Source organism: Nicotiana tabacum, chromosome 22 (genome assembly GCF_000715075.1).
Source record: "Nicotiana tabacum cultivar K326 chromosome 22, ASM71507v2, whole genome shotgun sequence".
Taxonomy (NCBI): Eukaryota; Viridiplantae; Streptophyta; class Magnoliopsida; order Solanales; family Solanaceae; genus Nicotiana; species Nicotiana tabacum.
The window spans coordinates 43195692-43267780 of NC_134101.1; the positions used below are offsets into that span (position 1 = coordinate 43195692).

Genomic DNA, 72089 nt, shown 5'->3' on the forward strand with positions numbered 1-72089 from the left:
TAAGTAGCTTCTTCTGCAATTTTCCATCTTTTGAGTTTTTTAATGTTTTGGTGTGAACTTAGGCAACAGTGAAAAGGGACGCTTATTGACTCTATAGTCTTCTCGAATAAGGTATATGTGCGACTGTATGTGTTTCATGGTTTGATTCCAGTCACAGAGAGGACTAAATGTTGAATGGCATCTTTTTTTACCTCCCCGGTGAAAATGGTTCTTGGGAATTTCGATTATATTTGGACAGAATAATTTATTCCGTTAATGTCTCCATTAATGGTATTTCGAATTGTGTATGCATAGTTGGAATTCAAAATCGCACCTAATTTTCTTTTATATTTCTTTGTCTTTTGCAATTAATATTCTGGTTTTTTTATTTTAGAAAATTCAAAAATATCGAATTCTTCTTCCTCCTATTCATTGACTATTTTCAAATTTTAAGTATCGGGGTAAGTGTAATATTGTTATTTACTCGTAAAATGGTACAGTTGAATTTATAACGTGATTTATACACAAACGAATCGATTTGATCCCAAAATAATAAATAAATTAAACAAAATGTAAGACTTAGCATTGAAATCGAGATAAGACATCAAACAGTTTGGTTCCGGGGAGCAAGGCTTCCGAAGACAGCGATAAGAATATCAATAGACTGAAAGTAAAGTATTATTGAGCTTAGAATAATGAGTAGCATAAGTTTGTTAGAATTTTCTTCTCTTACAATGGCCGTTGAAGTCACTATTTATAGCTACACCTAGGGAACAAGGTCTTAGGATCAAGCCCCTCTTAAATGACAATTATGGGACTATTGATGAATGTGTAACGGCAGGCTATGAATACAAAAATTCTCTGTAACGAATTGTGTATTTAATACTAAGGAATATTCTTCATTGAATGTCATCGGGTGGCAAATATTCATTTGTTCTCGTTAGCGATATTCCCTTCGTGGTCTGCCCGGTGCCAACCGAAGTTACTATCCCCGGTCTCAATTTCCACTTGCCTCATTTTCCGTTCGTCTATGATTTCACGTGTCTCTATTATTCGAGTATTTAATGTGAATCGATTTTACCCTATACAGATAGTCCATCTCCTTTCCGGTGGCACATCTTTGTGTCATCTGGAAGTTGGTGAAGATACCTTTCTTGGCGGGAATATTTTCGATCCCTTCTGAAAAGTTTCTGGCGCTTGATTAGACGCGCGTATCTCTGCATATAATGCCCCGAACACGCGTTATTCCACGATTTAGCAATATTTTTGTCGGTTCTCGATGTAATCATGGCCGCGATTTTAGCCGCCTATTTCTTTACTTATACGCCTCATTCTTCTTCTTTTACATTTCACAGTTCTTCAAACTCTCTCAACTTCTTTGCATTTAACTCTTTCTTGCTTTCACTCTTCTTTAATCTTATTCTTCAAAAAACTCTTATTTACTTCTACTAACCATGGCTTCCTCCTCCAAGAACTTAAATTCTCTTAAAAATAAAGAAAAACACAGATGATGATGCCCCTCCTACGATGAGCACCATCATTCCGAGAAGACTCAACACAACTAAGGACTTCAAAGAGAAGTTTCCTTCTACAAGCTCTCGTACACGGATTGTTGGTGTATACCCATCTTCCATCCGTCCTTCTAGCATTCCTACTATGAAGAAGGATTATGATTTCCATGATCTAAATATCATCGCTCCCAAACTGGTAGAGCGAGTAACCTTTCCTAAGAAGGGCTTTATGTATGCTTATATATACCCATTTACTTTGAGTGTGTTTTCTTTGAGCAGGGGAATTGACCCCGTGATTTTGGAGTTGTGCCACAAATACTAGATTTGTTTGGCACAGGTAGGCCCTTTGGTGTGGCGAATGGTAGCTTGTCTACGGCGTCTGTGCCAGGAGGCGAATGAATAGCTCACCTTAGCTCGCATGGTGAACGTCTACTTTCCCAAGATTTTTCATGGGGGAGTAATAAACTTTAGAAAACGTGGCCACCATGTTTTGCTCTCCAGCATGAATGACGACAACGACTGTGAATGGATGGAGCAGTTTGTTATTATTGCCACCAGGGATATCATCCCGACAAGAACTCCATCTTTCCCTGAGTCATGGACTCATGCACATAAGTTTGAAGCCTATCTTTTCTCTTGAAAGAAAGGTTGTTTCATGTTGTTATTGATTCTTCTATTTTCACTATTTCAACAACTCGGTGGACACCACCAAGGGTTGAAAGCTTGGACTATTGGGTCCAGAAGATTCTGTATATTACCATGCCTGAGACCTGTCAGTGAAAAGAACTGGCCCCCAAATACAGGTGGAAGGCCAAAAATCATGGTAAGTTGGCCCGCGAACTAATCTTGTCTTTATCTCATTTTAGTGTATAAGAAAATTAGTCAACATCCGTGAGGATGATGTTTTGGCTGATCCCGCAGAGGCTGCTGAAGGAGGCCTTCACCCGAAAAGGCGCCACCAGAGCCGCTTCCACTGCAAGTGCTTCCTCTCGGAGTCCCCGACCGGAGAGCAAGCAACCAAAAAGAATGTGCTTTTCCTCGACCGATGGAAAAAATAAAAAGGTAAAGAAAGTCGTACACGAGAGAGTCGCTGTCGCTGCGGTGATTGATGATGAAGTGGAAGCCAGTGATGAAAGGGCTTCCTTACAAAGGAGAAAATGACCTTCATCACCTCAACAGAATGCTCAATCTGAAGAGCTTATAACCCCAATCGGGGACGATGCCCAAGCACTCTCGGAGAGTGTGATTTAGTGGAGAATGCCAATTCTCCCTTTAGAGCCCTAGCTGATGATCCCGGTATTATGAGTCTGAGTACCAAACCTCTTTCATCTTTGGTTGATGAGCAACCTACAACCAGTACTGCCTTTGTCGCATCTGCTTCTCAACCCACAACACCATCGGCTTCATCTCCTTCCACGCCGGTCATACCCTCGTCACCAGCAACTTCTATATCACCCCCACCGGCCGCAGACACACGAGAAGAGGATGTCCCTCCTTCCCAATCCCAAACCATGGGAATTTGGTGCATAATTATTCGCCGCCCTCTGCAGATCTTCACGGAGGAGGAGTGTCTCCCTCTCGGTTTCTGCCGAGTGCTATCTCCTATCTCGGCCGGTAGAACTCGCCAATTACCTGAAGCCATTAGCTTCAGAAAAAGACAAGAAGAAAATACACTCTCTTTCGGGGGAGTGTATGATAAATAATGCCATGCACAATGAGTGTATGATAAATAATCCCATGCACAATGCAGCAGTGGTATAGTACTCGTTCTCTTTGCTGTCTGTTTTCTCTTGATTTGTTATGACAAGATTTCTAACTCGAGTTTTTGTTTCACATGCCAACTTCCTTACTTCTGAGGACCTTCGAAAGTTGATCCTTGATAAAGAATAGCTGACATCCGAGTGGGATCAACTGCTGGCCGAGAGGGACCAAGTTGTTGCTCGTCTCCTGGCACTGGAAGCACAAGCTGCTGAAGCCGGTGAGTTGGATGTTCAATTGCAGCAGAGCGAACATGAAGTGATGACCCTTAGCCAAGAAGCCTCCCAATTAAGTATAAAAGTTCAAGAAGCCAAGGCTAAATGGTCTGAGGTCCAAAACATTGTTCTTGCTGCTGCCGAGGGTGCGAGGCTGCCTCTACTGAGAGATTGAATAACTTGGAGGTAGCCTTGAACTCCAAAGATGAAGAGTTTGTTGCTGCTGAGGAGAAGCGTGCCTAGATGGAGGATAAGTATAAGAGGGTCATGGAACCCAATAAGGTTCATATCTCTACTATCTGTGACCTTTATCTCAACCTTAGGGCCACAAGATTCGAGCTGGATAACCTTTCAACCGAGGTTGATCAGCTTAAATCAGAACTCCAGCGCCTAGCAGATTCCCTTATTATTGAGAAAACACATTCTATGTATAGCATGAGGAGAAAAATCTTGGAAGAATCCAAAGCGGGCATTGTTGATTTTGATGCCAAAATCGCCAAGGCCCGAGAACTGGAGTCAATCGCCCGAAGGCGCCTCCCGGCGCAGTCCGATGCAACTGACTCTTATGGTTCAAGTTCTGAGTTCATGGAAACTGAGGAAGAATTTGAAGAGGAAAATGATGAAGGCCAAGATCTCGAGTCGGCGGCAGACCCGCCTACTTTTTCTTGGGGCACAGATACTTCTCTTCCCCCGAGTTCTAGGGATGCAGTAGTTAAGTTTTTTTGTTTTCTTTTCCCTTTATTGTTTTCTTTTCACACTTTTGTACTTGTGGTCCTTGGCATGTTTGTTATATAAAAGTGCTTTTCATTTAAGCATTGCGCAAATTTTACTTTTTGCTTCGAATTATGGAAGGCGTCAAGTGTATTTTTCCCCGATAGCATTTGGGTTCCGAATATAAATTCTTTCGGAACCAACTCTTTACTATGAGGGTTTCATAAGAGAGGACCCTCTTATGTTTATGGTTCTCTTGAAGAGGATGTCTCCTGTTCATTCCGACACTAGCATTTGAAGTACTTGATTAATTAATTCATCGTTTAGACAAGACACAAGATAAAAATAAAAGAACTTTATTTTATTTCTTCTATCTTCAAAAGTACATAAGCATTCGTTTTGCTAAAAAGAAATTGCCAATGCTTGTGGCTAATTTATACAACTTATTTCTACGGGGATGGCCGCGCAGTCCCTGGTCCTGATGATATATTTTTGTTCTTTGATTTCGTAGTCTCAATTTCTATGGCAATCAGGTTGTCACATTCTCACATCATCTTCCCTCCCTAGTGTTCAAATGCGAAGAATGTGAATTGGAATACTAGAAGTCTTGCTTATTTGAAGGTTCCACTAGTGAATGATTGGATAATCCTTGGTTCGATAGCAAGCTTCGTTTCTCGTTAGGAACTTTGCTACCGAGAAAAAGATTATCTAACCATCCCCAATGGCTTGTAGTGAAAGGGTACTCGTGAATGGTCGTATAGCTTTTGGTCTGATAGCAAGCTTTGTTTCCCATTAGGAACTTTGCTATCGAGCCAAAGACTATCTAACCATCCCGTAGTGGTTTGTTGTTTCCATGCCTTTTTATTTAAAGGTATTATTTTTGCCGATAGAATTTCCATCGTAGTATGCTTTCCGTTGTTGCCTCATTAAAAACCATGCCAGAAAAATTCAATTGGGACAAAAACTAGACAAAGGAAAAAAGAGTGCAGCACATACTTTCAGTATAAGCGGTGCTCATCAGCTATAGTACCTTTTGAGGTGTGCCACATTCTAGTTGCTCGACAATTTTACTCCATCTTGGTTTTACCGTTCATATGATCCTCTCCCAGTGGCAGTTGAAACCCAGTAGGGGCCTTCCCACGTCGGACCCAGCTTTCTTAAGTTAATCTCTCGGGTGTTTTGAGTCACTTTTCTTAAAACCAAGTCTCCCACTTTGAAATAACGGAGATTGGCTCTTCGATTATAGTATCTTTCAATTCTTTGTTTCTGGGCCACCATCCTTATGTACGCCTACGTTCGTCAAGCAACTCTATTTTGACTAGCAATGCTTCATTATTTGTTTCTTTATCTGCCCGGAAGTATCTCATAGTAGGTTCTCCTACTTTCACCGGGATCAGGGCCTCTTCTCCGTATATAAGAGAAAAAGGTGTCTCTCTCATGCTTGACTTGGTCGTTGTCTGGTATGCCCATAGCACTCCTAGTAACTCTTCGATCCATTTTCCTTTGGCTACTTCTAATCTCTTTTTGAGATTTTGAATAATCACCTTATTTGTCAACTCTGCTTGGCCATTTGCAATCGGATGTTATGGTGAAGATATGATCCTTTTGATTTTCATATCCTCAAGAAATTTTGTGACCTTTGCGCCTATGAACTATGACTCGTTGTCGCATGTTATCTTCTTTGGTATTCTAAACCTGTAAATTACGTTCTCCTATAGGAAATTGACCACTTCACGCTTGCCAATTTTCTGGTAAGGACCTGCTTCAACCCACTTAGACAAGTAGTCAGTTAAAATAAAAAGAAACCTTACCCTACCAGGAGCCGGCGACAGCGTAGTGACTATGTACATCCCCCATTTCAAGAATAGCCATGGCAATAATACCGAATGCAATAGTAATGTCAGTCGGTGTACAAACGGCATGTGGTGTAGACACTTGTCACATTTCTAAACGAACGCCTTAACGTCTTGTTCCATTTGTGGCCAGTGGTAACTTGCCCTAACTAATTTGAACACTAATGAGTCTGCACCTAAGTGATTTCCACAAACTCCTTCGTGAACTTCTCTCATCAAGTATTTGGCCTTTGAGTCTCCCAAGCATCGGGACAACGGGCCTTGAAATTACTTTCTATACAACTGGCTACCCAGAAGCTGTAGCGAGCTGCTTTGGTGCGGAGTGCCCGGGATGCCTTTGGATCTTCGGGCAGTTTGACATGCCCGAGATAGTCGATGATTTCATTTCTCCAGTCCTAGACCAAATTGGTGGCATTTACTTCATAATAATCATCCACATCCAATACCGAATGCATGAGTTGTACGGTAGTATCGGAATCTGATCCCTTTATTTCCATGGACGATCCCAGATTGGCCAGGGTGTCTGCTTTTGCTTTTTCTTCTCTCGGGATATGGGTGATTGACTATTCCCTGAAGCATGCAAGCAGAGTCTGAACTTTCACCACATATTGTTGCTTGAGTTCCTCTTTGGTGTCGAAGATCCCGTATACCTGATTTACTATCACTTGGGAATCGCATTTGATTTCAATGACCTAGGATTCTTATCCCTGTGCCAGTTCAAGTACTACAATCAAAGCCTCATACTTCTCTCCATTGTTAGTCAAGGGAATAATTTTTATGGCATGCCTCAAGGGATTTTCCTGAGGGCAAAATTAATATTCCCCCGAGCCCGGGCCCTTTCACGTTGGAAGCTCCGTCCATGAACAAGTTCCAAACTCCTTATGTCATTTCCGACTCCATCCACACTTCTTTGGTGGCCAAAGGCAGTAGTCCGTGATTGAAATCGGTCACAAAGTCGGCCAAAACTTGTGATTTGATCGCAATTCAAGGCTTATACTCGATGTTAAATTCACTCATTTCGACTTCCCCACATAATTCAGGTTTGTGAAGGATATTCCGCAGGGAAATATTTATCACCATGGCTATCGGGTGGCATTGAAAATAAGGCCTAAGATTTCAAGCGATGACTACGAGAGCTAAGGCTAATTTTTCGAGGTGCAGGTAGCGATTTTTCACTCCTGAAAATTTTTTTCTAACATAATAGATAGGAGATTGCATACCTTTGTCTCTCCGGACTAGAACGACACTTACTGCTACCTCTGAGACCTCTAAGTAAATTAGCAATTATTCACCCTCCTATGGTTTTGATAGTAACGGAGGGCTTGATAAGTACTTTTTTAGGTCTTTTAGGGCCTGTTGGCATTCCAGAGTACATTCGAAGTTGTTCTTCTTCTTTAGAAGTGAGAAGAAATATTGACATTTTTCTGAAGATCGAGAAATGAACCTACTTAGAGCGGTCAGTATTTCAGTTAACCTTTGGACTTCCTTCACATTTTTCAGCTTGTCGGAAATTTCCTCGATGGCTTTAATTTTATCAGGATTGACTTCGATCCCCTTTTGTGACACTAGGAAACCCAAAATAATTTCGGAGCTGACTCCGAATGCACACTTTCGAGGTTAATCTTCATGTTGTACTTCCTTAGGATGTTAAAGGTTTACTAGAGGTGTTTCAGATGGTCACCTACGTTCAAAGACTTAACCAGCATATCATCTATGTAAACTTCCATTGTTTTCACTATTTGCTTTTCGAACATTTTGTTCACGGGCCTCTAATAAGTGGATCCACCATTTTTAAGCCCCAAAGGCATCACATTATAGCAATATGTGCCAAAGTTCGTTATGAACGAAGTCTTTTCCTGATCCTTCGGGTTCATTTTAATTTGGTTGTACCCGAAATAGGCATCGAGGAAACTCATCAACTAGAGTCTGGTTGTTGCATCAATCATTTGATCAATGTTTGAAAATGTGAACGAGTCTTTTGGGCATGCCTTATTCATATCTTTATAATCTACGCACATGCAAAATTTATTATTCCTTTTTGGAAGTACCACTACGTTAGCCAGCCATTCGGGATACTTTACTTCCCGAATTGAACCGATATCAAGCAATCGAGTTACCTCTTCTTTGACAAACCTGTTTCTGACTTCGACAATTGGGCGCTTCTTTTGCCTTACTGGAGGGATGTTGGGGTCCAAGCTTAACTTGGGCACGACCACCTCTAGCGGAATACCTATCATATCCGCATGTGACCATGCAAAACAATCAACATTAATTTTAAGAAATTCTATAAATCCTGACCTGAGCTGCGAGTTTAATCTTGTTCCCAAGTGGAACGTTGTCTTTAAGAACTTCTCGAATAATGTGACTTGTTCGAGTTCTTCTACAGTGGATTTGGTTGTGTCTGTTTCTTCCAGTACCTGAAAATACCTTGGTACATTATAGGATTCCGATGGCTCTTCCCCTTTGTCGACTTTGTTTGGTTCGGGAGCGGGCGTCGGTTCCTGTAATTGCTATGCTGCATGTTCCTTCCCTTTACTGCTGGAAAACGAGATCGCATTCTTCTCCCTTGTTGTCGGTTGATCTCCTCTTATTTGTTTAATTCCCTCTAGGGTTGGAAATTTCAGGAGTTGATGGTAAGTTGATAGTACAACCTTCATCGTGTGTAGCCATGGTCTGCCAAGAATAATGTTGTAGCACATTTCGCCGTCTACTACTTCAAACAAGGTAGTCTTCATAACCCCTTCGGCGTTTGTGGGCAGCAGGATCTCCCCTCGGGTTGTCATACTTACTAAATTGAACCCGGCGAGGAGCTTTGTGGTTGGGACGATGCTTCCGGTTAATTTGGCTTGCTCCAACACTCTCCATTGAATGATATTGGCTGATCTTCCTGGGTCCACCAAAATACATTTAATTTTAAAATCTAAAACAATAAGAGAAATTACCAGGGCATCATTGTGCGGTAATATGAGTCCATCGACATCCTCCTCTGTGAAGGTGATGTCGTCCTCGGCGACTTCCCGGAGTCTTTAGCCCTGAAAAGGTTACACCATTAATCTCGTCTCCCCCGAAACTCATGTTCATTGTTAGTCGAGAAGGATCTTATCCTATATTCGAGGGCTTTGCATTATCCCGGTAGCGACTGTAGTTATTTTTATCCTGGTATCTTAAGAACTTTCTGAGATGGCAGTTTTTGAGAAGTGTCTCCACCTCCTCGCGTAGATATCGGCAGTCCCCAGTCCAGTGGCCGTAAGTCCCATGATACTCACACCATAAATTAGGATCTATCTGACTATGATCAGATCTCATCAGCATCAGGAACTGTGCTTCCTAAATGTTCCTCGTTGCCGATACCAACTCCGCTACGCTAACATTGAAATTATACTCGAACAACCCAGGGTAGGTGGAATCCCGGGAGCCTAATATCTCTTTGTCCTGTAATGACCTGTTATTCCGGCCACGGTCAGCTCTTCTATCAGTAGTGAACCTGTCCGCCGACCGAAAACCTCTGCCATGTCCTTCGGCCCTTTTATAGGTAAAAAAATTAGCCCTTAGAGATCGCCGATATGTGTCGAAATTATCCTTCGACTTTTCCTTGTTCTTCTCTCGATGTCGTCTCTTGGTTGATGCCGTAAAATCCAGTCGGTCATCTTCTATTCTTATCTTTGATTCGTAGCATTGTAAACATCTACCTATGTAGTTGGAACTCAAGCAGGCTTTCTTTTAGTTTATAGGAAGTGTCGGAGCTCCTCGGGTTCAGCCCCTTAGTAAATGCCTCAGCTGCCCATTCATCTGGCATGGCCGGTAGCAGCATCTTTTTATTCTGAAGTCTGGTCACGAACTCTCGTAACAACTCGTATTCTCCTTGCGCAATTCTGAATATGTTGGCCTTCCAGGCATGTACCTTCCTGGCCCCGGCATGGGCCTTAATAAAAGAATCCGCGAGTATCTCAAAGGAATCTATTAAGTGCTCGGGTAAAAGTGAATACCATGTGATGGACCACTTATGTGAGGGTTTCCTCAAACTTTTTCGGTATGACTGACTAAATCTAGTGTGAAGCTAAGTCGTTTCCTTTCACCACCGTTGTGTAGGTGGTGATGAGCTCCTGAGGATCCGAAGTCCCATCATATTTTAGTGCGTCTGGCATTTTGAACAGTTTTAGGATTATCTCTGGTTCCGCGCTTGATTTGAACGGCAACTGGGTGTATTTCTTTGAGACTAGTCCCTTCAACACTAGCGGCACACCCGAAATTTGGTCTATTCAGGCGTTTATTTCCCTCATAAACTGCATGATCTCGGTTTTTAAAGGATCATTCCCGTTGTTGTTACCAGATCCGCTCCCCCCCCCTCCCTCCGACCTCGCCCCTCGGGTGTTGTTATCAACCCTTTGTGCTATTTGATTTGCGGGAGCACCAGGAGGAACTGGGCCTCTTCCATTCGTATTTTTTGATGCGCCCGACAATGCTTGCCTCAACTCTGTCATGACCTGGTCTTGCTGCTAGAGATGGCCCATAATAGCCTTTTGTTGTTCTCTCAGGATTCTCACTATTTCTGCAACGTGCTCATCTTCAGTATTATCAGGAATTGCCTCTCGTACGTGTCATGGATATTACCCGCCATGGACCGGCATGATCACGTCCTCCTCGTTGCGGGTGTCACTGATCGAATCTTCGTGTTGGGGCAGATTTCCTTATGCCTCAATGTTGTGTGCGATGTTGATATTGTTATTTGCAATATTTTACGATTTTTTGCTAAGAAACAAATAATCAAACAGATTAGTAATAGATGCAAGGATCAACTCAATTACGCAATTGTCTAAGCCCCACAGTGGGCGTCAAACTGTTTACCCGTAAAACAGTACAGTTGAATTTATAACTTGGTTTATAGACAAGACTTAATTTGATCCCAAAATGATAAATAAATTATATAAAATGTAAGACTTAGCGTTGAAATCGAAATAAGACATCAAACAGCTTGATTCCGGGAGCAAGGCTTCCGAAGACAGCTATAAGAATATCAATAGACTGGAAGTAAAGTATTATTGAGCTTAGAATAATGTGTAGCATAAGTTTGTCATAATTTTCCTCCCTTACAATGGTTGTTGAAGTCACTATTTATAACTACACCTAGGGAACAAGGTCCTAGGATCAAGCCCTCTTAAATGACAATTATGAGGGCCATTGATGAATGTGTAACGACACACTATGAATGCAAAAAATCTCTGTAACGGATTGCGTATTTAATACTGAGGAATATTCTTCATTGAATGTCATCGAGTGGCAAATATTCATTTGTCCTCGTTAGCGATATTCCCCTCGGGGTATGCCCGGTGCCAACCGAAGTTGCTATCCCCGGTCTTGATTTCCACTTGCCTCCTTTTTCGCCCGTCTCTGATTTCACGTGTCGCTTTATTATTCGAGTATTTCATATGAACCGATTTTACCCTATACAATTTACGTTCTATTTATAACAATAAAAGGAATATACACTATCTACGTTTTTGTAACCTTTGCCCTGTAAATCAAAATCTTGCTCGAGTATTGCATGTATACAAGCTCTTGTAGTAATGAAAAATTCTATTTAACAAACATATACTCAATCTATATTTTATGCATGTGTTATATTAAAACTTGTTACTATTATTTTACATAATTAAGAAATGAGGCATCCTAATAACAATGCTTACGTCACATTTTATAGCTAAAATATCAATATTAACTGTATGACTACCAAGAGAAACTAAGATAAGCATGCTGGTTTTCGAAAAGTTTAATTTTAATCGTACACAGTAGAGTTACCAGAAAATTGATACGGGGAAATTTTCTTAAGATAATCGTCTAAATCGCAGCGTTGACGACATCCTAGATAAAAGTAGGTTTGTTGTATTAAGAAAAAGATTGGTTAATTATAACCCTGAAAATAATACGATAAGGATTTACTGAGAATCTATTTAAACTAGAGTAAAGGAATTGGTGTAGCTTTTGATACATAGGGGTCATACTAGTATCATTGACCCTTAACTGTTTCCTTTAAATTTCCTTTTCCTATGACGACAAATGTGTACATAGTTTTTCATTCTTTTTGGGCTCAAACTGTATTCCAAGTAATTTGATGTGGCTCCTCCCGCTTTAAAAAAATAAATTCTAACGCGCACACCACGCGGACACATACAGTGATACAGTGAGTTACTGTATAATCAAGAAGAAATTCGAATATTGAAGTCTAACACACTGACATACACATACACACAGTGCAAAAGAACAATAATCTTCACATTCATACGTGACTGGCCTACACACATTCGTTCTGCTGTGTCTGCAAAAAGCCAAAAGATTAAACATTAGTCTTTAAATTTTTAGATGATTGACCATGACTAAATAAACATCAGAAATACACATAAATTAAACAACACACAAACACACATATACACACACATCATGCAAGAAATAAACATGAATCTCCTATTAACCTTACGTGAGGTTCACCCAGAAATTTCACGAGAGACAACAAACAAAGCGTTAGCTCCCTATATAAAGTCTTTGCATTTCCTCCAAATAATCACAAAGTAAGAAAGTAAGCTAGCTCTTCTCACAAACATATATAGCTAGCTTCACATAAAGTGATATCTAGAGGAAGTGAGAGAGAGATATGGCTGATAAGGGAGCTAAAGGAAAAGGAAGAGAAGTGACGGGTGCTTGTGGAGGAGAGAAAACACACGTTGGAATTAATGGAGTATTTCCACACAAAGCCAAGAGTGGGAGTGTGTTCCCGAAAGAGCAAAAATCAGTGAAGGCCATGGCTGTTGAAAAGATTGGGAAAGTTGTGACTTCTACTTTCAAGAATAACAAGAAAAAGAACAATCCTCACGACAACTAGGAGTATACCACGTCTAGGACATGGTTTGTTTCTTATTCTAGAGATGTTTGAAATTTTATTTACAAATGCAAATAAATAACTCTCTACTACGTGGTATTAGGATTCTACGTACTAATATACGTGCTGTTGCTACAACTTCTGTAATCTCAAATGTGGTATTGTAATTAAAATGTTTTTCTTGGAGTCTATTTGAAAAGACACTTTGTAATTGGATTTGGTGTAATCTTAAAAGTTACACAATATAGTAAAAATTGCCTGGATATATTTGTTTGCCATACGTAATTAAACTATAATTTAATGTGCCATCTTTGGTTGCACAGGTGTGTAATTACATAATCATATATTTTTATTTTAAACTAAAGTTAATAGTAAAATTAAATAATTTTTTTTAGATGGAAAAGGTAAAACTTTAATGTGTGACGAATATATGTGCATATAAAAAATATTAGTAATTTTTTTATAACTTATTAAGTATATCTAAAATATACATATTTTTGAAAAAAATAATGTTAATAATTATAAATTGGTAAGTAATACTATCGTAAAGAGTAATCAGTATCATCTTCCTACTCGGGTGAATATAATGAAATTTAGAATTGTCCCATTTTTTAAAAAACAAAAAAATATGTATGTGTTTAGATATATTTTCACTATATTGCACTAAAAGAAAGTAGAAAAAGAAGCTAGTAAGACACGAAACACCAAAGTGTTTTTAACAAGTATTTCTCCGCATAGTTGAAATGGAAGAGATAGAGTGTGAAGAGAATATTATATTTGAAAAATTAAGAATGAAAGAGAATTTAAAAAATTACCTACACATCATGTAACTAGTAATTACTACTAGTAATTTTCACTTTCAACTTGAGATTTGAAAAGGTGTAATTGCTCTCCGTCAATATTACATCCGATTTCATACTTGGCAAATAGATAGTCTGATCTTATTAAGGTTTTGTTTTACTTAATTATCCTTATTAATGGTTTTTAAAGTTGTAACTCCAATAAATTTGAGAAGTGTGGAAATTTAATACAAGCTAAAAGTAATATTAGAAGAAAATAATAATTTTTTATTTATTTACTAAATCGGACTAGTCAAAGGAAATGAGGGGTATTAAATTACTTTTTTACATCAATTAACACAACAACAATATATTCAATGAAATTTTATAACTGGAGTCTGACAGATCATGCAGTTACATTGGACAGATAGAGAGGTTATTTCCACACTCTCGACTCAAAGACAAGCATATTCACGTTGTGGTGCAAACATGATGCGTACAAAAATATTTTTTTTCCTGATTGACGCACTAATGAAACTTAATTATACGGCGTGCATCAAACGGAGATCGAGATGATCTGTAGAAGTTTGGTTTCTAGATGTTGGAAGAAGTTAGCTAAAAGTTGGCAGAACAGTGTAAATGTTGGCTGCAGAAAGCGGTACCTCTACATTTGAACTTTGTTAAAAAGCTGCTACTACTTTTGACGGCTACCCATTATAGTACAACCTGAATCCTTGATGTGGCTTGATCGAGTTGATATTATGCCGCTATTTTTATCACTTTAATTTCCTGCCTAAATTCATTGGACCCGTATCAAAGTCAATTTTTTCTTTTATTACGATTAGTACTTTTTAGATCAGTTATACTGTAATAATAAAAATCGTTTGCTCTCTAATGCAATTTCCATTCTCTTTTGAGTCTCGTGATGCACCCTATGCTAGCGTCTTAATTATATATCAACATTCCATTTAGTATAAAGTGGACTCTCAAATCTCAGCTGTGAAACTGACCTCTCTTAATTTCATGCATTTGTCCCTCAACAATGGCGGCAGCTTCTCCAACTCCTTCCTCCTCCGCTTTCTATAGCAACCCTCTTACTTCTTCTTCTCCTTATAAGCTTCTTTCCAGAACTTTCTTCCCTTTTCCACAGACTTCATTTTTACATAAAACCTCTTATCCGGCCGGCCTTACCCTCAGCAACCGCCGTTTTACCATTACCGACGCTCTCTCAATAACCCCAAATATTGCTCCAACTGTCGAGACATTTATTTCCCGGTTTGCCCCTGACGAACCCAGAAAAGGATGTGACGTTCTGGTTGAAGCGCTTGAACGCGAAGGCGTCACAAATGTATTTGCTTACCCTGGTGGTACTTCAATGGAAATTCACCAGGCTCTCACCCGTTCTAGAACCATCCGAAATGTATTGCCACGTCATGAACAGGGCGGTATTTTCGCTGCTGAGGGATACGCACGCGCCACTGGATTCCCTGGTGTTTGTATGGCCACCTCTGGCCCCGGCGCTACTAATCTTGTTAGCGGTTTTGCTGATGCTCTCCTTGATAGTGTTCCAATTGTTGCTATTACAGGTCATTTTTTTCAATAATTTTTTGTCCATGTTGCTGTCTAACTATTAAAATAATTTTGAAAATAGGGTCAAATTTGTCCTCTACTATCCGCAATTGAACAACTTTGTCCTCTAGTTTGTACCACATCTTACCCAGCCGTTAGGAAAAGTGTCTTTCTTGCCTACCACAATAGAATTCCAAGTAATTTTAAACAAATGGAGTAATTCCATTTGTTTGAGGGTGAAATGGAGTAATTCCATAGTACATAAACAAATTTGAACCTTTTCTCGATAACTATTCCCAGTATTTCAAAAGAAACAAATATTTTTTATAGTTTTCCGACCAGCGCCGTTGAAAAGTTTAATTAATTAAAATTTCGTCAGTGCGACTAATCTTATTATTACAGGTCAAGTACCACGTAGGATGATTGGGACAGACGCATTTCAAGAAACTCCAATTGTTGAGGTAACTAGATCAATTACCAAGCATAATTATCTTGTTATGGACGTCAATGATATACCCAGGATTGTGCGCGAAGCGTTTAATCTAGCGCGATCAGGCCGACCTGGACCGGTTTTAATTGATATTCCTAAAGATGTTCAGCAACAAATGGTGATTCCACACTGGGATCAGCCAATGAAGTTGCCAGGTTACATTTCCAGATTTCCTGATCCACCTAATAAGATGCTTTTGGAGCAAATTGTTAGACTAATTTCTGAATCAAAGAAACCAGTTTTATATGTTGGTGGTGGTTGTTTACAATCCAGCCAGGAGTTAAGGCGTTTTGTGGAACTCACAGGTATATATTCCAGCATCCAATAAAAAATATAGATAACTTCTAGTACTTTTATTTTGTATTATATTAATTTGAAATGAGTTTAAATGAAGCGACAATAAGTGTTTATATAGTCGGCATCAACTTGCTTAGAATTGAGGTGTTATTATTGTTATTGTTGTACAGGCATTCCGGTCGCCAGTACTTTGATGGGTCTAGGAGCGTTTCCAACAGGGGACGAGCTTTCACTTCAAATGCTAGGGATGCATGGTACTGTTTATTCTAACTATGCTGTGGATAGTAGTGATCTGCTTCTAGCATTTGGAGTGAGGTTTGATGACCGTGTCACGGGCAAATTAGAATCTTTTGCAAGCCGAGCAAAGATTGTTCACATTGACATTGATGCTGCTGAAATTGGAAAGAACAAGCTACCTCATGTATCCATTTGTACAGATATTAAGTTAGCATTACAGGGTTTGAATTCAATATTGGAGCGCAAAATAGGTAAGCTGAAGCTGAATTTCTCTCCTTGGACGAAAGAGTTGACAGAGCAAAAATTAAAGTACCCTTTGAAATATAAAACTTTTGGTGAAGCCATTCCTCCACAATATGCAATTCAGGTCCTTGACGAATTAACTAATGGGAATGCCATAATAAGTACTGGTGTAGGCCAACACCAGATGTGGTCTGCTCAATATTACAAGTACAAAAATCCGCGGCAATGGTTGACATCTGGTGGATTAGGTGCAATGGGATTTGGATTGCCTGCTGCAATTGGAGCAGCTGTTGCAAGACCAGATGCAATTGTTGTAGACATTGACGGTGATGGAAGTTTCATGATGAACGTGCAAGAATTAGCAACAGTTAGAGTGGAGAATCTTCCTGTTAAGATGATGATTCTGAATAATCAACACCTGGGAATGGTGGTTCAGTGGGAGGATAGATTCTACAAGGCTAATAGAGCACACACTTATCTTGGAAATCCTTCAAATGAAGCAGAGATTTTTCCTGATATGTTGAAATTTGCGGAAGCTTGTGATATACCTGGTGCTCGGGTGACAAAAAAGAGTGATGTTAGAGCTGCCATTCAGAAAATGTTAGACACTCCTGGACCTTACTTGTTGGATGTGATTACACCTCACCAGGAACATGTTTTACCTATGATTCCTAGTGGTGGTGCTTTCAAGGATGTGATCACGGAGGGCGATGGGAGATCTTCCTACTGACTTTGCAAACCAAGACTTCCCACAAATTCGGATTTAATCATAGAATTAAGGATCAAATTGTTTACGAAGAACATGGGATACATAAAAGTAATAAGAGAGATGCACAGATCAATTAATAGTATCTATTAGTCTTGAATTTAGAATGATGAATATATGGCTAGTTTGTGCCTTTTATTACTTTAAATGAACTTTTATGAGGAAAAACAAAGATGGTTTATCAGTTTGGTTGATGTTAGTTTGATGCTGTGGCCTTGCTTATTGCCGCTATTGTACTTATTAGTTTGATGCTTTACTTATTATGTTTGCATATAAATTTTTGTATAATCTCTATCAATTTGAATGGGAATATTAGTTCAGCTACTATGTTTAATTCTCTATAGTCTGCATCTGTTTCCCCTTCAATTTTTGGAGGTCCTAGTTCTCTTTTGGTACTCTGAAGATTGGTTTTTGATAGACTAGTTTAGTGCTTTCAGTAAAATATTGTCTTAGTTTCTTGCAAAAACAAATTGAAGGTTTCTTTGTTAGCCTGTGTCAATTGAGTTCCTTTGCGTTTGTTGACAAAGTGGCATCTCTAATTATCCACAAATGATAAATTTAGTTACTATGATAGGTCGTACTGTTCTATTTATTCCCTATTCCTCTGCTGGTTTCGACAGGTGACCTTATAGAATCCACAAGGAGAAGACGTACTGATCAAGCCCGCAAGCTTTGGCTGAGTTGATTGTGTGAGTGGTTCCCACATGGGAGACCTGTGATCGTTCCCCTCACCAGCAGCCTCTTCAATCAGAGCTTGTCGCACCGAGCTTACCTAATACGGTTTACACCTTATGGTTTGCGAGCTATTGCACAGTGAGCAGGTTACTTAGTGCGCACCTAACAAATAGCGACCTCAGGTTTCCCTGAAAATTTTCCAAAAAATAAAAAGACGGACTGATGTGTGGCTATAATTCCATATTTTAGTACATTATTTACCTTACATTTTATGTGCTTTAATGTTAAACTACACTTTATTTGCGCGTAATGGAGTCTATTTTATGTGTAGGTACATTGGAGATAAAAGTAGAGCAAAAGGAATATTTAAAGTCTAAAGCGTGCTCGAAAACAGTTGAAAAGAAGAAAGAAAGAAGTGAGCAGCGGAAAAATGAGAAAGTTGGCGAAGCGAGCTATTGAGCTCGCGTTAGAGCTGGCGAGGCGAGCCTTTGAGCTTGCGTGGGAGCAGGCAACGCAAGGGATAAGGCGAGTTTGAGCTCGCGTGTAGGCAAGCGTCGCATCGTCTGGGGCGAGGTTCATCTCGCGTGGATCCTCGCGAGGCATGGTCTGAGGCGAGCCTGATCCGGATTTTGAAGGCTTAGTTCGTCTCCCTGTTTGACTAGGACTAGGGCCATGTCGTTTAGGTCTTTTCCTACACGTATAAATAGATATTAAACACCACTTTTGAGAGAATTTTTTGACCGGAGGCAAGAATAGCTCGTGGAACACCCGTTGGGGGAAAGAATCATTGATTTCTACATTCCTTTATCTTTACTTTGTAATTTATTTATGTAAAATACTTGAAAAATTGCTACTATGAGTATGAGTAGCTAAACTTCTAATCTAGGGTTTTGATGGAACCTATTGGAGGATGAATTTCTTGTTACGTTAATATAGATTTGCCGTAGTTTTTCTCTATTTGTTCAACTACGTTTATATTATGGTTGGTTGAAGAGCTCTCAATCGACTGTGCCTATTTAGTGTGTATTACTTGGAAGAAAGTGCATATTTAGGTAATTGTTGAATAATATCACTCCTAACATATATGAGGGATCAATACGGAGGGTTTAAAAGTGGGATTAGGAATAACGAAACCTTGGTGCGATCCGAGTGAGTCGTAACTTAGTGCCAACTAGCGTAATTCAGAAGAATATGTCTAGTAAATTGTGGTAGTTACTCGGGAGAGAATTACGACACTCAGAGAGCTCATGATCGGTAGAAAAAACTTAGGCAGATTTATAGAAAATATAGCGGAAAGGATTCCGACAATAGGGAAAATCAGAACCTTAGACCATTCCAATTCTTGTCTACAACCTGTTCGTAGTTAGTTATTAATTACTGCATTTTCATTACGTGATATTTAGTTAGTAAACATCCAATTTGTTATTTAAATATTTCTGAATATTGATTGCGTGAATTTGTACGAGTCTAGTAGTTGTGCTTAATAGGTTAATTCCTTGTGGGATTCGACTCCGAACTTGTTAACCGGAATATATTTGCAATGACCGCTTAGTTCTTTTTATAAAGCATAGTTGGGTGTGATCAAATTTTGGCATGGTTGCCGGGAAACTTAACAGTGTTATTAATTGCAGCTAAAAGAAGTGCTAGAATTCTTAGTGTAGTCAATATTCTTTACTTTAAACTAAATACATTGAAATTCTAACGTTTGTAGTCTTGGGTGTTATAGGTGCATGCCTAGAAACTCCTCAAGAACTGGTGAATTGTTCGAAGCATTATCAGATCCTGAGAAAGTTTTCAAGGCATTAAATCGTCCAAACAAGAAGGGAAAACAGCAACAGAACTCAACAGAACAAATCGAACCAGACATGGATGACAGAATAGAAAATTCAAATAACAGAAATAATGAGAATGACCCGAACAATTAGGGTGTGGTGCCTCTTGTGCCAGAAGCAGCATTATATGATTGGGCACAACCCACTGCCAAAAATCTGGCAACCACAATTGCAGTCCCTTAGATACAAGCGGAATCATTTCAAATCACAAACAACATGCTACATTTGTTGCAGAACAAGGGACTGTTCTCAGGGTCTTATATTGAAGATCCTCAACAGCATCTGAAAAATTTTCTGTCGATATGTGTCATACAAAGGCAATCTAATGTGACACTAGAAGAAATAAAGCTGTTATTGTTTCCATTCTCGATGACGGGAGAGGCTCAGACTTGGCTTAATTCACTCCCCATAAACTCCATCACTACTTGGGAGGAATTAGTCAAGCAATTTTTGAACAAGTTCTACCCACCCAATAAGACTGCCAAACAAATTGTTGAGATGTTGAGCTTCAAGCATAGACCAACAGAAACACTACAAGAAACGTGGGAGAGGTTCAAGGGTATGCTGGTTAAGTGTCCACATCATGGCATTCCAGATCAGATGTTGGGGCAGAGGTTCTACATGGGATTGGCAGACGGCTTAAAGGCCAATGTTGATGCTTCAGCATGTGGAGCATTTTTGAGCAAATCATTCAGAGAATGCAAGATCCTACTTGATAAAATGGCTCAAAACTCAAGATGGATGACAAAAGACTCTACGATCACTTCTGTCATTCACTCAGTGGCTTTGGACCCAAACAACTCCATAGCCGAAAATATGGCCACTCTGATGATGCAAATGAGTATCATCACCAAAAAGATCGATGAACCAGGCCCGAAGCAGTAGCTACACATAGTTGACACGACTAATGGGGGATTATGTACACCATGCATTAACCAACCATATGTATGCTCTTGGAGTGCGGAAAGTGACAACCAGCACTATCAGGAAGATATGAACTATGTGGCCAACTATGGAGGATAGAGCCAAGGTGGTCAGAATTGGGGGCAATAGAATCAGCAATATAGACCAGCACAACAGCAGTACAATAATAGCAACAATCCTGGAGCTATGCCACCACAGGGTCAAGTTGTGCCGTACCAAAGGCAACAGGGATACAACCAGCAAAATCAGTAGCTAGTTTATCAACAACCTCAACAACAGCAAATAGTGAGACAAGATGATGGGTTGTCTGAAATTAAAGGAATGCTGCAATAATTAATTGGGTCCAATGGAAAATGCAAGAGAGAGTGGACGCACACGAATCAACGATAAAAGGCATTGAGATTCAATTAGGACAGATATCAATGGCTCTGAATAATCGCCCCCAAGGGACGTTACTTGCAGACACACAAGTCAATCCAAAAGAGCAGGGCCCGAAATAGCTTATGGCAGTAAGTCTAAGAAATGGTAGAGTCCTAGATCTAGAGCAAGAAATTGCTCTCGAAAGCCGACCAACTGAAACACTTGTGACAGTACCCATTGAGGTAGATGATTCAACAAGATTAACTGAGGTGCCTATACAACATGCACAAGAGAGCACAAGCAAAGAAAAAGAGGTTGCGAAGGAAACTGAGGTAGCACAAGAAACGACAGTAGAAGTAGCGCCTGAGCAGGATGAAACTCAAATCACAGGAAGGAAGCGACCTCCAGTACCATTCCCATAGATATTGGCCAAATATCAGAAGGATGAGCAGTATAAGAAATTCATGGAGATGTTGAAACAAATCCAGGTGAACATTCCACTGATTGACGCTTTGAGGGAGATGCCTGGGTATACCAAAATAATGAAGGATTTGATGTTTCGCAAGTTCGACTTTCAAGACTTGGCCACTGTTACACTAACCCATACTTGTAGTGCTGTCGTGACGAGACCCATAGCTGAGAAGTTGTCAGACCCAGGAAGCTTCACAAACCCATGCACAATAGGCAGCTATACTTTTGCTAAAGCATTGTGTGATTTGGGGGCAAGCATAAACTTGATGCCCTTGGCTATCTACAAAAGGTTAGGTATTGGAAGAGCAAGACCCACATCCATATTACTACAGCTAGTCGACCGGACAGTGAAGAGGCCATCACGTATCCTTGATGATGTACTAGTGCAGGTTGGAAAGTTTGTGTTTCCAGTAGATTTTGTCATTCTGGACTGCAGGGTTGACGAGGAGATTCCCATAATTTTGGGAAGGCCATTCTTGGCCACTGGAAGAGCTCTAATTGATTGTTAAACTGGAGAGCTAAAAATGAGACTAAATGATAAAGAGATAATATTCAATGTGTAGAAGTCTATGCGGTGACCAAGTAAATTTGCTAACTGCTCTCTAATAGAAGTTGTGGATGTAATTTTGGAGGAGGAAGATGACTCTGAACGCTGAAGACCCTCTAGCAGTATGTCTCATGAACTTAGAAGAAGTAGATGGAGAGGACTTGGCGGAATGGGTGCTGGCTCTTGAAGGCCAAGGGTTCTGGAAAAGAGAGCTCGAATTTGAGTCTTTGCACTTAGAAGAAAGAAAGACTCCTCCAGCTAAGCCATCGATCAAAAAGCCACCACAGTTGGAACTGAAACCGCTACCACCTCATCTCAGGTATGCTTTCTTAGGACCTAACTCAACTTTACATGTTATTATCTCATCTGGTTTGTTAGATGTGCAGGAAGAACAACTTTTGTAGGTATTAATGGAGTGCAAAACTGCAATTGGTTGGACTATTGCAGACATTAAGGGTATTAGCCCGGCCTTCTGTATGCATAAGATTTTACTGGAAGACGGCCACAAACCTTCCAGAGAACATCAAACAAGGCTGAACCCCAACATGAAAGAAGTCATGAAAAAGGAGGTGATAAAGTAGTTAGATGCGGGAATCATTTTCCCCATCTCCGACAGTAATTGGATTAGCCCAGTTCAATGTGTTTCAAAGAAAGGTGGAATGATTGTTGTGAAAAACGAGAACAACAAGCTGATCTCAAAAAGAATAGTCACGGGATGGCGAATTTGTATGGACTACAGAAGATTGAACAAGGGCACCCGAAAAGACCATTTTTCCTTGCCGTTCATTGATCAGATGCTAGATAGATTGGCTAGAAGGTCCCACTTCTACTTTTTGGATGGATATTCGGGGTATAATCATATCTCTATTGCCCCGGAAGATAGAGAGAAAACATCATTGACCTGTCCATATGGCGTTTACGCTTTCCGGAGAATGTCGTTCGGCCTATGCAATGCACGCGCCACATTTCAAAGGTGCATGATGGCCATCTTCATAGATATGGTTGAAGACATAATAGAAGTCTTCATGGATGATTTCTCAGTGGTGGGAGACTCGTTCGATGACTGCCTTAAGAATCTGAAAAGAGTGCTGAAAAGATGTGTGAAGACCAATTTGGTGCTCAACTGGTAAAAGTGTCATTTCATGGTTCATGAAGGTATAGTCTTGGGGCACCTAGTGTCAAGTAAAGACATTGAGGTGGATAGTGCAAAGGTTGATGTGATAGAAAAGTTACCACCACCCACTTCCGTCAAAGCAATAAGAAGTTTCCTTGGCCACGCCAGTTTCTACAGACGGTTGATAAAAGATTTCTCCAAAATTGCTAACCCCTTGTGTAAACTGCTTGAAAAAGATCACCCTTTTGTGTTTTCTGATGACTGCAGGGTAGCGTTTGGGGAGTTGAAGAAGAAATTGGTGACTGCACCAATCATAGTGGCCCCCGACTGGGGGCAACCTTTCGAACTAATGTGCGATGCAAGCGACTATGCTGTGGGAGCAGTTCTTGGGCAACGAAAAGATAAAGTCATGCATCCGATATACTACGCAAGTAGAACCTTGAGCGGCACCCAACTGAATTACACAGTGACAGAGAAAGAGATGCTAGTTGTGGTGTTCGCATTTGATAAATTCAGGTTATACCTAATAGGCTCAAAAGTAATTGTTTACACTGACCATGCTTCCCCCAGGTACCTAATTGAGAAAAAGGAGTCTAAGCCGCGCCTAATTCGATGGGTGCCACTGCTACAAGAGTTCGACTTGGAAATCCGGGACCGAAAGGGAATAGAAACCAAGTTGTTGATCATTTGCCCAGGCTTGAAGGAGTGAAAAAGAAGGTTGAGGTGGAGGAGATCATGGAAACTTTCCCGAATGAACAATTCTTATCAACGAGCCTAGAGGCTACACCATGGTATGCAAATATTGCAAATTACCTAGCAAACGGTATTGTTCCCTATGATTTGTTGTCTGTGCAAAAGAAAAAGTTTTTTCGTGACTGTCGCATGTATTTCTGGGATGAACCATATTTGTTCAGGATTTGTCTTGATAACATGATCTGGAGATGCATTCCCGAGATAGATCAATCTTCTGTTTTGCAGGCATGTCATGCTTCACCATATGGAGGACATTTTGGAGGTGTAAGGACATCAACTAAAGTGTTGGAGTCAGGTTTTTATTAGCTGACGATGTTTAAAGATGCATACTTCTTGGTAAAAAGTTGTGATGAGTGCCAACGAACGGGATATATTTCCCGTTGACATGAGATGCCCATGAACTCAATTCAGGAGGTTAAAGTATTCGATGTATAAGGAATAGACTTTATGGGACCATTTGTTAGCTCATATAATAACAAGTACATGTAGCGGTGGACTATGTCTCGAAATGGGTAGAAGTCGTGGCACTTCCAACGAATGATGCGAAGGCAGTTATTGGTTTCCTGAGAAAGAACATCTTCACCCGATTTGGCACTCCAAGAGCTATCATCAGTGATGGAGGCACCCACTTCTGCAACGGAGCCTTTGCAAAGTTGTCGGAGAAATATGGCGTTCGCCATAAAGTTGCTACTCTGTATCACCCACAAACAAGTGGGCAAGTCGAGATGTCAAAAAGAGAAATCAAGAGTGTTTTGACCAAAACTGTAAATGCTACTCAGACTGATTGGGCGAGAAAATTGGATGATGCGCTATGGGCTTACCGCACTGCATTCAAAACTCCAATTGGTATCTCACCGTATAAATTGGTGTTTGGAAAGGCATGTCACTTGCCAGTGGAGTTAGAGCATAAAGCCTTCTGGGCGTTACGACAATTAAATCTAGACATGGAGGCCACTGGAACTAGTAAAGTCACAGAGCTGCATGAACTTGACGAGTTCTGTTACCATGCTTTTGAGAGTACAGGGTTATATAAGGAAAGAATGAAACTGGTGCATGACAAAAATATTCTTGAGCAAAATTTTAAGCCTGGAGACGTGGTACTATTATTCAATTTGAGATTGAGGTTGTTTCCGGGCAAATTGAAGTCAATACGGTCAGGACCATTTCGTGTGCTAGAGATTCATCCCACCGGAGCCGTAGAGATTGCTTCAGAAGATGGCTCTCGCAAGTTCAGAGTCAATGGTCACAGGTTGAAACATTATTTGGGCATAGATGACACGAAAGTAGTATTGGTGACTCATTTGATAGATCCAACAATGTTGAGCGATCCTTAAGTCGATTGTATGCGTCATGCCGCGACGTTAAATCAGGCGATTCATGGGAGGCAACCCATTGTAATGTTGTATTCGTCATGCTGTGACGTTAACTAAGGCGCTCGTTGGGAGGCAACCCAATTAATAGTTGATTTTTAGTGTAGTTAGAATTTTTTTTTCTTTTCGTTTTTAGGAACTAACATGTTTGCAGGTAATTTCGGCAAGTCGTACACTGCACTGCACGTCTCCTAGTCCCCAGCGAGCTGGGCCGAGCGGAAAGACTTGCGTCGCCTTATGGAAAGCTCGCGTGGGAGCTCGCCTCGCGAGGTAAAAAGCGAGGTGCATCTCGCGTGGAGCCTCGCACCGCAAGTCCCAGAGCTCGCGTTGGAGCTCGCCTCGCGAGGTGTAGAGCTCGCCATTAGCCTCGCGTCCCCAGGTAAGTATTTTTTTGATTTTCTTTTAATCCTTTTGTTTTGTTCCTTTTAAAACCCCTCCCTTAAAACATAAACTAAATTTCTCAAACATTACTCATAACAATCTCACACACTCACGCCTCAAGAACCCTCCCTCACAAACCCTTTGAAGACAAGCATTCTCTGCCCTTTCCTTCACCTGCAAAATCAATTCAAGGGCAATCCCTCCTCTTAAATATCTAAGGTATTATTTCTACCTCCATTCTTTGGCAATTTCGAGTTGGGTGAATGCATGATATTGGATACAAATTTTGGGGTTGTTCTTCATTGTAACAATGTGTTTGTGTGCCCCAACCCCATGAACCTCATAGGAATGGTGTTGTTATTGTGTGAACAAGTGGTAATACGGAACTCCCAAGCCTATTTGGGAGGATGAGGCAATCCCTCATCCCTACAAGCACTCCCATGGCACTAGTGCATGCTAAGTGTTTGTCATAATGCCTCAAAGACATTCTTTGTCCCCATTGGAGCCCGAGTCTCCGGGATTGTGAGGCTAGTGCTATGTAGTCATGCACCACTTTAAAATTTTAAGTGTGGGGTGGATCACTGGTAGCCCGATGCTTCAAAATTGGAGGAAGCACCCATGTTTCATTGCTTGATTCTCATACTAAGAAAAGATGAGTTGAAGTCTGAGTAACCTCGGAAATTATAGAAAATCATGTGTTGAACTCTTAAGTGTGGGATCGCAAGACTATGTTTTGAATGTTGCAATGCGTCCTAAACTGATTAATGCTCACTTGTGTAGATACAAACATGCCTCCAAGGTAGGACACCGGTAAAGGCAAGGCCACGTCCACTACTCCGTCTAAGGCTAAGGCTCCCTCCACACCTCTACCGAAGAAGAGAAAAGGGGTTGAAACCACTTCAAGTCAAGTTGAAGGATTGTAAGTAGTGGCATCTATAGCAGCCACTCGCCCACAATATCAAGGACAGAGGGAGTTTGGACTCAAGAGCATACCTCCACATGTTAAGTACTGGTACAAACGTTGTAGGCCGAGACATATACAACTGGAATCTGCTATTCATGAGCGTTACCTACAAGCCAAGTACCAAGCAATCTGGAGAGGTATTAATGAGTTGGGGCTGAGTTATGTGTTCAAAAATACTGGGGATATCAATGTCAATCTGGTTCGAGAATTTTATGTCGGTTTTGATCCAAAGGATCCTGAGCAGCTGGTGTCCATTCGGGGAAGGTTGATAGATTTTTCAGCCTCAGCAATATGCAATTTCTTATGTGCTCCAGATGTTCCTCAGGAACCCTTGGAAAATTTTATCACCCGTCCCACATATCGAGAACTGAGACACACTCTTTGTGGTGTCAATTCTGTGGCGGCGTGGGTTCGGAATAAGAAAACCAATCGTCATAGGAAATTCCCTAAGAAGAATATGAGGACAGAGGCTCAAGTATGGCTGAAATTGATTAATACACGGCTCCTACCTTGCAATCATGACACTCTTATTAGTCGTGAGGGGACGTGTGTGCTATATTTCCTCATGACTGGACAGAGGGTGAATGTTGGTCATTTGATCCGCTACCAGATGACTCAAGTGAGAACTAGTAAGAGAATTGATCAAATACCCTTTGCAAACATGTTAACACAGTACTTGAGACAGGAAGAGGTGGAGGAAGAGAAAGCTGTCGATCACATCATTGATCAGCCCCTACGACTAATGGACATTACAAGCGTCCGGGTTAAGGAGGAGACTGATATGCCATCAATGATAGGTGTCGAGCGCAATGCTTGCGATGACAGCTTTATGGCCCATTTTTATGGGATGATGGACTTGCAGCTTCTGATTGTGGGACATTCGGCCACTACAGAGGAGAGGGCCATATTGGAGTAGCGTTTCCCGCTCAATGCTCATGCTCAGCAGCTGGTTAGGCTTGGTGATGGCTACAGACTCCCAGATGATGAGGATGTCAACACACCTGAACAGTCCGAGGCCGAGCCGGAGTAGTCGGATGATGATGATGAGGAGGAGGAAGCAGAAGATGAGGAATGGGCAGCCTTCGAGGATGAAGGCGATGACGAGGCTTTATCAGTGATTTTTCCTACACCCTACTCATTTTTTTTTTGTTTTGTCAGTTTGTGTATGCACTGAGGACATTGCATGAAAAATAAGTGTGGGGTGGTAACTTGTAAGTATTAGTCTTGTTTTAGTTATTTTTTATATAATGTACTAATTTTGTTTTAGTTAGTGTCGTCTTAGCCTTTTAGAAAAAAATGATAAATATGTGTAGTGTCGTCTTGCTAAGTAGAAAAAATTGGATTCTTCCCGACGATGGATCTTTTAGACAGTTTTCTTGAGGGAATTAAGTCTAAAGAAAAAAAAAGATTTTCTTTGTTGGTAGTGTAGTAATTTTCCCTTGGTTTTTTTTTGGACCGCAGTTCTTTTCCAAGGGTTTTAGTTGATCCGAGTGTAGCTAGTTTTAATTTTTAGGAGTAGAAACCACTGGGCTATGAATTGAATTGCAACAATATCTCTTAACTTTGTTATGTCTTGAGAATAGTGAGTACTCTGGTTGTGACGCTTAGGCTCAATATTTGACTCTAGTATAAATACCTTAAATCGTAGATTCTTAAATTTGCTTAACTGCTTTGACTAGAGTGTCGTGATAAAACCAATCCTGAGTGAGTTATGTGCCATGTCTGTGTGAGGTTTGCATGTATTCTATGCATTGCAGTTGATGTATAGAACTTGTCCCGTGTGTGCGCGATGTGAAATAGTAGTCTTGTTCAGTCTAGGAAGTGATAAAGGCGTTTCTTTATTGGGCCAGATGTATATAGTTTACCCGCCTAAATGTCATATAACGTAGTTAACCCCTTTGAGCTTGTAATCATGTTTCTTTGGTAACCACATTACAAGCCTTACCCTTTGTTTGAATTGACCATATATTTGAACCTTGTCACCTCTCATGACCACTTGAATTATGATGAATTATGTAAAAGTTAAAGTGTGGGGTGGTGGTTTGGCTTTTGAGTGCTCCTCTTACAACAACTTATCCTTATCCTTTTTTAAAAAAAAAAAAATATATATATATATATATATGGGAATCCAAGATATTAATTGGATTGAAAGAAAGAAAAAAAATAAGGAAAAAAAATATAGTTGTATTATATGAAAAATAATTCTTGATGGTAGTGGCTAGTGATATAATTGTGCTTAAAGAAGTATGGGGTAATATACATTGATGTGAAGGTGGAGTTTTGGTTTGACATAAGTATGGGCTTGAGTATTGAAGTGTATGTATTAAACTGCTTAAGGGAGGTGTAGTCACTCATATCTAAATGTATCCTACCTGACCCGTGATCTCGGCCAAACCCACACCACAATTAAGTCGGGATCGAATCCACAGGGAGTTAGAATATGGGATTAGGTGTATATCTAAGTTAAGTGCAAGTTTTGGCTCAAATTACACTTCTACAAACTTGATTTGTGTTCTACTTCTACTTTACTCTATTGTTTGCAAGTATAAAACTGAGGACAATATTTTTGGTTTTGAGTTTTTCAAATGATTAAAAGGGACTAGGGTCGTGAATTCTACCTAGGTGGTTATCTAATGGGTTGTAAACTCCAGGAAAAATTTGATTAGTTGGGGTCGTGATGTAGCAATCACATCCGGGTACTCACTCTATACCTCTTGGTAGTTTGAGTGATTTTGCCCAATTTGCTTTTTTCAAGTCCAATTGGGTATTTGCACAATACAAGTGATATTAGCTCAAGTCGGGTATTACTATCTCTAGGTTTAACCCTTTAATTGGGGTTCTCAATTTCTTGAGTTCACCCCAATTTCTTATTAGTCAAGTTTTTCTAGACTTATTCTCTCTTTCTCAAGTAGAGGCTAAGTCAGATAGGCATGAATCAATGTTTTGCAACCATTGATTCTAGGGTTCAATCATGAACAAGGCTAAATATAAGTAACCCAATAAAAAACAAGCCCTAAATTAAACACCCATCAAATACCCACACTAGGGTTGGGTAACAACCCTAGCTAAAGATTTAGCTACTCATGAAAAATAAAGAAACACAAGAAGAAATTAAGATAGAATGCATAATAATTGATTAGAAAAAGAAAATCTAAAGTTGAGAAGTTATTTAGAAGTTAATCTAGTACAAAATTACACAATACAGTAAAGAAAATGCACAAGTGCACTTCTGAAAACTCAACATGCCCTAAAAAATACAAAAAGTTCTATTTATACTAAGCTGAAAATATCTAACAAAAATGCCCCTACGAAGGTTGTGCGGCCGCATAATTCTGGTGCGGTCCGCATTCTTGGGAACTTGGGCTTCGAACTTGGGAGTTTTTGCGGTCCGCATAAAAATGGGTGCAGCCGCACTTATGATTATGCGGCCGCACAAAACTGCTGCGGTCCGCACTCCTTCTTGACACAACTCTCTGATTCTTCAACCTTGCGAACCGCATAATAATGAATTCGCCCGCACTAGGCCTCCTGCGGCCGTATAATTTTGGTGCAGTTCACATGCCTTTAGCTGGCTCATAAACTACTCTCTGAATCTCCCCTCTGCGGCCGCACTAGAATTGTGCGGTCCGCACTGCTTGCCTTTTTGCCCTGTTTTGGTTCATGTTCACTTTTGACTCCTTTATGAGTTGATTTTGACTTCTTTGGCTCGTGTCCCAATATTCCTACAAGTAAGCACATTTTGTTAGTTTCCGAGAATGCCTTTACGCATTTTTGAGCTAAATCGCAAGTAAAAGAGAGCAAATAATCGGTCAAAATCCCCACTTATCAACTCCCCCAAACTTAAGCTTTTGCTTGTCCTCAAGCAAATAAGTCAATTCCCACCTCCACTAGAAAAAGAGATATTTCAGCTAGCCTAAAGTGAATCAATCGCACATCAATTGGGACCGACAATTACCCACAACACATATGAATTATCAACAATGCAATGATTTTTTTATGTGACACTAGAGCATCAAGAGTTGACTCTATTCATCAAAGAAGCTCGTTCTTTCGCGTAGGTCGTTGTGGATCCCAAACTCCTCCCCCTCTACTCTCCATTAGCACATCTCACTTTAGAATGCATCACTCGATACAAGGATTGTGAAAAATTGGCTCATCTCTCTCAAAAGAATGCCACAAGTCCGGCTCTAAGTACCATAAGCTTGCCCCTCATGTAAATCACCACTAATGTAAGCTCACTCAACTTGAAATCATGTAGGGCTTTTGTGGGATGTAATGAAGGCTTTTAGACCAAGGTAGGATTTGTTGGAATAGAATGGTTTCATCTTTCCTTAAGCATTCCATTTTCTCTTTTCAGCTCATACTTTCTCGACTCTTTGAGTCATTTTCTTCTTCCTAGGGGGAACTAGAGAGACGTAACGTCGCTCTTTCTTGATCATGACATTCATTTAATTCTTCTCCTTTTCTATTTTCTTCAGCCTTTTATCATCATTTACTTTTGAATTCCCTTCAACTCTTCACTTTATTCACTTTCTTCCTTCCCTTTTTTTTCATTTCTTTCTCTTCTTTGTACCTTTTATCACTGCAAACTCCTCATCTCTCCCCCAAACTTATATTTTTACCAATTGTTTCTCAAGAATGCTAAGGAAAGATTGGGTGACAAGAGAGGGTCATTTCAAAACGGATAAAGGCTTGTAACTTGGTTATTGAAAGATAAAGGCTTCGGTTCAAAGGGGTTGACTAGGGATATCACATTGGTAGGCTATGGAAGATTTCAATTTCAAATTGAATCAAGGAGAGCCTACAATCATTTCTCAAGCCAAGCTACACTTAGAATTTCGCCTAGAAAAATACTCGGGGCAAGTTCTAGACTATTGGCACGGAAACTTGGACTTGCAATTCAATACCTCACCTCTCACACTGCTGGATTGCTAAAGAGAATGGAGTCGAGGGCCCACAACAACCATAGCTAAGATTGAGAATCACAAATGGATCGACTGAACCACTCGATGACTGTTTGAGTCAACACAAGAGTCTAAAGGTCACAACTAGAGCTATTTTATGTCAACAACTTTCTTTTTAACCATAAGGTCAGAGGTAAATGTGTTGGTACCAAGTGAAGCATGCTCGAGACACTTTTATTCATTACTACTATATTTGTCAAAACATAAAAGAAAACGGACTCAATCCCTTAAGAAGGTTGTCACGCCATCCATCATTGGGAAAAGCCACCCAGTTCATACAAAATCCACATTTGGAAAGAACCGTGGCATTAAAAAACCAAAGGCTTATTATTTACTCAAAACGTAAAAAGAAGCTAACAAATTAAAAAGAAGCTACTGAAGTAAATAAGAAGTTATACTACTAAGTTAAAGCAAACTAAAGAAGCTATGAAATAAACTATGGGAGGCGAGATAAATGAATATACAGACCATAGTCAAATGAATATATAAAATGAATATCTACATCAAAGGGGGAGAATATATACATACCAACGGGAAAATCAGAATGAAAGAAAAATAGCATCAGAGTTATTACATGCCAAATGTCAAATTTTAATTAATCAAAATAGACCACCCCCCAAATGAAAAATAAGCATTGACCCCAATGCTTAACAAAAATAAGAACAGTGAAGGGGTAGAGAGTTAAGAGAACTCCATATGTTGTCTCAGTCTGCATAGGATCATCAGCACCCTCTGTCTCCTCCAACTGTATGTCATCATCTCCTGGCTGAGGGACAACAGGGTTGCTGAGCATCTGTATCATCTCCTCAAAAGTGTGTGCATTCGCAACCGGCTCCTCAGAATGGTCGGCTGCTGCCTCTGCTGCTGGGACTGGCTGCTCTATAAGCAAGTCCAATGGAAGATCTCCGGCAGATGAAATCTTTTCAACCTCTTTGCTCAGCTTCTCTACCGATTTTTTTGATGTCTGGGATCTACGCATCTTCTTGACTTGTTTGCCCAAATCCTTAATGACCTTCCTATGCATCGCCAGAGTATCAACAATGGTCTTCTGGGTCTCCAGGGAGTTAGAATATGATATTAGGTGTATATCTAAGTTAAGTGCAAGTTTTGGCTCAAATTACACTTCCACAAACTTGATTAGTATTTTACTTCTACTTTACTCTATTGTTTGCAAGTGTAAAACTAAGGACAATATTTTTGGTTTTGAGTTTTTCAAATGATTAAAAGGGACTAGGGTCGTGACTTCTACCTAGGTGGTTATCTAATGGGTTGTAAACTCCAGGGCAAATTTGATTAGTTAGGGTCGTGATGTAGCAATCACATCTGGTTACTCACTCTATACCTCTCGGTAGTTTGAGTGATTTTGCCCAATTTGGCTTTCTCAAGTCCAATTGGGTATTTGCACAATACAAGTGATATTAGCTCAAGTGGGGTATTACTATCTCTAGGTTTAACCCTTTAATTGGGATTATCAATTTTTGAGTTCACCCCAATTTCTTGTTAGTCAACTTTTCCTAGACTTATTCTCTCTTTCTCAAGTAGAGGCTAACTCAAATAAGCATGAATTAATATTTTTCAACCATTGATTCTAGGGTTCAATCATGAACAAGGCTAAATATCACTAACCCAATAAAAAACAAGCCCTAAATTAAACACCCATCAAATACTCACACTAGGGTTGGGTCACAACCCTAGCTAAAGATTTAGCTACTCATGAAAAATAAAGAAATACAAGAAAAAATTAAGATAGAATGCATAATAATTGATTAGACAAATAAAATCTAATGTTAAGAAGTTAATCTAGTACAAAATTACTCAATACAGTAAAGAAAAAAGCCAGGTGCACTTCTGAAAACTCAACATGCCCTAAAAAATACAAAAAGTTTTATTTATACTAAGCTGAAAATATCTGACAAAAATGCCCCTACGAAGGTTGTGCGGCCGCATAATTCTGGTGCGGTCCGCACAATGAGCTACTGCGGCCGCACAATTATCGTGCGGTCCACATTCTTGGAAACTTGGGCTTGGAACTTGGGGGTTTATGCGGTCCGCATAAAAATGGGTGCGGCCGCACTTATGATTATGCGGCCGCACAAAACTGTTACAGTCCGCACTCCTTCTTGACACAACTCTCTGATTCTTCAACCTTGCAGGCCACATAATAATGAATGTGGTCGCACTAGGCCTCCTGTGGCCGCATAATTTTGGTACGGTCCGCATGCCTTTAGCTGGCTCAAAAACTACTCTCTGAATCTCCCCTCAGCGGCCGCACTAGAATTTTGCGGTCCGCACTGCTTGCCTTTTTGCCCTGTTTTGGTTCATGTTCACTTTTGACTCCTTTATGAGTTGATTTTGACTTCTTTGGATTGTGTCCCAATATTTCTGCAAGTAAGCACATAATTCATGACGGAAAGGTAATGTCATTGACCTCCATGTTAGAGTAAGTAAGTGAATTGTGAATAATGCAGGGTATTTGTGAGTCAAATCTTGAGGTGAGGATATTACACCTTTGTGCTTAGTATATTTTAAAGATTCTTGGTGTGACTAGTTAAGGGAATTACTTTAAAAGGTCGTGCCTATAAGTGTAGTTTGATTTCTCGAGGACGAGCAATGTTTAAGTATGGGGTATTGATATGTGGCTATAATTCTATATTTTAGTACATTATTTACCTTACATTTTATGTGCTTTAATGTTAAACTACACTTTATTTGCGCGTAATAGAGTCTATTTTATGTATAGGTACATTGGAGATGAAAGTAGAGCAAAAGGAATATTTAAAGTCTAAAGCGTGCTCGAAAGCAGTTGAAAAGAAGAAAGAAAGAAGTGAGCAGCGGAAAAATTAGGAAGCTGGCAAAGCGAGCTATTGAGCTCGTGTTAGAGCTGGCGGGGCGAGCCTTTGAGCTAGCGTGGGAGCAGACGACGCGAGGAATGAGGCGAGGTTGAGATCGCGTGGAGGCAGGCATTGCATCGTCTGGGGCGAGGTTCATCTCGCGTGGAGCCTCGCGAGGCACGGTCTGAGGCGAGCCTGATCCGGATTTTGAAGTCTTAGTTCGTCTCCCTGTTTGACTAGGACTAGGGCCATGTCATTTAGGTATTTTCCTACACGTATAAATAGACATTAAATACCACTTTTGAGAGAGTTTTTCGGCCGGAGGCAAGAATAGCTCGTGGAACACCCGTTGGGGGAAAGAATCATCGGTTTCTATATTCCTTCATCTTTACTTTGTAATTTATTTATGCAAGATACTTGAGATATTGCTACTATGAGTATGAGTAGCTAAACTTCTAATTTAGGGTTTTGATGGAACTTATTGGAGGATGAATTTCTTGTTATGTTAATATAGATTTGCCGTAGTTTTTCTCTATTTGTTCAACTATGTTTATACTATGGTTGATTGAAGAATTCTCAATCGATTGTACCTATTTAGTGTGTATTACTCGGAAAAGAGTGCATATTTAGGTATTTGTTGAACAACATCACTCATAACGTATATGAGGGATCAATACGGAGGGTTTAAAAGTGGGATTAGGAATAACGAAACCTTGGTACGATCCGAGTGAGCCGTAACTTAGTGCCAGCTAGTGTAATTCGGAAAAATATGTCTAGTAAATTGTGGTAGTTACTCTGGAGAGAATTACGACACTCAGAGAGATCATGATCATTAGAGAAAACTTGGGCAAATTTATAGAAAACGTAGCGGAAAGGATTCTGACAATAGAGGAAATCAGAACCTTAGACCATTCCAATTCTTGTCTATAACCTGCTCGTAGTTAGTTATTAATTACTGCATTTCCATTACGTGATATTTAGTTAGTAAACATCCAATTCATTATTTAAATATTTCTGAATATTGATTGCGTGAATTTGTGCGAGTATAGTAGTTGTGCTTAATAGGTTAATTCTCTGTGGAATTCGACTCCGGACTTGTTAACATATATTTGCAACGACCGCTTAGTCCTTTTTATAAGGCATAGTTGGATGTGATCATGGACTGATCAATCAAACATCAAAATGAAACTGGGATTTTTGACCTCTTTAACGTTTTAGTAAACTATTAACTACTACTATTTTTCTTATAATATTTAATTTTTGGGAAATAGAAAACAAAAATTACAACTTGCTAGTTTTGTTAAACTTTCTCACTCATCTGCAATGGCTCAGTTTTCACTTACAAGGAAATAAATCCAACAAGTTGGTTTTGTATGGGGTAAAATTGATTAGCGATATGTGGATGAACGAGGAAATAACACGTGGAACTGAAGATAGGTAAAATATAAGTCAGCAAATAGTTGGCGCTAGATTCAAACATGTGACTGGTGCTGAATAAGTTCCGAAGACATTGAGATCGAGAACGAAAATTTGAAAGAAGACATCGGTTGGAAAAGATAGCATTCAATGAGCAGTCGTTACAAAAAATCTTTGCATTAATGCTCAACCGTTATGCAGCCATCAAGAAGGGTTTTATTTATATTAAAGAAGAACTTGATTTGGGGATCTTGTGTCCGAGTAAGCTATAAATAGGATAATTTGTATCCATTATTGGAGATAAAAAATTATGGGTACATAAAAGCTAAAATCTACTCTTATCCTATAAAACTATTCTCTTTACTTTTGTTCTTGCATGTGAAACGGAGCATATTTGCAATTATTACACTCTCTCTTGGAACCAAATACATATTCTTGTCCCACCATCGGAACTGATGTGGAAAGGGGAGAAATGGGAAAGGACTCCAATGGTAGTTTTCTTATCTTTTTATAAGCAATGAACTTCTACTCAACCCCCTACTTTAATCAAGAGTCCAAAACCCATTTGTGATTTTTTTGGACAAATATAACGAAAATGTGTGTTTAAAAAAAAGAGTGACATATTTATATATAGCGCTCTTTTAAAGAGCGCTATACTTTAACAGAGTTTTGGCCGTTAAAGTATAGCGCTCATTAAAAGAGCGCTATATATATAACGTTCTTTTAAACCGCGCTATATATATAGCGCGGTATATAACTGCGCTATACATGTTTTGTGGATCCACCAATAAGTCTCCTGCGTTTAACTGACATAACAATAATTCAAATGGGTATAGCGCTCTTTAAAAGAGCGCTATACCTAAAATAATTCAGCCCACCGAGCTAGGAATTGCCTTATTTAAAGGTGTTAGGATTTTACAACAATCCATTCAAAAATATTTCTAACTCTCGTTCAAATTTTTTTTCTTGTTAAATTCTCAAGCATTTTTTCATAATGTCTGAAGAGCGAAAAGTAAGGATTTCATTATATTGGGGGAGGGGGGGGGGGAGGTTGTGGTAGCGAATAACTCTGTGAGCTATAGTTTATCTCCACAGTGTCATGTTAAGTTGCAACTTACAATGGAGTACAATAGATTGATATCGTTGTTATGTAATAAAATGTGTGTGAGGAAATGTTCGGTGAACCTTAAAGTAACCGGAAGATATCCGTATTCCATCACTCTGCAAGGGGTTTCTTGTTACGCTGAGTTTAACATCGACGATGATGAAACTTTGAGAAATTTTTTGAGGACTCCGGATGAATACCAGGAATTTCTTGTGATAAAAATATTGAAAATGTACGTCAAGGTCGAAGACGTTCGCAATAATGAGGTTGCTCATAGTAGGGATAACCCTCAGTCATCGGGTGGTTATTCTGCAGTAATTTTTACCGGACAGGTTCCGGATGAAAGAGTTTGCCCTGATTTAAACTTATCACCACGGGCGAATGAGGAGCGAGGAAATAATTTCTCTTCTGCTTTACATAATCTACAAGACGAGTGGTAAACTTCAATTTTCCTTAGTGTTACGATGTATATTTTTGTTGTATTGAATTTGTATTAACACTCATATATTTCACAGGGGGTACCGTCCAGATATGACTTTTACAAGTTATAAACCCACGCCCAGTTGGAATATGCGTAGTTCTGGTGTGTTGGATCATGGTGGTCCATCCGGGAGTCATCACCAACAGGATAATATCCATCAAGGAATGTCAACACGTTACGACTTATAAGTGAAGTGATACAGCTATATGGAAAGTATTTGTTAATTTCAGTAGCTTATTATTTTGTTGTTTGTGTAGTGAAAACGAGCAAGCTGAATCACCTGTCCTCACTCAATTGCCCGAAGACGACATATTAAATCGGGATCTGGCAGATGCATAGAGTGAGGAAGAGAACAGTGATTATGATAACAATGCCGATGATTCCGGAGATGACACACCCTTCCCTCGTGAGGATGGTGATGAGGAGGAAGAGAATGAAGGACCTGATTTGATGAGGGATTATGCTCCACCCCCCCGTTAGACCAAGGGTGTACGAGTCCTAAGTGTCGTTTCATTCAAGGAAGATTCCCTACCTTGATAACTTGCCAAGTATGCCGAATGTAGATGCTCTTACAAGGGACTTTGATGAAATTCGGACAGTAATGTGGGATGATTCTAGACCAACGGTGTTGGCAAAGGGCTTGCTTTTTCCTGATAAAGTACGCCTAAGCAGGGCGGCGAAAATGTACAGTGTAAAAGAGTGTCGTGAGATGACGGTATGGGAGTCAAGTCCGGATGTATACAAGGTTGTTTGTCGCAGATGGTTTATGGGTTGTCATTGGATGCTACGTGCGAGCAAGAAGAACATAGGTCTGTGGAAAGTGGGTAAATATATTCCCACCCACAGATGTGAAATGGATACATTCAATGAGAATCACTACAACTTGGATATTGACTTGATTTCTCTTGTCCTTATTCCACATCTTGAAGCGTCCATAAGGTATAAAATCAAAGAGTGCATTACATCAGTCCACCAGAAATATGGTCATACCATTACCAAAAGAAAGGCATTTCTCGGGCGTAAACGTGCGTTTGAAATTGTTTATGGTAACTGGGATAAGTCATTTGCAGCTCTACCCAAGTACATGGCTGCACTGCAACACTTTAACCCCGGGACGGTTGTTGAATGAAAGATTGAGCGTAGTCCGGAAAAATTAGAATATATATTCAATTACGTGTTCTGGGCATTTAAACCAGCAATTGATGGTTTTCCGCATTGCCGGCCGGTAATATCCATAGACGGCACTCATGTCTATGGAAAGTATGATATCAAGTTGTTGATAGCTGTTGCAGTAGATGCTAATGGACAAATATTTCCTCTAGCTTTTGCTATTTGTGCCAATAAAAGCCAAGAGACGTGGACGCTATTTTTGAACCATTTGAAAGAGCACGTTGTCAAACAGCATTCCGAAATTTGTCTAATATCTGATCAGCATGGTGGTATCTTAAGTTCTGTAGAGAACTTTCCTGCATGGCAAGAACCTTATGCCTACCACCGTTACTGTGTAAGGCACTTTAAGGCCAATTTCTAGAAGGCACATCCCAATAAGGATCTACATGATTTGATGTGGATGGCAGTAACAGACCACTAAGAGCATAAATTCCGGAGGCACATGGAATCTATCAAGCAGGAAGACGAGAGAGCCTATCATTGGTTGATGCAACATGAGCTTCACAAGTGGACTTTGCATGCGGATGGTGGAAGAAGATGGGGAATTCTGACTACAAACGTGTCAGAGTCTTTCAACGGGTTATTGAAGTCGGCAAGAGGATTGCCTGTCACTGCCATGGTGCGGATGTCATTCAAGCAGATGGCGGAGAGGTTTATTGAAAGGGCTGCAACTGCAACGTCATTGATGGAAAGGGGTGTTGAATTTATGCCACTGCCGATGAAGAGATTTGAGAAATGCAGGCGGCGAGCACATTGGCATCCATTTTTGCAGTATGATCACGACATAAATGTTTTTGAAGTTCGCACCTCTATCCATCAAAATCGGGGGAATAATGTACATACCATAAATGAATCTAGAAGGTTATGCTCTTGTGGGAAATGGTCCATCTACCACATGCCGTGCTCACATGCCATCAGGTGCTTTCAACATACAGGTTTAGGGCCAACCAACTACGTTGATAAACAATATAGTGTTGCTGCTTACTTAAACACCTATAGTGGGCAGTTGCAGTCAGTGGGTGCTGAGCATTATTGGCCACCGAAACCATTTAAAATGGTGTGTACCAAGGACTATTTGCGTCGAATACAGGTGCAGAAGAGAACGCGTATACGGAACCAAATGGATGTTAGCGATATCGTTTATGCGCGCAAATGTGGTATATGCTCGCAAACAGGACACGACCGTCGAAAATGTCATTCGGCTGGTTTGGGTGGCGGTGGTAATAAAGCTCGTGGTGGGTGTTCTTCTAATGTGCCCAACTATCAATGAATTTATGTTGTAATAAGTAGCTGTTTTGTTTATGTTGCAAGATGTATCAAATAAAATTATGTTTCCATTGTTGTTAAATCTTATTGATATTTAACATTTTTCAGTTGAGTAAATTAATGAATTTCTCCCTTCCGTTCATGTAATCAAAAATAGTATTGGATTAAAAAACGGAAAATTTTTACGTTCACTTTCGAATTTCACTCTAAAATTATTAGAAAACTACATTATCAGAGGAGGAAGATGTTTGATAAATATGTGAATATATATATATATATAATATATATAGCACGGTTAAATACTACGTTATGTGTGTTGCCTTGCCTATAAATAACGGGCACATTCTAGTTATTTTCTGCGCTTAACAATAACCAATAGCAAAACTTTCCATAAAAGCAAGGTGTTTTTTAACACTTTAACAAATGTCTGAACGCCTTTATATACCAAGATGCCAGTGCGGCAAAAAATGTTTGATGAATGACTGTTGGATGATGGTGAAGTTGGACGCCGCTACTGGATGTGTGTAAACAAGTTTTATAGGATTCCCGACGAACCTTTTTGTAATTTTGAGGTATGGATTGATGAACCCTGTAAGCAGGAATGCTACAAACGATCTTTGCAGTATCTTCATGATTTGACCTTAAAACAGTGTGAATATGAAAAAGAATATAAACGAGAAATTGCGGAGTTGAATGAGAAACTAAAAGAGGCAGAATTAGAAAAAAATAAGATGGAAGAGAAATTTAAGTGGTTGAAGCAGAGAATAATGGGCGGCAGTGACTAAATAATGACATGTATATGTTGAGTGTACTACTTTATCTTTATGTTTCCCGTATCATGTATTTTCATTAGTTGTACTGGATTTAAATTATGTTAAGTTGTTATGTTTTGTGTTTGTGTTATAGTACTAAAATAAATAAGGAACGGGAAAATAAAAACATAATGCGCATATTATGTAAACATAAAAAATTATTGTTATTATTTACATAAAATAATATTTACATAAAATACAAAAAAAAAATCAATGTGTCCCACAGCCTGTGTGCTTCAATGCAGCTGCTGGCCTGAGGCGCATCCCATCCCGCCCGGCTACGCTATCAGGATCATCCTCATCACGACGCCTCTTTATAGCAGGATGCGCTGCAGCATGATCATCAGTGGTGCTAGCAGGATCGGTAGAAGGGGTCGTCGGTCCAATAGAAACCTACAGAAGAATAAGTCAGCTCAGTATAGGAAAGTATATATTAAGTCACAACAGTTTAAATTGTCTTACCATGGTCTCGTCGGGCTCCTGAATATAATCATCCATCGCAGCCATGTCAGCATCGCACAAATGGGCCTTCATGACGGGCGGGGATGAAGCCTTAATAAGAAAATTAATAAAGTTATGAAAAATAAATGAGAAAAGAAAAAACAAATTTAAATTTAATACTAATAAAAACATACATACGCCTGTGATGATGAGCCATAACTCAGCCGGCGCCCACTATCAAAATCTCGGGTCGGCCGATCCTCAGCAGCGGTCGATGACCCTGGGAAGTATGCTTCCCAATCCTCTCCGGTAAGGTCTGTGCCTGTGATCAATAACGGACCTAACGGGGTCACCTGCGAAGTCCCTGGAGTGAGCTGCATCCCAAGGCTGTATGACGGCATGCTGGTGGGATACTCGTCTGGCTCATGTAGGTTACCTGGCAGATCAGCATCAACATCATCAACAGGGGCCTCAACGCCCCCTTACTAGGGACCACCTCCTCGCCGCCCACGACGACCCCGTGCGGCAGCCCTGCCTCATGGGGCAGCCCTGCCTCGTGGGGTACCCCTCTCTCGTGCGACACCCCTACCTCGTTGGTATTGCTCTGGCACCACATAAGCAGGGTCGTGTCCCAAGCGATGATTTTCTCTAGCTCGCTGTAGTGTCCGGGCAGCCACCTCTGCAACCTGCCGGTCGTAATCGTGCAAAGCGGCCGCTTCCTCGCCGGCATGTTGCTGCATCTGCAGTCCCATCTGGTAGACTATATGTAGGCCAATAACATGCACAACGTATAAAATATAAACTACAGAACACTATGTTACAGTTATATATGTAATAATACCAGAAAACATACCAGGGCCTCGTGCCTCCCGGCGTATGGAACGTACCGACCGCCAGCTTGATGAATGGTATTCCCAACAAAAAGTCGGGTAACGCGGCGGTACCAGGGAATATAGAGCTGAATAGTCTCCGTATGGATCTGTGAAGGGGGGGCGGAATTAGGTCAGCTCGGCCGTCCCAAGTATGGACCTGCGCCTTTAGCCATGCTATATATGCATCGTCCGCCCTGGAACGATCATCCCGCTGATAATGTGTGGCCTCCCATGTAGGCCCCCTTGTTATATACTGCGGACGGCCAAACTGGCAAAGTACCCGCTCCGTGGCATGATGCTCCACAATATCGAGGCACATGAGCGGGACGGAAGTGCTCCAAATCAGTTGGCCGGCCGAGCAATAATTGGGCAGGCCACCTATCAAGTCGTCGATGTATGGCGTCCAGATGAACTATCAAATAACAACAGAAAACGTGAGTATGTGCAACACATGTGAAGCTATACCAAGTAAGTTTAGGTACAAATTTACCTGTGCGCCCTCCAGCATATCCAACACATCCCTACAAAGGGGGAGATTATGCCGAGCCTCGTAATCTCGTGCATATCCAAGCCGGAGAACCCACCTCCTAGCTAGAGGGAGAAACGGAGGTGGTACATCCAGAGGTAATGGTGGTAGAGGTGGCTGCAACTGCAGGAACCACTCCCAGGCCCAAACCTAACATACAAAGTTGACGTAAAGTTTAAGAAAATTTTTGACTAGATAGAATTGGAAGGAATGAACAGAGTATTCGAATATGTTGTCACCTATAGAAGCGGCAAAAATCCACATACGTCATGCTGGATGCCCATGCTCGCCCGGCACAAATGCATGTACAAGTAGGCGAGAACAGCAACACCCCAGCTGTACTGAGGTAAATCATCTAGCAGCTGAAGATGATGAAGAAATCTCAAGCTGACTAGATTCCCCGAAGTGTTCGGGAACAAGACCTCCCCAAACAGAAGGAGCAGCAACAACCTCGTATACCGGTGAATATACAGATCATATGTCTCCCCGGTGATGTCGGGGTGCAATATCTCCAAATGTTGTCGAATAGCTGTCAAACTCATGCGACTGGCCCCTGAGTGTGCAGTCTCATCCTGTGGCCTGAAACCAGTGAGCTGCTGCAGCATGTCCAAATACTACCCACGCGTCATCTCTCTCATGGCCTGAGGTAGTGCAACAGGCATCCCATGTAAAACCTCCACGTCCTGTAGCATGATGGTGGCCTTGCCAATGGGCAGGTGGAAAGTGTGCGTCTCCGGTCGTCACCGCTCTATCAGGGCCGTGATCAAAGACAAGTCAAGCTGCAGCCGCCCGATCTCCAAAATCCTGTAGAAGCCTGTATCCAGCAGGCGCTGGACTACACGGGGATGGAGATCTCTATTCTTCATAAAATCCCACATGTCATCCACTCTCCTAGCGCGGAGAGTCTGGGCCAGTAACTCTCCCTCCCATATGTAGGTGGACCTATGATCGCCCTATAACACTAATAGCTCATCGGAGACAGGTCCGGGATGCATAGGCGGCACGTCCATGTCGTCTACTGTAAATTAAACAACATTAATTGTATGTTTGATCTGTAAATTAAATAATTATTTTTTATAATTATACAATAATTAATTGGATAGAGTATATACCTGTGGATTTCAGGCTCGATATTTGATGCCCAGTAGGACCAAGCTATCCTGAATTCTTGTGTGTGTCAATTTTATTATTTTCGTAATTTTGTATGTTTGTTTTATAAATTAAATAATTAATTTTTATCATATTTAATTGGACAGAGTATATACCTATGGGTTCCAGGCTCGATATTTGAGGCCCAGTAGCACCAAGCTATCCTGAATTCTTGTGTGTGTCAATTTTAATATTTTCATAATTTTGTATGTTTGTTTTGTAAATTAAATAATTAATTTTTATCATATTTAATTGGACAGAGTATATACCTATGGGTTCCAAACTCGATATTTGAGGCCCAGTAGCACCAAGCTATCCTGAATTCTTGTGTGTGTCAATTTTAATATTTTCATAATTTTGTATGTTTGTTTTGTAAATTAAATAATTAATTTTTATCATATTTAATTGGACAGAGTATATACCTATGGGTTTCAGGCTCGATATTTGAGGCCCAGTAGCACCAAGCTATCCTGAATTATTGTGTGTGTCAATTTTAATATTTTCATAATTTTGTATGTTTGTTTTGTATCTATCAGTATAAAAGATACTTAAACTACATGGATTCTACGCTAAAAGACTCTACATTTTACTACGCTAAAAGGGCACTAGTCTTTAAGCAAATAAATAATCTAAACTAGATAAAAATAACAAAATACATTTAAGTCACAAAACAAACACAAAGCACTAATATCTTAGTCCGGATAAAAATAACATACTAGTTTAATCGCAAAAGAAATACAAAACAACATGGAAACACATTCAAAACAACTAATATGCATTATTATACGAGTTTCGACATAAACTAAATCGGAATACCTCGATTTATGTTTTTCGAAAAATCGATGAATTGAAAATTTGAGCCAGAAACGAGGAAACCACAACAATAGAAGGCTTGGCTAGGATGTGGGACCTACAATCTTATCTTTTTGTGTGACGGGTGGGGTCCACTATAATTTTTTTAGAAGAAAATTTGTTTGGGGGGAGGAGGGGGAGGGTCGGTTAAGAATTTTGAAATGGGGGCAGGGGGAGGGCGTCTGGTTCGAATGTGGGGAAGAAGGAGGGGGACCGTTTATTTATGTATGTATAACGCGGTATATAACTGCGCTATACATATATAGCGCGGTTATATACCGCGCTATGCATAACTGTCTTATCAGCCCTGTATAGCGCGGTGTGTGTGTGTGTATATATATATATATATATATATATATATATATATATATATATATATATATATATATATATATATATATATATATATATAGAGAGAGAGAAAAGAGCGCTATATATAAAAATGTCACTCTTTTTTTTAAACACACATTTTCGTCACACTTGTCCAAAAAAACCACAAATGGATTCTGGACTCCTTTAATCAATGATAACACATAAATTGTTTTCTTTGACATAAAAAGCTTTTCTAACAAATTGATAAGAACTAAATTACTCGAATTTTCAAGAAGCTTGTGACAGATGAATGCAGAATGTATTTTCATGGTTCAAGAGTATAATTTAAACATTGAAGATCAAAAAGAAAAAGAAAAAAGCCAATAAAACTGTTGGCAAATGGCAAGATTCATTCTTATCCTTATTTGAACCAGTGTTTTAAAAGGCGTGAGTGTAAGGTGAAGCGTTTTACATATGTCTCAGCGAGGCGTAAGCCCGAGGCACGGGGCGTAAGCCCCATAAGTATTTAATTTTTAATATTTTATAAAATAATATAATTACAATAAATATTTATAAACATGTAAAATTGCATAAAAAATGAAGAAAACTATAAATATGTGAAATATATATATATATATATATATATATATATATATATATATATATATATATATATATATATAATAGATTATTTTGACTAATTTTTTGTGGGGATGAAGCACGTCTATATATATATTTCACATAATAAGTGAAAAATATGTATAGATGTGCTTCATCCCCCCAAAAAACTAGTCAAAACAATCTATTATACGCTACTTAGAAGCTTAAGTAACTTGAGTCGAAAAGAATAAAGTTTTCTACATGGAGGAACAAAAAGGATGACTAACCTTCAATTTGAACTTTGAACTTGCTACTATGAAGAAGAATGGAGTTCTCTTTGTATTTATATAAAAAAAATTGAATACTCGTTACTTTTGAGAGATATTAGTAGACTAGCGGACAAGATAAAGAATTGGAAAAAACCATGAATTGGGGCTTCAATCAATAAAAAAAGGTCTTGACTTTTAAATTTAATACATTTCAATTCCTTTTTAAAACTTTTGAGTAATTACCAAGTTGAATTTTAAAAATTTGGGTATTATATGAAAGACTTATTCAACAAATTTTGTTTTAATTTGAAAATATCTATAGGACTTACGCCTCACTAAAAAAAACTCGTCCCGAACGCCCGGCGTACGCCTCGAATTGCTGGGCGTACGCCTCTTGACACTTTCGTCCCACACCATCGCCCCAGAGCGTTTTTGGTGCGCCTCGCCCCAAAAACGCCTTTTAAAACACTGATTTGAACAAACCCTCTCCAAAAAAAAAAAAAAGCAAAGTGAAAACATTCACTCACGTGCACCCACGTGGTCACAATTTACACAATTAAAACACTAAGAAAATATTTTTCCACTCTACCTGCACACTAATTCCCTCACTATCTCATGTCCAGCAAAAACTGTTGATTTCGAGTTTTTAGTCAAAATTATCCCTCATCTTTGGTGTTGATTCAATTTCGTACTCCAAGACCACCATTCGTCCTTTAAGTTTGTAAAATTTGAGCACATTTAGCCACTTCTGTTAGAAAACTAGCAGGGACATTAAATTTGCAGCGTAGAAAATGAAAACCAGCGATTTCTCTTCTTTTTTAAAAACTACCTAGCCTTCTTGATATTTGCACTAGCATTTTCCGAAAATGTTCCCTTGCTTGTTAGTTAATAACACTAGACTTCGATGAATCTTCTTATAGAAGTTATAAGAAAAGCACAAATTTACAACTGTATTCAAAAAATCCCTTCTTCAAATAAACAAAAGCTAAACAAAAGAGTAAGGTGAAAGACTCAAAGGCCCAAATAAGTACCCAACAATGGTCGGCCCATCAACCCAGCCCATCTTTATTTTAAAAACCCAACCAAAACCCTAGCCACTCTCCCCCCCGCAACTATACATCAACCTGCTAAAACCTAACCCTAATTTTCTTCTATGTGTGCGAAGTAGATTTCAGCTCTTCTCGCCGTCCTTGTCTCCAGAGCTCCCAAAGCGCCATGTAAGTTTGCTATTCTCCGCGGATTAAACAAAAAAATAAAAAAAGAAGGAGAATCAGAAAGAATTGTGACATTCTGTTCTTTTTTTGCTTGGACATACTGTAATTTTGATTTGTCAGCTATTTATCTTCCTAGGCTGTTGGTGTTAAGAATAAATAACGATTCATAATAATGATGATCTGTGATTTTAGATTTTATGGTACGGTTTGAATTATTGGAAATGACAGTTTTGGGTGCGAAGAAAGTCGTGAGTTAGGAATTGGTGATTTGGGTCTAATAGATCTCGTAGCTTTTGGTTAGGTGGTAGTGGAGCTTAGTTTGTATAAACGGGTTTTGTTTTTTGTTCCATTTTTTCTTGGATGATCTTGATGTCTGCTGTTTTAGTTTCGAAACTTGGTAGATAATGAGTATGTCCCTCTATTTTACCTATATGCCAAGTCCTGACCTGATATTTCTCCAGGTCTTTGCATTCGTTGTTGTACTATAATTTTGTTGTGAAATGCTATTCTTGGTAGTTTGTTTTTGTTAAAGTTATCATTTGATCCTGATTATTGCATTGATTTGGAACAGAATTGTTGTAGAAGATGGTGAGAGTTAGTGTGTTGAATGATGCTCTTAAGAGCATGTACAATGCTGAGAAGAGGGGAAAGCGTCAAGTCATGATTAGGCCTTCTTCCAAAGTCATCATCAAGTTCCTCATTGTCATGCAGAAGCATGGTACTTTAGCTTGTTTACTTTATCTTCTAAGCTATTATTTTTTCTTGACCTCTTTATATTCTTACATTTGTTATCTCTGTGTGTAGGGTACATTGGAGAATTTGAGTATGTTGATGATCACAGGTCAGGAAAAATTGTAGTTGAACTGAATGGTAGGTTGAACAAGTGTGGCGTCATTAGTCCTCGTTTTGATGTTGGAGTTAAGGAGATTGAAGGATGGACTGCTAGGTTGTTGCCTTCCCGACAGGTATCTACATCTACCTTGCAACCTTGCTGTGCAGCCCATAAGATCATTTTGTGTGATGCTTTCTTTTCATTCATAAAAATTATGTTAAAAAAGGAAGATCATATGCATTTATTCCTTTTTAAAAGTTGATAGAAGAATGTTTATAATTAATCATAACTAGTGGAATTTTTTGGAGTAGCCATAGAAAATATGTGTGATATGCTTACTAGTAGCTGGGACTTGGTCAGTCAAAATTCACCTGTTAATTACCTTATAATGAAAATAGAAATGGTAGATTTTTGTGTCCCCACATAGATGGAGTGCAATCTTATCTCTTATATTATACAAATTTATGTGGCCCTGAAATATTTTGATCGAGCTTGCAGTTTGGATACATTGTGCTGACTACATCTGCCGGTATCATGGACCACGAGGAGGCTAGAAGGAAGAATGTGGGTGGAAAGGTTCTTGGTTTCTTTTATTAAGTTCCTTATGCTGACAAGGATGAACACCCAGTTTTGGTGTACTTCGGCGTTCATTACAATTGAAATGGTTCTAAGTTTGTTTTGAGTTTTGTTTCCCTTCAATTGTCAGTAGGGATTTTATCTGCATTTCATGGACAATATTATCAGTACTGTTAACTTATATCCAATAGAAGTTGTTTGGCCTATCCATTATCCATTTTATAAGCTTTCTGTGTCTTAGTGTCAGTTGGATCCGAGGTGCTTGGCTACAAAAGGTGTCTACTTATTTTGCTATGGAAACTATAGTTGAATAAACTAGTTTGTGTTTCTGTTAGTTGACATTTTGATCTGGATAGGAGCATCCGGTACTTGTCATTTTGATCACCGAGTAAATGGTTTGTAATCTTTTGTTGTGTCAACTGTTAGTAGCCTTCTTAAAGTGCTCTTCAGCCGTCAAGCTTGGTGAAGCCATCTGTATGTTATATGCTCAGTTGGCGCCTTAGTGTAGGCGTCAAGGTACTTAGTTGTGCACATCTTCACCCATGGGTTCAGTTGTGCACATTTTCACCCATTGGTTTAGATAATATATATTTGATAAGTGACGTTAAAAAGTGGTACGGGTATTATATCCAATAGAACTTAGAAGCCTTCTTAAAGCGCTTGTCATTTTGATCACTGAGTAAATGGTTTTGTAATCTTTTGTTGTGTCAATTGTTGTTAGAAGCCTTCTTAAAGCGCTCTTCAGCCCTCAAGCTTGGTGAAGCCATCTATCTGTACGCTATATGCTCACCCATGGGTTCAGTTTCTAAGAGATAATATATACTATTTGATAAAGTGACATTAAAATGTGGTATATTAGTTGTTGAGAAAATGTCATGACTGAACTTTTAGTGAGCGAGAGTAAAAAAAGTTGAAATTTATAGCATCAATAATGAGCATGAGTTCGACAGTTGAAATTTACAATGCGTAAGCTCGCTACTGAAACCCCAGGATTGCATTTTTTTCAGCCAAATTAGAAATTTAAAATGGCTTTGAACTTCATTGACATGATATTATTAGTTACTTTCGAAAAGGATTTAAGAATATTTCTCGTTATACTATTGGGTTATCTATACTCCTGCAATCATATTTTGGTTTCAAATATACCCCTTATTTAAATGGAGGGACACGTGTCATCGTCCTGTTGAACAATTCTAAATATCTCCTAATTAATTAAAAAGACTTATTACCCATACCCGAAAATCAATTTCTAAAGCAATTTATTTTTTGTAAAAATTGGAAAAACTGATTTTTTTTTTTTTTTACTAGAAACTGAAAAAAAGAAAATATTTTTTTTTTCAGTTTTTACAAAAAACCTGCTTTAAAAAATACTGAAAAATATTTTCTAAAACAATATTTTTGTAAAAACTGAAAAGCAATTTTCTAAAGCAATATTTTTGTAAAAAATGAAAAAAACTGAATGTATTTTTTCCAATTTTTAGAAAAATATTGCTTTTAAAGAAACTGAAAAATAATTTCTAAAGCAATTTTGTTTTGTAAAAACTAAAAAAAAAAACTGAAAAGCAATTTTCTAAAGTAATGTTTTTGTAAAAACTGATTTTTTTTTTTCAGTTTTTAGGTAAAATAATTTCAGTTTTTTTCAGTTTTTAATTGCTTTAGAAAATTGCTTTTCAGTTTTGTTTTTCAGTTTTTACAAAAACATTGTTTTAGAAAATATTTTTCAGTTTTTTTTAAGCAGTTTTTTTGTAAAAACTGGAAAAAAAATATTTTTTTTTAGTTTTTAGTTTTTTCAGTTCTTACAAAAAAAATTGCTTTAGAAAATTGATTTTCGGGTATGGGTAATGAGTCTTTTTAATTAATTAGGAGATATTTAGAATTGGCCAATAGGACGATGACACATGTCCCTCCGTTTAAATGAGGGATATATTTGAACCCAAAGTATGACTGTAGGTGGTATAAATAACTCAATAGTATAACGAAGGGTATTCTTAGAACATTTTTGAAAGTACAGAGATATATTTGGACCTTCGCCGGATATTATTTTGCGTCCATATAGTTTAATTGTTCTTTTATTCGTTCCCAATAATTTTTGTTTATCTAAAGAGACATTTTCTTACATTTTATCTCCCTTTTTTTGTTTTACTTTATTATTTGCTTTCTTCTTTTGACTACTCGACGACAACCTTCGGGAATTATTTGTTTTGAGCCTCTCCCTAAGGTTCTGAGTATAACACAATGACATCTGCAGTGGAGCAACTATTTATTATTTATGTAAAATAAATAATACAAACATCTTGAATTAAAAATACAAAGTTCATTAAGTACACAATATCTTTGATTATAAAAATTATATTGAAAAAGCAATCACACAACAGTTGGATTAATTACACAGATTAAATACGCAAAAAGCTCTAAAAATATACTACATGTCATACCAATTACCAAATGAGATTTTCAGCACACAAAGTACAAATAACAAAATTAAAGAGCAAATTTCATTTGTAGCTAGCCGGTGGAAACAATTATCATTCGCTAGCCATGAATTAAATCATATAATTTATAGTCCCAAACAAATTATAATGGCTAGCCTAAATTGGTCTTCTTCGCATACCGACAAACATTATTGTAAAACCTAAATCGTTCATCCACGTTCTCACTAAAGCTGCCGCATGTTCCTTAGGCTATTGCTGGTTTAATCCAAATTAACTTCATCATCCATCTAATTTTTTTTTCCTTTTTGAACAAACGTCTCCTGCTGGTTCTCATTAAATAATTGTAAAGCCTAAATCATTTATCCACTAGTAGAAAATATGTGACTTGGCCATGACTAATTTTTGTCCTAACCTCATCATGTTTGATTTTTGCTTCTGTGCCACGCTAAAGCTAATAAGAAGCAAGTTTAAGAGCTAAAAATATTACGTGTTCTTCACTTTGAATGTGGGCTTTATATACGCAAAGTACTTGTAATTAATTGATTTCGTTGATGCTACCTACGAAGTTTCTGTCTTTTTCGAGTTTATGGTTAAGGACTCAAAGCCTCATGTATTGTAGACTAACAAGGGGAAATACTTTATACTCTCTGCGTTTTATTCAACTATTTTAATACGAAATTTAATAAAGAAAGAAATATATTTAAAATTTATAGTCTTAAATATGCCATGAATTTATTTTGGATAATAGCATTCGGGATACATTAATGATACATTAAGGATATATTGTAAAATGCACGATACATTTTATGTATACAAAATTTATACATTGTAGAACAGTCTACACTTTGGATACACAAAAGCGCTCGGGATACATTAATGATACATTATGGATACATTGCAAGATGCGCGATACACTCAATATATAAATTTTATGCAATGTATATACTAAATAGACGTCACTATACAAAAAGTATACTAAAATAGACTGTCACTATATAATTTATATACAATAGACTGTCACTATACAAAATATATACAAAATAGACTGTCATTATACAAAATATATACAATAGACGGCTATACAAAATAGACTGTCACTATACAAAAATATACAAAATAGATATTTCAGGCTATTAGATGTAATATATTTGGGCCGGAGGGACATTTCGTGTCAATGAAAAATTATATGGGCTATTAAAATTTTGAGGGAACAATTAACAAAAAGCAAATAACTTTCACAAGCAACAACTTTCTCCTTTGCTTAGCTCCTTCGTTCTTCAGTCTCTTTACTAGTTTTTTCCCCTTTCAATCAACTGAATTTCCTCTGCTTCTTTGAGTTTCTCTTTCAATACATCAATATCCTTTTCCACATTGTAATATTTCTCTTCGGTTTCTTTTCATATTCTCCAGTACCTTTGAAATAATCTCACAACACTAATTTATAGTATTCATGCAGCCATGGTTCATCGTATTATTCCTCGAAACTAAGAGGATCTTCAACCTACATATTCTTATATGTTTTAATGTTACTTTACCCATGTTTTAACCGCTTTTTGGTGCTATTTGGTCTTTAAAATGCCCAACATACGTTAATTATTAGTTTTATGACTAATTAAGTTGTATGTAATGATTTAGGATGTTTGGAGTGCAAAAATATGCAGAAAAGATGCTCCAGCTATAGGAGAATTCGCATCCACCCTTGCAAAAAAGGCTAGTTGGTTCACCCTTAGCAGTGAAGTCGGGAGAAGGCATCCACCTTAGCATCCGCACCTGGGTGTTACACTTAAGTTCTTCAAAATTTTACCGGACTTTATACTTAAGTTCTTCAAAATTTTTCGGGGTGTTACAAAAGTGTAGAGTGAAAAATTTATTACTTGGCCTGGTTATCTTTGTAGCCCCACCAAAGGAGCATAGCTGTAGACTGGATGCCCTATTTGGGGTATAATTCATAAGTTCAAGGTAGAGGCAAAAAATGGTTCAAGTTGTGCCGCGACGTTAAATTAGGCGCTTGTTGGGAGGCAATCCAACTTTACTGCTTTGTTTTTTTTTCTTTTTATATATTATTTTGTAATATTTATTTTTGTTTTGTAGGATTATGAGCATGGGAGAGAAACCATTGGAAGTGTGCAAAAACGAGTTAGTTGGTTGGAACTAGTGTGAGATACCCGCACAAATGACCAACCTTGGGAGAAGTCTAAGTACCTCGTGAGCTGATATTGCGTCGGCCTTTGTCCACTCAGGGAGTTTCTTGTCCACTCTTGTTATTTTTGCTTTTTTTGTGCATTGGGGACACTGCTCCTTTTAAATATGGGGTGGGAGAATTCCTCTAGATAATTAGTAGTAGTATGTTAGTAAAAATATTAACTTCTTATTTGGATTTTAGCTTCTTATTTTTATTTTTATAGTTTTGCAGTATTATAGTAGTAGTTTTAGTAGCTTATTTTTTTTAAATGTGAAAAATTAGAAAAATTGATTTTTTTTTGAAAAATTTGGACTTTTTCCCACAATGGATCTCCTAGACAGTTTTCTTGAGGAATCAAAGTCTAACAAAAAAAATTACAAAAAAAATTTAAAAAATAGTAAAATCCAAAAACATGTCTATTATTTTTCTTTAGGCAGTAATAATCCCCATAGTTTTTCTTTGTGCCTTGGATTTTTTTCATCGGATGTAGTTTAAATCAGGTAGTATTTATTTTAGAGTAGATTAATATTTAGGGAATAAATAGAGGAAGAATGATGAACCTAGGAGTCTTTGACTTGTTTGATAGTAGCATATTTAGGCTTTGACATGTGTAATATCTTTTCCATGTGTTTGAATTTGAGCATGATGTCTTTATATATTTGGATTGCATGTCTTGTGATGCACATGTCTCATTTTCTTGACTTGTGTTCACTTTGTGATTTATGCTTAATATCTTGTGCCTTCGTGAATACTTGCATTAATTTGAGAGTCCGAATGAGACCATCCTTAGTGAGTCATGTGCCATATGTTGTGAGGTTTTTGTAGTCCATGTATTGTAATTGAGTCCAGAACTTGCCTGGTATGTGAGTTGAAGCGAAATTCTAGGTGATGCTCGATTTAAAAAATAATTTTAGGTTTTCTTTGATATTTTAGAACTTAATTTCTTATCACAAATAAAATCTATCCCTAGTTAACTCTTTTGAGCCTGTAGACATTTTATTTGGTACCCACATTACGAGCTTATACCCTTTTGTTCTTAATTAAAACTTTTGATCATTTTACCTCGTAAAGCACTTTAATTGTGAAAGGAGTGCTAAAAGAAGTAAGGAGGGGATTCGGGTGGCTTTCGAGTGGAACCAATGAAAGAGAGAAAGGTGCACTTATTTTGTAAAATAATACACCACTACCGAAAATTAAAAAAAAAAAAAATAGTTGAAAAAAAGAGAGAAAAATCTAGAAAAAGGAAGAAACAAATATAGATGAATAAATTGTTATATTGTTCTTTCTAGCGGGATGTAAATTAAGGTAGTGCTTAAAGAAATAGAAAATATTTTTGGGGTGTGATCTTGTCAATGAAACTGAATTGGTGTTGAAGAAGATGCACTTAAAGTGCTTAGGAGTGTTAGCCACTATTCCTAAAATATATCCTATCCGTCCCTTATCCCACATTATAACCATGAAAAAGTCCTAATTGGTTTTAGATCGAGCGAGCCTACAGTAGTAGAGGTTTACATTAAGGGTAAGCGTATGGTACCAATTGCGTGAATATGACTTCTTTGTGAGAGAGAGATTTCTTTGATATATGTGATGTCCTTAAATTATATTTGATCATGAGATTCGAATGTGTGGATTCAACCCACTCTCCTTGATTTTGTTGTGAAGGCACATGATTTCACGAGGGATAGGTAATATTATTAGACTTCTCTACTATTTTGAGCGTTCAAGCCATGAGTGCATTGTGATATTGAGTCGGTTTTTGAAGCTAGGATTATTATGAGCATGTTATCTTTGTTGTGAATATTTTTGAAGTGTAGCATGAGTTAAAGGGGAGTGTGTGTTGAATGCATATGTAGGGCTTGCTATCAACCATGGTCATAGGTGTAGTGTGCTTTGAATGATAGGAGCTTAACTTTATTTCGTCTACTATAAAAATAATTTTTTCGAGGACGAGCAAAAGTTTAAATGTGGGTGGTGATGTTGGGCATATTCTTATATGTTTTAATGTTACTTTACCCATGTTTTAACCGCTTCTTGGTACAATTTGGTCTTTAAAATATCCAACATGCGTTAATTATTAATTTTATGACTAATTAAGTTGTATGTGATAATTTAGGATGTTTGGAGTGCAAAAATATGAAGAAATGATGCTCCAGCTATAAGAGAAGAGGGTGGATGTGTTGCATCCAACCTTGCAAAAAAGGCTAGTTGGTTCACCCTTAGCAGTGAAGTCGGGAGATGACATCTACCTTAGCATCTACACCGGGGAACAGCAAGGTTGAGGGAACAGAGGGTGGACGCGAAGCATCCACCCTAGTATCCGATGCTGAGAAGTTCAAGCTGAGGCGGACGTGAAGCATCCACCCCAGCATCAATCCCTGAAGCTGATTCGAAAAAGGAAAAGGGAAACTTTAGCCCACAACTTTTGTACGCAATATATAAGTCAAAAACGCCTCTTTTAGGGCATCAAACACATTTTTTGAATGGGATTCAACCGAGGGAGAGAAAAGAGCCGCCGTGGAGGCAGAATTTCATCTTTTTCCACCAACTTAGTAATTTTTATGTTTCTTTGTATGATTTGTTGTTTGGCTACCATGTCTATATGTAGCTAAACTTCACGTTCTAGGGTTGTGATTCTTTCATGACTATTGTTATTCGAATATTGATTTTTCTTTCTTGATTTATCAAATTAGTTTATTTATTCAATCTCGCGCTTAATTATTTAATTGCTTGATCACCAATTGAATACTATCTACGAATCTAGAATTGAACTCGAAAGTGAAAATTCTAGATTGCACATAGGATTGAGTAGAGCAAGTTCTTGAACCTGGACATCAGGGAACGAATTTGCGGTTAGGATAGACATATACCTAATTACCTTGCTTGGTTGATGTACAAGAATTATAAATGCGTTCTTGCTAGTTCTAACTTCATAGACATATAGGCATTAGGTTAGTTTGAATAGGCGAGCAAGAACTCGACAGATTCTTATGAGCAATATTAACCCTGTCAATCAATAAGCTAGATGAATTAGTTAGTCAATTCAATTGAAGAATACAATAGGAATGTTAGATAGCCCATAACCCTAGATCGTTTTCATTACATTGATAACATAAAAATCTACACTTCTTGTTCAGAGTTCATTATTTTTTTTAGTTTAATTAGATTAGAGTCATATATTTCTAGGTTTAACTCTTCTTTAGATAATTAGGATAGTCTAATTTAGTTAATAATTAATTACAAGTCCTCGTAGGTTAGACATTTTATCTTATCACTTTATTAATTGACGACCTCGTATACTTGTGTGTGCGTTTGGCCGCAATAAGATATTGACGTTATTGCCGGGGATTTAGAATTAGCTATTTTTCTAGATTAGACTTTTACTTTTATCTTTACAGGTTTGTTTTTTTCTTTTTTGTAAATATTTTTATTTTTATAACAATTTAATTTTTCTCTTAGTGTGTTCATAGTTCTCTCAACATGATATCTGTGGATGAAATATCCGGAGGTAAGGTTATTGATGAAGACGCTTGGCTGACGGAAGACATTTATGGACCGTCTTTTTGAGCTTGTCATGACATGAACTCTGGGAGGTCTGAATTTGAATATGGGAGTAAGGGTTGGTATTGGGACGGATATTCATGATATTGGGAATATGCGGAATGACGTTATCTTCTAACAAAGTTGGTGAATGATTGGTCGAAGGAGAGAGTTGATCTTGCACAAGAAATTGGTAAGTTTGACTTGGCTTTGCACAACTTGGATATATATTTGAGTGCAAAGGTTGATGCATTCAACGCCTAACAATTTAATGATTAGTTGTGTAAAGCTGGAAAAAATCTTCTAGACCAAATTGAGAAGCTAAAACGAGAATACCAAGCACTAGACCATATTTTTCTTGAGGATACCAATATTGAGAAGAGCGTTCTAGAGTCATATGAGGGAGTAGATAATGTTATATTTGAAGTGTCACGACCCAAATTAACCCTTCGTAAGGTGTCGTGATGGAACCTAGTCTTTACGACTAGGTAAGCCTAATATTACGAAAAATATAAAGAAAACACAACATTTTAAAGATAAACAGCATATTATAAATAGCCAAGAGTACTACCACTCGGCATATACAAAATAATTTTCCAAGGCCCAGAATATTACTAAGTCACAAGTTGCTATAATCTATGTAGCTCTATACAAAAGTCTGAAGATAATAAAGAAAGTCTCTAGGCGAGGGAGTAGAAGGGGACTCCGAAGATTTGCGGACGCAAGCAGTAGTACCTTAAAGTCTCCTAAAATCAGCAGCACGCACTAACCCCGAGGATAATAGCTCGCACCTGGATCTGCACACGAAAACATGTGCAGGAAAAGGCATGAGTATACCACAATGGTACCCAGTAAGTGCCAAGCCTAACTTCGGTCGAGTAGTGACGAGGTCAGATCAAGGCCCTACCGGAGTAAATATAATAAATTAAACAGTAAAAGATATAAGTAAAATTTATGGTAACACAATTAAAGAGATTCTCGAAAATTTAACAGTTAAGGGAGCCCTCGGCTCAAAATAAGGTAAACACAGTGGAAAATCTCCCGGGATACCGTCCCGTAGTTTCGAATGAATATGCAGTACAGGAGGATCTTCCGGAATACGTCTGTAGTTCCAAAGTAAATATACAGTGCTGGGGGATCTCTCGGAATACGTCCGTAGTCCCAAAGTAAATATGCAGTGCTGGGGGATCTCCCGGAATACGTTCATAGTCCCAAAGTAAATATGCAAGACAGGGGGATCTCCCAGAATACGTCCGTAATCCCAATTTAAATATGCAACGCAAGATGAAATGGCAGGTATGGCATCGAGTTATACAGTTTATGCTGAACACAGATAAGGAAAATAGGGATTTAACTAAGCATGGCGCGCAGAATGTCAAATAGGCAGTTAAAATACGTAAGCATGCTTTTCTAGTCTAAACTAAACAATTAAACATATTAGTACAATTTAATAAGAGAAACAATTTATGATTTTAAAAGGATAAACATAATTTTTGCAATAACAGCCCGTGTACGTACTCGTCACCTCACGTACACGGCGCCCACACACCAAATAATATCAAGATATCCTAAGGGGAAAGTCCCCAATATAAGGTTATGCAAGCCACTTACCTCGACCGCTCAAATCAACTGGATATCACGTTCTTGCCACGAGTATCCGACTCCAAATGGCCCGAATCTATTCAAATTAATTGCATAATGTAAATATAACTACAAGTAACTAATTTAACTAATTAATTCAAAGCTAAAGCGTGAAATTAGGAAAAATGCCCAAAAGGTCTCCCCGGGCCCACGTCTCGGAATCGGGTAAAACTCTTAACATACAAAATCTCATTCACTCCTGAGTCTAACCATATCAAATTTACAAAAATTCGATACCAAAATATCGGCCAAAACCCCAAATTTTGGCCTAAGAACTCTTCTCAATGTTTTCACCCCAAGTCCGAATTTAAAAAATAAATTCAAGCATAGATTAGTAGAATATAACCATAAGGGAGTTCAGAATCATTACCCAAAAACTTCCTCCAAAAATCTCTCGAAATTCCGCCTTCTACCGAGCTTTCAATCAAATTTGTGAAGTGAACTTCAAACCCTCAAATCTGCCCCTTTTCTGCCCAGTTATTCCGCATCTGCGGACCTTGGGTCGCACCTGCAGAATTTCCTTCGCAGGTGCGAAAACGACTTAAGAGGGCTGGGTCCACTTCTGTGGAAAAAGGGCCGCACCTGCGAGTGCGCGCCTGCGGACTATTGTCCGCTTCTGCGATCTCCTCCGCGCCTGCGGTCCTTTAGCGCATCTGCGGGCATCACAGATGCGACATTTCCCTTCGCACCTGCGATCACTGACCACACATCCCAAATCCGCTTCTGCGCTTTCCCCTCCGCATGTGCGATCACGCACCTGTGGTCTCTCCAATGCAGGTGCAAAAATGACAGATGCCTGAAGACTTCAGCAGCAACACAAATCCAACTTTTGATCCGTTAAGCACTCGAAACTCAGTCGAGGCCCCCGGGACCTCAACCAAACCCACCAACCAATATTATAACACCATACGAACTTAGTTGAGCCTTCAAACCGCATCAAACAACACCAAAAATCATGAATTAAGCACGGATTCAAGCCTAAGAACTTAGAATTTTCCAAATTCTACAAACGACGCCGAAACACGTCAAAACTAGTCCGAATGACCTCAAATTTTTCACACAGGTCAAAAATAACACTATGAACCTACAACCACTTTCTGAATTCCATTCCGAGCTTGATATCAAAATTTCCACTATCGGCCGAAATCGCCAAAAAACTAACTGTCGCCAATTCAAGCCTAAATCTACTACAGACCTCCAAAACATATTCTGGACATGCTCCAAACCCCAAAATCACTCAACGGAGCTAACGGAGTCGACGGAATTCTATTCCGGATCCGTCTTCACACAGTTCTAACTACGGTCCAAACTCTAAGGCTTAAACTTACAACTAGGGACTAAGTGTCCCAAAACTCCCCGAATTCCATAACCAAACACTCCGGCAAATCCTAAAAGCAGAAACAAATATAGGAAAAGCATATATTAGGGGATCGGGGCTCAAATTCTCAAAACGGCCGATTGGGTTGTTACATCTTCCCCCTCTTAAAACAATCGTTCGTTCTCGAACGAGTATAAAGACATACCTGATTTTGTGAAAAGATGAGGGTTCTAGTTGCGCATATCCTGCTCGGTCTCCCAAGTCGCCTCCTCGACCGGCTGACCTCTCCACTAGACCTTTACTGAAGCAATATTCTTTGACCTGAGCTTTCTGACCTACCTGTCCAAAATGGCTACTAGCTCCTCAACATAAGATAGATCTTTGTCCAACTGGACTGAGCTGAAATCCAATACATGAGTCGGATCACCGTGATACTTCCGGAGCATAGACACGTGGAATATTGGGTGAAGTTCTGCTAGGCTGGGAGGCAAGGCAAGCTCATAAGCAACTTCCCCAACTTGCCGCAATATCTCAAAAGGACCAATGAACCTTGGGCTCAGCTTGCCCTTCTTCCAGAACCTCATGACACCCTTCATAGGCGATACCCAAAGCAAGACCCGCTCACCAGCCATAAATGCCAAATCGCGAACCTTACGGTCTGCATAACTCTTCTGCATGGACTAGGCTGTGCGAAGTCTCTCCTAAATCACCTTTACCTTATCCAGGGCATCTTGGACCAAATCTGTACCCAACAATCGGGCCTCGCCCGGCTCAAACCATCCCACTGGGGACCGGCACCGCCTACCATACAAAGTCTCATACGGTGCCATCTGAATGCTGGTCTGGTAACTGTTGTTGTAGGAAAACTTTTCAAGTGGCAAGTATTGGTCCCATGACCCTCCGAACTCCATCACACAGGCACAGAGCATATCCTCAAGAATTTGAATCATGCGCTCGGACTGCCCGTCCGTCTGAGGGTGAAAGGATGTGCTTAACTCTACCCTAGTACCCAACTCCTGCTGTACGGCTCTCCAAAACCGTGATGTGAACTGTGTACCTTTATCTGAAATGATGGATACTGGAATACCATGAAGGCGGACAATCTCTCTAATATAAATCTCAGCCAACCTCTCAGAAGAATAAGTGGTCAACACTGGAATAAAATGAGCTGACTTGGTCAGCCGATCCACGGTCACCCAAATAGCATCGAACCTTCTCAAAGTCCGTGGAAGTCCAACTACAAAGTCCATGGTGATCCGCTCCCACTTCCACTCTGGGATCTCTAACCTCTGAAGTAATCCACTCGGTCTCTGATGCTCATATTTAACTTGCTGACAGTTGAGACACTTGGCCACAAACCCAACTATATCCTTTTTCATTCTTCTCCACCAATAGTGTTGTCTCAAATCTTGGTACATCTTCGTGGCACCAGGATAAATGTAGTACCGCGAGCTGTGGGCCTCTTCGAGAATCAACTCCCGAAGTCCATCTACATTGGGCACACAGATCTGGCCATGCATCCTTATCACACCGTCATCACCAATAGTCACATCTCTGGCATCACCTCGCCGAACCCTATGCTGAAGAACTAGAAGATGAGGATCATCATACTGGCGCTCCCTGATACGGTCATAAAGAGAAGACCGAGAAACCACACAAGCTAATACCCGGCTAGGCTCTAAAATATCCAATCTCACAAATTGGCTGGCTAAGGCCTGAACATCCAAGGCTAAGGGCCTCTCGACTGCCGGAAGATATGCCAAACTCCCCAAACTCTCTGGTCGGCGACTCAAGGCATAGGCCACTACATTGGCCTTCCTCGGGTGGTACAATATAGTGTTGCAAACTCCAGTGATCAGTGTAAATCTCACAAGGAACTCCGTACAAATAATACCTCCAAATCTTCAAGGCATAAACAATAGCTGCTAGCTCAAGGTCGTGGACAGGATAGTTCTTTTCATGCACCTTCAGCTGTCTGGATGCGTAGGCAATCACCCTACGGTCCTGCATTAATATCGCTCCAAGGACAATCCTCGAGGCATCACAATAGACAGTGTAGGACCCCGAACCTGTAGGCAACACTAATACTGGGGATGGAGTCAAAGCTGTCTTGAGCTTCTGAAAGCTCTGTTCACACTCCTCGGTCCACCTGAACGGAGCATCCTTCTAGGTCAGCCTGGTCATAAATGTTGCAATGGATGAAAATCCCTCCACAAAGTGACGGTAATACCCCGCCAAACTAAGGAAACTGCGGATCTCCGTAGCTGATGACGGTCTAGGCCACCTCTGCACTGCCTCCACCTTCTTCGGATATACCTTGATCCCATCACAAGACACTATGTGGCCCAAGAATGCCACTGAATCAAGCCAGAATTCACACTTAGAAAATTTTGCATACAACCTCTTCTCCCTCAAAGTCTGAAGCACGATCCTCAGGTGCTGCTCATGATTTTCCCGAGATCGGGAATATACCAGGATATCGTCAATAAACACAATGACGAAGGAATCAAGATAAAGCTGGAATACACTGTGCATCAAATGCATAAAGGTTGTTGGGGCATTGGTCAGCCCAAATGACATGACAAGAAACTCATAGTGACTATATCTGGTCCTGAAAGCAGTCTTCGGGATATCTGGTCCTGAAAGTAGTCTTTGGAAAACACCCTGGCACCCTATAACTGATCAAATAAATCATCGATGTGAGGTAAAGGATACTTGTTCTTCACTGTAACCTTGTTCAACTACCGATAATCAATACACATGCGCATAGAACCATCCTTCTTCTTCACAAATAAGACTGAAGCACCCCAAGGTGATACACTGGGCCTGATGAAACCCTTATCAAGCAACTCCTGCAACTGTTCCTTCAACTCCTTCAACTCAGGAGGAGCCATACGGTAGGTAGGAATAGAAATGGGCTGAGTGCCTGGCAACAAATCTATGCCAAAATCAATATCTCTGTCGGGCGGCATGCCCAGAAGATCAACTGGAAACACATCTGGAAAGTCCTTCACTACTGGAACTGATTCGACTGTAGGGGTATCAATACTGACATCTCTCACATAGGCCAAATACGCATCACACCCCTTCTCAACCATTCGCTGAGCCTTAAGAAATTAAATGACCCTGCGGGGAGTATACTCTAAGGTACCTCTCCACTCTAATCTCGGCAAGCCTGGCATAGCCAGCGTCACGGTCTTAGCATGACAATCAAGAATAACATAATGAGGCGACAACCAGTCCATGCCTAAGATAACATCAAAATCTACCATACTGAGTAATAACAAATCGGCTCTGGTCTCAAAACCACTAAGAGCAATCAAACACGACTGATATACGCAATCCATAACAAGAGAATCTCCCACGAGAGTAGATACATAAATGGGGGAACTCAAAAAATCCCGAGATATCCCCAAATGTGGAGCAAAATAAGAAGACACATATGAATACATAGAGCCTGGGTCAAATAATACTGATGCATCCCTGTGACAGACAGGGACGATACCTGTGATGACTGAATCTGAAGCAACGGCCTCTGAACGAGCTGGAAAGGCATAGTACCTGACCTGACCTCCCCATCTAGGGCGACCTCGACCTCCCCGACCTCCACCTCGAGCTGGCTGAGGAGGTAGGGTGAAAGCTGGTGCTGGAAGAATGGCCGGAGGACCCGGTGGAGCACATGGAGGTTGATAAGTCTGTGGAGGTGCACCCCTCCTAGCTCTGGGGCAATCTCTAAACAGGTGACAAGTGTCACCACACTCAAAACAATCTCTCGGAGGACGCGTCAGATGAGACTGACTCGGACCTGGCCTGCTGGACTGGCCGGTGATATCACCTCTAGAAGGAGGCAATTGGATATTGGCGATGCATAATAGGGCTCCTGAGGTCTAGGAGGAGCTGGAACACCACTGGTTGCTGGAAGAGCTGAATGAACAGGGCGACTCACAAAACCCCTACCATAGCATGCTGCTGGTGCACGAGCTCCTGAATAATGACAGTCTCTCGAGACCTCTTGGCCTCTCTCCTCTCTTTCCCTGGCAAACATGCCCTCCACTCTCCTGTCAATGCTCACTACCTGCTGATAAGTGATGTCCATCTCCAATTCCCTGGCCATGCTGGTTCGAATACTGGGGTGGAGTCCCTCAATGAAGTGACGAACCCTCTCTCTGACTGTAGCAACCAGAGACGGTGCATGGCGAGCTAACTCACTAAAATGGACTGCATATTCCGACACAGTCACAGCACCCTGACGTAGCTGCTCAAACTCTGCGCACCAAGCGTCCCTGAGGCTCTGAGGAACATACTCATGCAAGAACATCTCTGAAAACTGAGTCCAAGTGAGTGAGGCTGCCTCGTCCGAACTACTCAGCTCATAGGCACGCCACCACTGATATGCCGCTCCCCTCAGCTGGAAAGCGGTGAAAGAAACCCCACTCGTCTCCACAATGCCCATAGTGCGGAGAATATGATGACACTCTTCAAGAAAACCCAGAGCAACATCTGAAGCTAGTCCGCTAAAAGTAGGTGGGTGGTACTTCTTGTACCTCTAAAGTCTGAGTTGCTCTGCCTCAAAAGCAGCTACCCTGGTCTCATGCTGAACCGGAGCCACTGGGGCCATAGGAATATACTCTGGGGCCTGATCAACCTGGACCCTCTGCTCAGGAGTGCGGGCTGCGGGAGTCTGTGCCCCTCCCCCAGCCTGAGATGTAGCGGGAGCTATCGGAAATAGTCCAGCCTGAGCCAGAGTGCTGAACATGCTCAAGAACTGAGCTAAAGTCTCATGGAGGGCTGGAGTAGCAATAGGGATCTCCGGTGCTGGCCCTCCAGCTGGGAAATCTCCCGGGATACCGTCCCGTAGTTCCGAATGAATATGCAGTACAGGGGGAACTCCCGAAATACGTCCGTAGTCCCAAAGTAAATATGTAGTGCTGGGGGATCTCCCGGAATACGTCCGTAGTCTCAAAGTAAATATGCACTGCTGGGGGATCTCCCGGAATACGTCTATAGTCCCAAAGTAAATATGCCAGACAGGGGGATCTCCCGGAATACGTCTGTAGTCCCAATTTAAATATGCAACGCAAGATGAAATGGCAGGTATGGCATCAAGTTATACAGTTTACAGTTTATACTGAACACAAATAAGGAAAATAGGGATTTAACTAAGCATGGCGCACAGAATGTCAAATAGGCAGTTAAAACACGTAAGCATGCTTTTCTAGTCTAAACTAAACAATTAAACACATTAGTACAATTTAATAAGAGAAATAATTTATGATTTAAAAAGGATAAACAAGATTTTTGCAATAACAACCTGTGTACGTAATCGTCACCTCACGTACACGGCGCCCACACACCAAATAATATCAAGATATCCTAAGGGGAAAGTCCCCAACACAAGGTTAGACAAGCCACTTACCTCGACCGCTCAAATCAACTTGATATCATGTTCTTGCCACGAGTATCTGACTCCAAATGGCCCGAATCTATTCAAATTAATTGCATAATGTAAATATAACTACAAGTAACTAATTTAACTAATTAATTCGAAGCTAAAGCGTGAAATTAGAAAAAACGCCCAAAACGTCTCCCCGGGCCCACATCTCGGAATCAGGTAAAAGTCATAAAATACGAAAGTTCATTCACTCTCGAGTCTAACCATATCAAATTTACTAAAATCCGACACCAAAATATCGTCCAAAACCCCAAAATATGGCCTAAGAACTCTTCACAATGTTTTCACCACAAGTCCGAATTTAAACGATGAATTCAAGCATAGATTAGTGGAATCTAACCATAAGGGAGTTAAGAATCATTACCCAAAAACTTCCTCCGAAAATCTCTCCAAATTTTGCCTTCTACCGAGCTCTCAATCAAATTTGTGAAATGAACTTCAAACCCTCGAATCTGCCCCTTTTCTGCCCAGTTATTCCGCATCTGCAGACCTTGGGTCGCACCTGCGACGCCGCACCTGCGGAATTTCCTTCGCAGGTGCGAAAACGACTTAAGAGGGCTGGGTCCGCTTCTGTGGAAAAAGGGCCGCACCTGCGAGTGTGCGCCTGCGGACTATTGTCCGCTTCTGCGATCTCCTCCGCGCCTACGGTCCTTTAGCGCATCTGCGGGCATCGCAGATGCGGCATTTCCCTTAGCACCTGCGATCACTGACCACACATCCCAAATCCGCTTCTGTGCTTTCCCCTCCGCACGTGCGATCACGCACCTGCGGTCTCTCCACCGCAGGTGCGAAAATGACAGATGCCTGAAGACTTCAGCAACAACACAAATCTAACTTTTCATCCGTTAAGCACTCAAAACTTACCCGAGGCCCCCGGGACCTCAACCAAACCTACCAACCAATCCTATAATACCATACGAACTTAGTCGAGCCTTCAAACCACATCGTACAACACCAAAAATATGAATTAAGTACGGATTCAAGTCTAAGAACTTAGAATTTTCCAAATTCTACAAACGACGCCGAAACACGTCAAAACTAGTCCGAATGACCTCAAATTTTACACACAGGTCACAAATGACACTATGAACCTACAACCACTTTCGGAATTCCATTCCGAACTAAATATCAAAATTTTTACTATCGGCCGAAATCGCCGAAAAACTAACTTTCGTCAATTCAAGCCTAAATCTACTACAGACCTCCAAAATACATTCCGGGATAGCTCCTAACCCCAAAATCACTCAATGGAGATAACAGAGTCGACGGAATTCTATTTCGGATCCGTGTTCATACAGTTCCAACTACGGTCCAAACTCTAAGGCTTAAACTCACAACTGGGGACTAAGTGTCCCAAAACTCCTCGAATTCCATAACCAAACACTCCGGCAAATCCCAAAAGTAGAAACAAAAGTAGATATTAGGGGATCGGGGCTCAAATTCTTAAAATAACCGGATGGGTCGTTACATGAAGACTCTATTGCGTGTAAATATGAGGATGTAAATAGTAATACAATTCCAGAGTTAGGGCTTGTTGGTCCCCATTCTAAACAATTTTCGATATTGTATTTGGATGATGACATGCAAATCGAGTCTTCTGAACCTTTGGAGGAGTCAACGGAAGAGGAACAATGTGCTTACATTCTTGGATATGTCGTGCCAGAGAGAAAAAATTACATTCATCATCTAAAGGCCAAAAGTGTAGAGTGAAAAATTTATTACTTGGCCTGCTTATCTTTGTAGCCCCACCAAAGGAGCATAGCCGTAGACTGGATTCCCTATTAGGGGTACAATTCATAAGTTCAAGATGGAGGCAAAAAGTGATTCAAGTCGTGCCGCGACTTTAAATTAGGCGCTTGTTGGGAGGCAATCCAGCTTTACTGCTTTCTTTTTTCCTTTTTATATATTATTTTTGTAGTATTTATTTTTATTTTGTAGGATTATGAGCATGGGAGAGAAGCCATTGGAAGTGTGCAAAAGCGAGTTAGTTGGTTGGAACTAGTGTAAGGTACTCGCATAAAGGACCAACCTTGAGAAAAGTCTGAGTACCTCGTGAGCTGATATTGTGTCAGCATTTGTCCACTTAGGAAATTTATTGTCCACCCTCGTTATTTTTACTTTATTTATTCAATGGGGACACTGCATATTTTAAGTGTGGGGTGGGAGAATTCCTCTAGATAATTAATAGTAGTATGTTAGTAAAAATATTAACTTCTTATTTGGATTTTAGCTTCTTATTTTTATTTTTATAGTTGTGCAGTATTATAGTAGTAGTTTTAGTAGCTTATTTTTTTTTAAATGTGAAAAATTAGAAAAATTGATTTTTTTTGAAAAATTTGGACTTTTCCCCATAATGGATCTCCTAGACAGTTTTCTTGAGGAATCAAAGTCTAACCAAAAAAATTACAAAAAAAATTTAAAAAACAGTAAAATCCAAAAACATGTCTATTATTTTTCTTTAGGCAGTAATAATCCCCGTGGTTTTTTTTGTGCCTTGGATTTTTTCCATCGGATGTAGTTTGAACCAGGTAGTATTTATTTTAGAGTAGATTAATATTTAGGGAATAAATAGAGGACGTGAAAAATATGAAAAATGGGTTGAGACTCGTGTTTACGAAAAATATGAAAATGGGTTGAGACTCGTATTTATATGATTATGAAATGAGGTGTCACATGATGACTTTTTAATTGAAAGAATTATATTCAAAAATATTTATTTGGAAGGATTTTTATTTAGAAAGTATTATATGAAAGAATTGTATTTGAAAGATATGTGTTTGAGGAAATTATATTTGAAGAGATTTATTGAAAGAATTATATTTGAAAGATAATTATTTGAGAAAATTATATTTTAAAGAGAGTTATTTGAAAAAATTATGTGTGAATGACATTTATTTGAAAAACTGGATTTAATTGGGTGTAATTATACTTATTAATTGTTGAGCGATATTAATGGTGATCTTATTGTCTTACTGTGCATATCACTGATTGTTTTATGTTGCCCTTATTGTTATCTATTTCCTATTATTTTGTATATTATATTTCATAGGCTATTAGACTAGTGAGTGTCTTGACTGTACCCCGTCTCTACTCCATTGAGTTTAGTCTTGGTACTTACTAGGTACTGACCGTGGTGTACTCATACTATACTTCTGCATATTTTTGTGCAGAGCCAGGTATTAGAGATATCGGACTTGAGCAGAGTTAAAGCGGGAATGTAAGGATTCAAGGTAGAGCTGCTTGGTCGTCGCAGTCCCTTGGAATCTTTTCATTTCATTGTACTGTTAATTTTTAATCAAATAGTATTGTATATTCGGTCCTCGTGATCATTCCATGTATTCAGTTAGAGTTCGTGACTCAGTACTACCAGTCTTGGGAGGTTGTATATTCATATTTGTTCCGCTGTTAGTTTTGATTACTTATTTAATTAAAAAAAAGGCTTCAAAATGTAATTGAAATCGGCTTACCTAGTCTTAGAGACTAGGTGCCATCACGACGTCTGTGGTGGAATTTTGGGTCGTGACAGTATGGTCTTGTCGGCCTATGTTTTGAGTGTACAAATGATCATGTCGGCCTTATAGGCGGGTATGTTACATGTATAAGTTTGTATTCCATGTTGGGCCGTCCTATGTCAAGTATCCTCTTATGTTTTATTCTGGTTATATCATCCCCGCCCTTCTGGTCCATTTACCTATGATGGTATGATAAGAAAGATAGGTTACGTTGGTGCTCGATTAGGTAAGGCACAGGGTACCCGTCGCGGCCCATCGGTTTGGGTCATGACATTTGCTGACCCAAAGCTAAACGTCATATTTCATCTGCTAATGCTCTAACTAAAATAAAGTCCTTGATGGAGAGAGTCTATGACACCATAAAGCATAATAGACTAATTAGTTCCAAAAATAAAACTCCTTGAAGAAGGAGTGGAGCAAATGATCAAGATGGTCATAATAAGGAGGCAAATGCTCTAGAAGAGCACCACGACATAACACTCTATAAGACCTCATGGAAAAGGCTCAGATACCTGAAAATAATGAGATAAATAGATCTCAATAAGTTATGTCTTTAGTGGGTAACAATGGAACCGATATAAAATGATCGTCAACGATATTTTTGATAATGTAGTGCTTCATATTATTAATATTGATGAGGATCCTGAGCTCAAATCTGTCATGGAATTTGGACAGATAAATGATTGACCAAATGAAAAATGTGTAATGAAAATTGGCTTCACCTGAAAAATGTGAAGTTAGACGGATAGTCCCAGCACCTGAAAGTATAAAGCCAGTGAAGGTATAAATGTGTTCTTGTGCGAAAAATTAAATAAAAAATCAAGTCGATAGATATAAAGACGTCTTGTGGCTCAAGAAGATTTGTATATATTTTGGCAATGATTATATGGAGACATGTTCTCCTATGGTGGACGCAGTCATTTCAGGTTTTGGTCTGACAATATTTTGATATGCGTATAATAAAAATTCTTGAAGGATTTAAATTGTTCTGAAGCATATTAAAGTTCCCAAGAAATTTATTAAATAATGCTTCAGCGGATCCTTATGTGGATTAGAGCAATCATGGCGTACATGATTTATTTTTGTGTTTAGTGCAATTGGTGCACTAATATATCTTGCTAGAACTATGAGTATAACAATATGCAAGCGAGATATAGTTTTACGTCTATGTGAAGATATTGGAATACGATTAGTATTATATTGCAAAGAAAATCTTTGATGTAGATTTGTTTATTCTAACAAATATTGTCAAGGTTTTGTTAGTTATACAAATGCAGGGCATAGTTTGTTGTTCACATAATCTATTTATCTGTGAGGGTACTACCATATAATAATAACAAGATTCCAATTACATTGAAGACGATATTGTATGCATAGCTCAATTGAAAGAAGGACTATCGAAGGAGACAAAATAAAGTACATTTTACCAAAGTTCTTTTCAAACATGATCTTCGACAAATTGGTGATATAGATCTTCAACAAATTAATTTGATTGGTAATTTGGTGGATCTGTTCAATGAATCATTACCAAGCTCAATATTTGAGAAGCTGGTATACGGGATTGGAATGCATTATTTCTGAAAAGAAAGTGATGTTTTCATCAGGGGGAGTAAGACACGCGCTGCACTCTTTTTTCCTTAGATGAGATTTTATCCCACTAGGTTTTCCTAGCAAGGTTTTTAACGAGGCAGCAAACAATACGTATTACAAGATATGTGTACTCTTTTTCCTTCAATAATTTTTTTTCCCACAGGATTTTTTCTTAGTAAGGTTTTAATAAGGCATATTATCTATGGACATCCAAGGAGGTATGTTATAAATAATTATCTAATGGTGGATGTCCATAACTCATAACTCTCCATTATCTCCATAACTCCCACTACTCCAATACTTATGGAGTTATGGTTGTAACTCCCATACCTCCATAGCCTCCCCATGATCTTCCTCCATGATCTGTTCAAATGTTTAATGTCATGTTTATGACATTCTTTTGTATACCTCTATGTAGTACTATAAATATAGGATGAGAAGTAATATTGTATACACTTGAATGCATATAAGAAATAAGAATCTCTCCTCTCTAAATCTCGTAGCTTATTTTTCTTATTCTATATTGTTACTTTGAGCTTAGTTTCTTACGCTTCATCCATTTTTCATTTGAATCTTATTTCTTACTTTTTTTTAAAACAATTTGACCTCCTTTTTATATGTACTGCTTTGTGATTAGCAGCACCTTATCGTTTGTGGTTTTACACTTCTAAATTCTCCCTTTTGTGCAACCATTTTTTCTATTTGTAACCTATCGTTTGTAAAATCGTAAAACGATTTACTTGTTAAAGACTAACATAACCACAATACTACCATATAAGATTTCAGATTATCTTTTCCTTTCATATTTTCTTTTCACCTTTTATCTTTGGATATGCTTAAGATAGACAAATGAATTAAGTTGATGATTGGTTTGGGCCTGATTTATGCATGTATTTGACCAAAAAAGCATCTCTTTTCTGTAAGATTCGTTGGGTCTTGTTTTATTTTAGCAATCAATGGGCTGAAACCTGAAAGAGCTGATGGAAGTCGTCACCTCTTATTAGGGTTATCTTGTAAAGCTGGAACAAATTAGAAAAATACAAGTTTGCTTCAGAAATTATGATCGAGTTTCTCTTAGATTAAGAGTTGTGCAACTTAGAATTTGAGTCATATTTATAATTAGTTTGATTGATTCTCTCTCCTTCTCCTTATTTATCAACTTTTCTAGTCCAAAACCGCTCCTTCAAACACCATAACTCTTAAACAACATTCTAAAGCATAAAACTTTTCACCGTTTCAAGTTCATAACATGTTTCAAGTCATAGTCAAGACGTGTCAAGGATTTTGAGGTACTATATAAGAAGAAAACAATTAAATAGTCGTCCACCTAACTGTTTAAACTAAAAATAGTGGACTTATATATAATATATGTATAATTTATGTGTGATATGTATATAACTATATATATATACCTGCTAGAAAAAATAAACAGTGAATCTAACTTGCTAATCGTGTAAAATTCCCTAGAAAAAATACTGTTACTGACGTTAGGACAATTAATCCCATAGAATCATAGTAGCCTCACCACATCAAATCCCACAAACCATAATGCCATTCCATCTATTCTCGACTTTAATTAATTTTCTCTCCACATAGTAACTCTTCAATCCATATATGAAAACCAATTCAAGTAATAAGACTAGGGCTTCAGAATAGCTCCCTCTTTTCTTTTTCAATTCCTTTTTTTCGTTTTACATGGTTTTTCGAACTCTCCACCGAATATAAAAGAGGGTCACAATGCAAATACCTCAACAAATTAAACTCACGCATGACACTCCTCAGGCCCAGGACAATCTCCCCAATATACATGTTAATGTTGTTAACTAGGTTTTTTTGTCCTTTGCTGGTTCCTCTCAATAAAAATTTTCATATGTTGCACTAAGTTACTTAGAGATATATGCCAGTATATATTATCACCGATATTAAAAAGAAAGCTGGCCTTGTGTGACTAACTCAAGGCATTTCTCCAATGGTCTTCTCAAGCTTTATAGGAAGTATTTAGGTTGTGGATTTATACCAATAGCTAATATCCTCTCAAATTGATTACTTATGTAAGTGTAACTAGCA

General features: G+C 39.1%; 2 protein-coding genes and 1 non-coding gene across 3 annotated transcripts; 2 read left to right on the forward strand and 1 right to left on the reverse strand.

The window, feature by feature from the left end:
- The first annotated feature begins 14582 nt into the window (after positions 1-14582).
- On the forward strand, positions 14583-17463 carry LOC107787457 (acetolactate synthase 2, chloroplastic-like). The gene is made up of 3 exons (XM_016609038.2): positions 14583-15263; positions 15649-16041; positions 16204-17463. The coding sequence occupies exons 1-3, from the start codon at positions 14720-14722 to the stop codon at positions 17241-17243; spliced, it is 1977 nt and encodes a 658-aa protein (XP_016464524.1). The 5' UTR covers positions 14583-14719; the 3' UTR covers positions 17244-17463.
- Positions 17464-20269: 2806 nt separating this feature from the next.
- LOC142176839 (small nucleolar RNA R71) lies at positions 20270-20376 on the reverse strand. Its single transcript, XR_012705646.1, has one exon. It is a non-coding gene; the product is annotated as a small nucleolar RNA R71 (small nucleolar RNA).
- A 26437-nt stretch (positions 20377-46813) lies between these two features.
- Positions 46814-48564, forward strand: LOC107801674 (small ribosomal subunit protein uS8z/uS8w). The gene is made up of 4 exons (XM_016625038.2): positions 46814-46953; positions 47522-47668; positions 47755-47915; positions 48281-48564. The coding sequence occupies exons 2-4, from the start codon at positions 47536-47538 to the stop codon at positions 48377-48379; spliced, it is 393 nt and encodes a 130-aa protein (XP_016480524.1). The 5' UTR covers positions 46814-46953; positions 47522-47535; the 3' UTR covers positions 48380-48564.
- Positions 48565-72089: the final 23525 nt, after the last annotated feature.

Bases quoted from the DNA above. Each gene is read 5' to 3' on its own strand.
- LOC107801674 (XM_016625038.2), top strand. From the start codon at position 47,536: ATGGTGAGAGTTAGTGTGTTGAATGATGCTCTTAAGAGCATGTACAAT. The intron at 47,669-47,754 runs GTACTTTAGCTT...CTCTGTGTGTAG, and splicing joins CATTGTCATGCAGAAGCATG to GGTACATTGGAGAATTTGAG. The intron at 47,916-48,280 runs GTATCTACATCT...TCGAGCTTGCAG, and splicing joins GGTTGTTGCCTTCCCGACAG to TTTGGATACATTGTGCTGAC.
- LOC107787457 (XM_016609038.2), top strand. From the start codon at position 14,720: ATGGCGGCAGCTTCTCCAACTCCTTCCTCCTCCGCTTTCTATAGCAAC. The intron at 15,264-15,648 runs GTCATTTTTTTC...TTATTATTACAG, and splicing joins TCCAATTGTTGCTATTACAG to GTCAAGTACCACGTAGGATG. The intron at 16,042-16,203 runs GTATATATTCCA...ATTGTTGTACAG, and splicing joins GCGTTTTGTGGAACTCACAG to GCATTCCGGTCGCCAGTACT.